The 72,089-nt window shown below is 39.3% G+C and overlaps 2 long non-coding RNA genes across 2 annotated transcripts; both read right to left on the minus strand.

The window, feature by feature from the left end:
- Window positions 1-18,243: 18,243 nt before the first annotated feature.
- On the minus strand, window positions 18,244-38,901 carry LOC116422023. The gene is made up of 3 exons (XR_004232624.1): window positions 38,787-38,901; window positions 20,317-20,515; window positions 18,244-18,630 (listed from the first exon to the last, which is right to left on the minus strand). It is a non-coding gene; the product is annotated as an uncharacterized LOC116422023 (long non-coding RNA).
- A 13,595-nt stretch (window positions 38,902-52,496) lies between these two features.
- LOC116422024 lies at window positions 52,497-57,089 on the minus strand. The gene is made up of 2 exons (XR_004232625.1): window positions 56,840-57,089; window positions 52,497-52,721 (listed from the first exon to the last, which is right to left on the minus strand). It is a non-coding gene; the product is annotated as an uncharacterized LOC116422024 (long non-coding RNA).
- Window positions 57,090-72,089: the final 15,000 nt, after the last annotated feature.

The raw sequence follows: 72,089 nt of genomic DNA on the forward strand, positions 1-72,089 counted from the left end.
AATACATATATAGATGGATGGACTTGGGGGATGGATGAATGGAGGGCCTAGTGCTTCTCTTGCTCTGTCCCAGGAAGGAAAGAGTCCTCCATCAATACTTAGATGGTGGAGAGGTGAGGGAAGAGACAACTATGTAGCTTCTACCTGTGCTAGAAGGAAGGCCAAATGATATAGAGGTGGCTAGAGAGCCCATGAGGTGATGAGATGTATGAGAAGAGACAGACCCACCCGCCTGTCATTCCATCTTTTCAGTTATCATTCATCCCCTTCATTCATCACTTTGGGCCATTTACCTTTACTCATCCTCAGCTTTAGAGGTCTGCTCTGTTCTGGGGAAGGGCTGAGATAAGTGAGGATAAAAAGAGAACAAAGAAATCGGTGAATCCCCAAATGTAGAGCTCCGGTTCTCCAGGAAGACACCCTTAGCTGCCTCCATTCATGGAGGGAAGAAAGAGCCCAGGGAGGAGCAGCACCATCAGATCTGTTACTAGTGCCTTCTCAGAGGGCAAACCCAGATTCTGTTAGGATCCAGAGGGTGTGGGAGCAGGTCACCCACAGTCCGCAGAGACCAGGTGGGAGGCTGCCTACCCGGTGGCTGCTCCCTTCCCTGTGCAAGAGCAAAAGAGAAGAGGAGCCCATCCCCCCATCCTTTCCTGTTTTCTCCTGTGCTTGGAAGGAAAAGCAATAAGACTGATGCTTCTGCCTTCCCCGGAGAACCTTGGGGCAGGAAAGGAGCAGGAGAGTCCCCAGGCTCTGGTTGCCTCCTCCTGAGATAAACCCATAACCAGAGCATGGGTGGAGCAGCAAGTTTCTGCTTCCACAGCCATACAACAGTCAGAGGATCAAATCCCCTGGGACAAAATGTGATCCCCTTTTTTGGTCTTTTGATTTTTGTTCTTGTCGCCCCAAGAGATTATTGTATTCTTCTGTTTTCGAGGGTCTCTCTCACGGGTGAGACTTTTCCCTCAAGGGCTCTGCTTCCCACTGGCAAGATATTTTTTATGGTGTGTTTCATTCCTTCCCCACCCTCCTGTAATCTTGGTGTCTTGGTCATTCTTTGTGTCTGATGCTTTCCTTGTCCCTGTTGCAGAATTGCTCTTCAGTTCTGCCCTGACCTCTTGATCTTCTCTCACTGCACTGCAGTTGGCATTTCCTTGTATTTATTCCTGTACTGGCCCTCAGTGTCTGGATTGGGACTTTAGATCAAGGCCAATGTGAGGATCAGCCCCTGCTTTATTCCCTGGCTTCCCCTCCTGGCCCCCTGGGATATTGATCTTAGCCCCTCTCTATCCCCATCTCTTTACACAATTTCCCATAGAAATTCATTCCATCCCTTGCACAGGAAAGCCCGTGCTTGTAGGCTTTGTAGGCTTCCCCAAATCCCTGCCATCTAACAGACGTGGAGGATGACTGAGCCGATCCCGTTTCCTACTAGGATTCTGAATCCTCTGCACGATGAGCTTTGGGAGCCATCTCTGGCTAGCCCCACCACAGGAGCAGGCCAGGACAACAGGGTCCTGCTTTTCCTGACTTATTCCTACTGTCAAGAGCCTGGCACATTTCAGAATCCACAAGATGCCAGGTGGAGTCTAGACCCTTCAGAGCATCCCACCTTAGAGCTGGGTCCCTGCCACACTCTTAACCAGAGGACATACAGGCTTCAGAACTTTTCCTGCAGCCCCCAGTTGTTTCTGCAGACTTGGGATGCATCCAGGAACTCACTACTGTTTCTCTTTGATCTTTGGTCTCTCCTGCCAAGTTCCTCTCTACATCATTTTAGAAATTAATTTGGGGGTGCTGGGTTCCTTTACCACCTTTCATGGAACACAAAGGTTCAAATTGGGTGAGATGTCTCAACTGCCTTTTCTATTAAGAAAATAGAACAGTTCTGGGGAGGCAGATTTCCTGTAGGTAATTCAATCAAAGAGTGGAAATGGGTTTTTTTTTGGTGTCAATTTGATGACTTTGGGATGGAAAGACCCACAAGATACAACAGAGGGTCTCACAGCTGTTTTTTGTCCAGTAAAAAGTTCAGAGATTTAGTTAGGAAAAGAATTCTCTTCATTTATTTATTTTTAATTTATCAGAAAAAAAAAACCAAGCATTTCTCTAACAGTAAAATAAAAAATCATTGCACATGAAACTACAAATCTATTATGGAAACCTTGTTATTCCTTTAAAATATGTAATAAAGTTATCATGTAAATTTCTTTTTTTAGGACAATAATTTAAAAAGAGTTCAGCAAAAAGACCTGAATTTAACGTAGACCCTCCAGACTTTTTGGGCAAGTGAACCCAGGAAGAAGGGAGCTTTCCTCATGTCCCATACCCCACAGAAGCCTGGCAGGGAAGACAGAAGAAGCTTCATGGTTTCTGATTAGAAAGCCTGAAGAGGATTGTCTGAAGTGGCTGGCTGAGGAGCCCCTCCCTCTCTGCTGGGCTCACAGAAGCTACTTCTGTTAGCAGGGACTGAGCTGCAGTGACCTGATATGAAGGGACCTTTTGACAAAGGAGGTCTAGAGCCCCTTAGCTCTTGTAAAGAGTCTTGTAAAGAACTGGTTTGCAGAGTAAAACAGAGGGGTTCAGAGGAACTTTATGTAGAAATATGGTCTGTGGGGAGGTGGGGGATGGCCAAGGGTAGGTACACAGACACATGAGACCACAAAGGGGAATTCTGTAGCCTCAGATGGGAAAATATCAGGTAAGGAGAAGCGAAGATGAAGTGTGGGTGGAGAAAAGGATTCTCTAGTTAAGGCATTGATTTTGTTTGTGACTGCTGGGTAATATAAGCTGGGGACCTGGCAGGGTTCAGAGAGCTAGCTGGGCCCCTGCTGGGATCTTAGTCTGGCCTCTCCTCCCACTGAGCTGCAGAGCTTTAAGGCCAATGAAATCTGTTGCTGCTCTTGAGCTGCTGATGACATCCTAATAGGAGAATGTTGCATTCGTTTCCATGGGAACAGAATCAGCAGGGTTGCTAAGAGGCATCTTTAGAAACTTCCATGGCAACAGAATCATCAGGGTTGCTAAGAAGCATCTCTGGAGACTTCCATAGCAACAGAATCATCAGGGTTGCTAAGAGGTATCTTTGGAGACTTCCATGGTAACAGAATCATCAGGGTTGCTAAGAGGCCTCTCTGGAGACTTCCATGGCAACAGAATCAGCGGGTTGCTAAGAAGCATCTCTGAAGGAGTTGGCTTCTCACTCTCGATTTTTGGTGGGGGTTTCAGGAGGTTTGGGGTTCAGTGCCCCCAAACTGGGGGGCCCCCAAACTGGAAAAGTGAATCATTGATGGCAATTTGGGTCCTGTTGAAAGTGGGAGAGTTTGTATCAGGCTAGCGTATGTGCTGCCTTTCCCACTGGCCATGGATTTCTCTGTCTGTCAGAACGGAGACCTCACCCTTTGGGAGTCCATTTCTCCTTGTGGGCTCAGCCCCAGAACTTAGGGTCTGGGGGTGGAAGAGATGTAGTGGCTGAAGGAGAAGATGTGCTGACTGCCCAGTATGGAAGGAGAGCATGTCCGGGGTCACTAATCTGTTTCTCTCCCCCCATCTCATTTCCCAAATGAGGGCACTGATGCCAGGAGGGAGATGCCATCCTCTCTAGGTGATAGGTTGTTGATGTGGGACGTTGTCACCTTCTGCAAAGGCAGAACTCAGCAGGAGGGACAGCTTCAAAAGGGAGCCCAGTCAGCCAGCCCCCTTGCCATCAAGCAGGTGGATTATTTCCCTGGGAGGCAGACCTGCAGGATTTTCTGTCTCTGCTTTGGCCACCCAGTTTCCTCAAATGGTCCTGGCTTGGTTTTAGGCAGGAAGGCATGGAGGAGTCCATTCTCTGACATTGTTAAAATGTTCTTTCTCTTCTTATTCTAAAGAAACAAAGCTGAGAATTCTATAAGAACATCAGCCTGGGGGCTATTAACTTGAAATGATAAGAACAAATTTGGTCAATTTGACATTAGTGGGTGCCTCCTTTCTTGACCCTGATAATGGTTTATTCTATACTATGATGAGGTGAGATGAACAAGGTGAAAAGATGAGCCTCAGGGAATCAGTATTTGCGACAATTTTTTTTAATGAGATTCTGATTCTCTCGCTTATCATGGCTACCTCACAAAACCACACTGCAGCCAATATGTCCCCTGTGGTGTAGAGCAGACAGAGACATTTTTGTAATCACTCGATATTATTTGTGTTCCTGCCTCTGGAAAATGGCAGGGCAGGATAACTTGGGAGAGACTGGTATATGTGTGTATCTATGCATACAATACACACACACACACATGTATGTCTATGTACACGTACACACACGCTTTATTTATTGCCCTTGAAAGAGGGAGTCTCGGAGAGGAATCGAGTGGGAAGGCAGCCATCATGCTGTTCACACCAGTTGCCTTCTTTTTCTGATTTTATAACTTCACATGGGGGAGCCATTGGTAAGATCAGACTGTTTCTATCTGTCTATATCTAGTTAAGTGGGAGGATATTAAGAACTGGAGGAGAAAAAGGAAAGGAGAAGACAAGAGAATAAAGGGGAAAGGGACACCTTCCTTGAGATTTCTTTTGTTTTTGTTATTTTTTTTATAGCAGTTCTTCCCCAGACAACCCAAAATTACAACCCAGAAACGTCCTTTCCAAACCCAGTTTATTGATTCATTTTGCACATAACCTGAAACATATGTCTGTAGCTGTCTGGGAAGGTTCATGTGAGCATATGCAAGAGGAAAATGGCTTTGCAAAAGCCTTTGAAAGAAGAATCTCTCCCATCATCATGTCTTCAAGTTTGTTGGAAAATATGTTTGGATTGCTCAATATACAATAGGTATACTCATTTTTAAGAACCTATTCATGGTCTTTCTAATCACCTACTCTAGTGTCTTATCATTCTATTCTATTCTGTGATTGGGAGGAGGAAAAGGAACATATTCTGAGCATATTCAGTGGAGCTTTCAAAGCCTCTAACTTGCTTCTTCTTCATTCTGCTTTTAAATCAAATCAAAAATGATATGGGAGATTTATTGGAGACTCTGTGACCTGGAAAGCTTTGCGACCCACCAAGCTGTCGCAATTGAACCTGGGTACTTCTTTAGGTATGTAATAGATTTTTCTCTGAATAATTATGTAGACACATTCTGTAATCTGCAGGAGAGGGCCAACACACATTCTCTCATTTTATTAGGGGAGCGAAGATCTCATTTTGGAGATTTTGATTCCCAACCTGCACAGTAGAGATGGAGAAGCAGTTGTTGGAGTTTTGATAAGGAAGGAGGAGAAGGCGTTGAATGGAAGGTGACTGAAGGATTTTAGAACTGTGAGCAAGTAGTCTTAAAATTTTTTTTAATAATAGCTTTTTAATTTCAAAATACATGCAAAGACAGTTTTCATCATTCACCCTTGCAAAACTTGGTGTTCCAAATTTTTCTCCCTTCCTTCTCCCCCATTACTCTCCTCTAGACAGCAAGTAATCCGATATTGGCTAAACATGTACAATTCTTCTAAAATATTTCCACATTTATTATACAGCACAAGAAAAATCAGATCAAAGAAAAAAATCAAGCAAATAACAACAAAAAAGTGAAAATACTATATTGTGATCCATATTCAGTCCCTGTAGTCTCTTTCTGGATGCAGATGGCTTTTTCCACCATAAGTCTATTGGAATTGGCCTGAATCATCTCATTGTTGAAAAGAGCCATCTCCATCACAGTTGATCATCACATAATCATCTCGTTGCTGTACATAATATTTTCCTGGTTCTGCTCATTTCACTCAGCATCACTTCATGTATGTCTCTCCAGGCTTCTCTGAAATCCTCCTGCTAATCATTTCTTATAGAACACTAATATTCCATAACATTCATAGACCATCACTTATTCAACCATTCTCCAACTGATGGGCAGCCACTCAGTTTTCAGTTCCTGAGTAAGTAGTCTTGTATTTGGCTGGAGGAGGGAGAAGTCTTGAGAAAAGGCATGAGAGGAAAGTGGAGAAAAAAGGAAGAGCAGTGTTAGAGAAATGAAAAAGAATTGGAAAAAAGAAGAAGGAAGAGAAAGGCTCAACAGGAAGGGCCTCAGAAGTAAAAGAGGAAGAGCAGAAAGAGGAAGAGTAGAGGAAAATAGAGAAGATAAAAGGTGTGAGTGGAAAATGAGAACAAAAGCCTGAAAGCATAAGTGAAGGAGGAAACAGGGAGATTAACAGGAGGAGGAGAAGAAAGGAATGGAGGACTGAAGAGGAGGCTAAGAAGAACAGGTAGGCAGATGTGAATAATTCTACTAGGGAAGAGAAGGGAAGAAATTAGTGAGAGAGAAGGAAAGGAGGTAAAAATAGACATCCATCAATGCCTTCCTGCTCTGGGAATTCAAGAAATTCTGCTAGCTGGAAAGAGAAAGGAGGGTCAAGGTAAAGTGGGGGAAATGTGCATCCTCTCAGGTTGAAGAAGCTTCTACCTTTGGACTCTTGTCCACAGACTGGTCAAGGACAAGGCCTCTTTTTTTGTAGTTTAATGGGAAGGATAAAGATTTCTTACAACTAAATGATTGGAACCCTTCAGTGTTAAGGGAAGATTTTATGAATATGGATTTTGTAGTCTTGAATTGTTCTGGGCATGAGAACTGAAAAAGGTGAATAGTCTTCTGTCATCAATTGTTGTCTCATTAAAACAGGGCTTGGGGCCCAGGTAATTTTGAATTCTACTGGACCAACTTTGATCATCTTTGATTATTCTAGTTTTTAGCTGCCTCCAAAATCCACAAAGGGTCATTCATTCTTTAAGTAAATCCTACTGTGACAATCACTGCATTTTGTGTTGAACCAACACATCAGTACTGAACTAGGACGATTGTGAACATAACCAAAAAGGAGCAACTTTTAACAAGGCTCCCTGGAGAGAATCAGATGAATTCTAAGTGCAACAAATGTTTTGAAAAGTATAATTCATCTTCCAGAGATAATAGACATCCATTTTGGGGGGAAAAGTGTGTTTTGCATATGTGTGTGCACACCTATATCAGCACATTATTTTTTGTTGTTCACTATTCAATGAGGGGAAAACAACTCTTTTTGTTTCTGGCCTCAAAGTTTCTACTTTTTCATCTTTACTAAAAACATAGACAAAGATTTTACAACATTGACTGAAGATAGACAGAGTTGTTCCGATATCCTTGACTTCAAGGTACTTTATCTGGACATCAAATTGAAACCATCCAGTTGTGCTTTTTCATAATTCTACTCATATTTTAATCTTCGTAGATTCCTGCATTTCCATTCCTTCCAGAGCAACATCCGTCCCTGTTGTTGCCCCATTTGTTTACTGAAAGTAAATTGGCAGAGTTCACCCCACTGTGGCCAGGCCAGTGATATTCTCTCTGTAGATTATAAATCTCCCGGGTCACCCATGAGAGGCTCCCAAGTAGAAGTGTACAGACCTGACTCTCTCTTAAGGGTTTTTTGAGCTTTTTCTCAAGTATTCAATGCTTCTTCCAAGAGTGGTTGGCAGAGTAGCTGCCATCTTCCAACAAAGATACATTAAAGAAGATGAGGTCATTTAAAAAAAAGCCCAAAAGAGGAGGAGAAAGAGTGGCGTGATGACAAAGAGGAAGATGCAAAGCACAAGGTATATCCTAAGAAGAACTGAAAAAAGGATGTGAGCATTCCGACTTGTGAGCTGGAAGGAAAAGGTTCCTGAAAGTAGGGAAAGCAAGGGACTTGGGAAATATTTAAACTTCAGCTAATGAGGTGAGAAAAGGGAGGTAGCAAGTCGGCAATGACAGTATCCACTTCAGGGGAATTGCTAGCCAGAGAACGAGAAGAATAGCTCTGGAAAGAATAGGAGAGCAGGGATGAAGTAGTTCAACCCAATGGGTTGATGAAATATGTGCTAGAAACTTTTTCAAATAGGGACTTGCTGTCTTTACTCAAGACTCAAGATCTGTGTCTTAGAAGGATCAAAGATGGTTAGAGAAAAGCCTCTCCATCTGGAATAAGGAAGATTTTCTTTAAATAAATGTTTGGGAAGCCTTTAATGAGAAAACTAAGGATGAAGGTCTGAAAACAGACCTTGTGGTCCTGAATTGCTCCAAGATACAAGGCGGTGAAAAAAAGGAAAATTGTTGCCATTGTCAATAATTATCATGTTATAGGTCTGGGGCCATGGGGAATCGAATATGATAACAAGATGTTTTGCCTGCCCAGTATGCCTGAATCAACCATAAAGGGCAAGGAGGATTCTGGCCAGCTTATAATGAGCTCTTTGGCTTCAAGTTCAAGCCTGTGATTTGGAGGGTTTATCCCAGCAGTTGCCAAAGTCCTCATATATAATGAGACTTTCTCAAACTCTCCTTTTAGAATACCATTATCATTCTTGTAAGCTCCTTTCTCTCTGCCCCCATTTTCCCTTTTTCATCTATCATTCAGGTGCTTTCTACCATTCTTTTCTCTTTCATCCCTCTCTAAAACAAAAAGGGCATCTTCTTTCCCCAGATCAACCCCTCTACCTGTACCAAAAATCCTACTCCACCTATTGCCCTCACTCTATCCCTTATCTGCAATATCTTTGACTTCTGGTTCTGTCCCTCCTGCCTACAAAGATGCCCACGTCTCCCTCATCCTCAGAAATCCTCACTTGATCCTTCCATGTCAGCTAAGAATCATTCTGTATCTCTTCTGTTCTCCATGGCTTTTGTACCTAAATTCTTAGAGAAGACCACCTGCCTCCCTTTTCTCTTCTCTCATCTCTTTTTAACCCTTTACAACCTGGCCCCATCACTCCTCTCAAAGTTCTCTTTCCAAAGTTACTAATGATCTTTTAATTGTCCAGTACAATGGTATATACCAATGGTATATACTGAGAATATTCTCAGTCCTCATTATTTTTTTTTTAATTTAATAGCCTTTTATTTACAGGATATATACATGGGTAACTTTACAGCATTAACAATCCAAACCTCTTGTTCCAATTTTTCACCTCTTACCCCCACCCTCCCTAAATGGCAGGATGACCAGTAGAGGTTAAATATACTAAAATATAACTTAGATACATAATAAGTATACATGACCAAAACATTATTTTGCTGTACAAAAAGAATCAGACTCTGAATTATTGTACAATTAGCTTGTGACGGAAATCAAAAATGCAGGTGTGCATAAATATAGGGATTGGGAATTCAATGTAATGGTTTTAGTCATCTCCCAGAGTTCTTTTTCTGGGTATAGCTAGTTCAGTTCATTACTGCTCCATTAGAAATGATTTGGTTGATCTTGTTGCTGAGGATGGCCTGATCCATCAGAACTGGTCATCATCTAGTATTGTTGTTGAAGTATATAATGATCTCCTGGTCCTGCTCATTTCACTCAGCATCAGTTCGTGTAAGTCTCTCCAGGCCTTTCTGAAATCATCCTGTTGGTCATTTCTTACAGAACAGTAATATTCCATAATTTTCATATACCACAATTTATTCAGCCATTCTCCAACTGATGGACATCCATTCAGTTTCAGTTTCTAGCCACTACAAAAGGGCTGCCACAAACATTCGTGCACATACAGGTCTCTTTCCCTTCTTTATAATCTCTTTGGGATATAATCCCAGTAGTAACACTGCTGGATCAAAGGGTATGCACAGTTTGATAACTTTTTGAGCATAGTTCCAAACTACTCTCCAAAATGGTTGGATTCGTTCACAACTCCACCAACAATGAATCAATGTCCCAGTTTTCCCACATCCCTCCAACAATCATCATTATTTTTTCCTGTCATCTTAGCCAATCTGACAGGTGTGTAGTAGGTATCTTAGAGTTGTCTTAATTTGCATTTCTCTGATTAATAATGACTTGGAGCATCTTTTCATATGACTAGAAATAGTTTCAATTTCTTCATCTGAGAATTGTCTGTTCATATCCTTTGACCATTTTCAATTGGAGAATGGCTTGATTTTTATAAATTAGAGTTAATTCTCTATATATTTTGGAAATGAGGCCTTTATCGGAACCTTTGACTGTAAAATATTTTTCCCAGTTTATTGCTTCCCTTCTAATCTTGTCTGCATTAGTTTTGTTTGTACAAAAACTTTTCAGTTTGGTATAATCAAAATTTTCTATTTTGTGATCAGTAATGATCTCTAGTTCTGCTTTGGTCATAAAGACCTTCCCCTTCCACAGGTCTGAGATGTAAACTATCCTATGTTCCTCTAATTTATTAATGATTTCATTCTTTATGCCTAGGTCATGAACCCATTTTGACCTTATCTTGGTTCGGCGTTAAGTATGGATCAATGCCTAGTTTCTGCCATATTAGTTTCCAATTTTCCCAGCAATTTTTATCAAACAGTAAGTTCTTATCCCAAAAGCTGGGATCTTTGGGTTTGTCAAAGACTAGGTTGCTATATTTGTTGACTGTTTTATCCCTTGAACCTACTCTATTCCAAGTCCTCATTATTGGTGACCCTTCTGCTGCCTTTGACACTGCTGATTGCCTTCTTCTTGATACTCTCTTCTTTGTGGGTTTTTGGGATTCCACTCTCTCCTGGTTCCTCTTCTACCTGTCTGACAATTTCTTCTTGTTTCTTTTTCTGGATCCTATTCCAGATAGTGCCCTCCAGGTGTCCCTTAGGGTGCTGTCCTGTCCTTTTCTTTCCTTCTATATTATTTCATTTCATAATCTCATCAGCTCTCATTGATTTAATTACCAGCTCTGTTGATAGTTCTGCAGCCTCCCATCTCCCATCTCCCAACTGCCTTTAAGCCAATTTGAATCATTTGTCTTACAGACATCTTTAAACTCAACATGTCCAAAATAGAACTTTTTATCTTTGTTTCTGAACACTCCCTTTTACTCCAGAAGACAATAGCATCCTCTCTCTCAACTTCACAATCTAGGAGTCTTCCTTATGAGGAGTCCTTCACTCTCATCCCCCACATCCAATCAATTGTCAGAGTCTGTTGATTTTACCTTTGCTATACTAGACTGAATCCCTTTTCCTCCTCCAACTTGGACTGCCTTGGACAAACCCCCATCACTTCTTATGGGCTATCATAAAAGCCTTTTTTTTGGGGGGGGGTCTTCTTGCCTCACGCTTCTCCCCACTGCAATCCATTCTCCATTCAGTCACCAGAGTGATTTTCTTAAAGATAAGTTCTGAGCAGATCATCTCTCTCTCAGTCAACTCCAGTCATTTCCCTGAGATCCTCTGGGCTTTTTCAGAAAAGAGAATATTTGCTGTGCTCCTACAGCTCTTCCCCATTGTGACCATTGAAACAATATGATGAGTCCAAGTTATGGGGTTTTTTTTGGCATGAAATTGGCAGGAGAGGCAGGATTCCTATTATTTCATATGATTATAAAAACTCTCTGAAGCTTCCTTTCCAATCCTCCCTCAGCAGCTATAATCATTGCAGGTGTCCCTTCTGTCCTTCGAGGGTCGATCGACATAGTTAACCCTAGCAGGTCCATCCCATTCTCTTTGGATACCCTACATCTCCCAAGTCATTTAGCAGTGTGCCCCAGCAGCCTTGTGGGAAGAAGGTTATGGAAAGCCAAGCTCTCTCTGAAAGGTTCTCCCTGCTTGTTCCATCCTTCTATGCTCTTTGCCAGGTAATAGAGCTGCCAGCTATCCATGAGAATACAAAGGGGAGAATCTGTGAATCTTTTAAAATCTTGGGGGAGTCACGCATCCTCTTATTTGGTCCTAAGCAGCATCTCTTTTGGCACAAAATGGACTTAAATTTTTTGTTGTTGTTGAAGTTTTCCGTTTTTTACATCACCACCGTATCCTCTATTTCTTTTTTCTCCCCACAGACAAGCCCATATGGCAAATTAAGTTTTTAGAGAAAAAAATGCAAAAGTTCAAAAACATGTCAGGTGTCATACCTTCCGACCTCCCACATCTTTTCGTATCTCTTCATTGGAGTACTATGTGATTTTTATAAATCTCTTGCATTTACTTTTGCCTTGTTTGGTGACCATTGTTCTTTTCATTCACACTCTTCTGGTCATATGTATGTATGTTTTCTTGCCTCTGCTTGCTTCCCTCTGTATCAGTCCATATAGATTTCTCCATGTTTTTCTATACTCCTCAAATGGATCCTTTCTTACTGCACAGTAGTGGTATTCCATTAAATCCATGTACCACAATTTGTTTAGTTACTGCCCACTTCCCTTTCCTCCCCTTCACCTTATTATATTTATTAGTTTTCTTAATTTCAATCTTTGGATCTCCTTTTAAACAGTTCCTTTCATTTACTATCTTCATTATTCATCTTCTCTTTCTGTTTACTCTAGATCCTTATTCTCTGATTCATGGACAAGTATACAATCAAAGTTTCAAAGCCTCCCTTCCAGACTCTGTTTTCTAGGCACTGTGCAGTGGGACTTATCCTGTGGGTTTCCCTTTGGTGTGTGCCTTTCTCTCAGAACAATGCCAATTATTACAAGTGTCTGAAAGGATACCACCTCATGGTAAAACACTTCTTTCCCTTCCACAATCTATCCCTCTTTTCTTGACCTTTTTTTCTGCATTTGTCTGGCTCCATGCTCTCCTACTCCAGTTGCCCCATGGGTTCCAACTCCTTTCTCTCAGTAGATTTTTTCATACACCCAAACCCATAGACCTTGCTCCATGTAAGGTCCTCATCTCCTTTCACCCATAGGAGCATTTGTCAGTGGACTTCCCTCCCGCCTCCCAAATAAGGCTTCCTTCCTCTTTTTTTCTCCGCTACTCATCCATTCTTCTCTTTCTGAGACCCCAGAAGTCACCTCCTCTCACTGCTGGCCCTTAATTTGATCCTGGTGTTCTTTTCTCTCCCCTTTTGCTTCCCTCCTCTCTTTCATATGCTTTAACATACTGTGACGTAGTCCCCCCAGACTTCTAGGCTGCGTGCTGCCAGGTTTCGTCCACAAGATCACTGGCTCATCTCTTTACAGATCCTGATTCCTCTTCCTGATTTCCACCAGAAGTTCTTAGAGATCTTTCTGCAGTCTGCAGCTGGTTGCATTTATTCACCATCCCTTCATTTCTGTTGGTTGAGGTGTTTGAGTTGCAAATCATTTCTTTAGTTTTAGCTTTCTTCCTAAAAATGTTTCAAATTTATTTCTGAACATTCATCTTTATGGTTAAGCTCAGATTTGCAGCATAGGTCACTCAGGGATGTATTCTGAGTCCCGGTGCTCTTCATAACACATTATTCCATTTCCCCCTCCTTTTGATCCTGGGTGTAGATTAGTCTAGTATGATTGGAATGTTCTTTTCTCTGCATGTGATGATCTTTTTCTTTATGGCTTGCCCAACTTGCTTCTGAATTGAATCATTAAAATTTAACCATTATGCATCTTAGAGTTTGCAGGCTACAGATTTGTTTTGTTGTTGCTGCTGCTGCTTTTTGCTTGTTTTCTTTCTTTCTTTTTTTAAAGAGATGGTCTGTGAATTCTTTACATTGAAATTTCATTTTCTATGTTAAGAAGTTCTGGGCAGTTCTCTATTATTTCCTTCATTATAGTGTTAAGGAGTTTTTTTTTTTTTTTTTTAATCCTGTCATTTTTTTTTTTTTTTTCTGGGAGACCTATAATGCTTAGAGTGTCTCTACCACCTTGCCTTTGAGATCTCCATGTTTTGGTTGTAGAGTGAGCATATTTCATTTAATGTTTTATTTTATGCTTCTCTTTTTCTAGACTGGGCTTCACTTCTTTACTGCTCTCTCCTTTGCTTCTTTGGTAAAGCTTGCCAGAGCAGGTTCAAGTTTTTCTATTCTACTTACTATTTTTGCTGTTTAGTACACGAATGCTGTTCTCATAGTTCTCATTTCTCTTTTGAACTTCTCAGAAACAGTGTTGTGGCTCCATGTTCTCCCCTACTTCCACAGGGTCTCATCAAGTGTTTCATCATTTCCTTTTATGTTGCAATTTCCTTTATTTTTCATTTATTCATAATTGCCTGAATTCATTTACCAGATCTGGAGGCAATATTTCCTTCTGTTGTAACTATTTTTTCCTTTTGATTTATATTAAAGGTATTTGAGATTTCTTTGGTACTTTGTCTTTTCTCCTCCACTTTATTTTCCTTATCTCTCACTTCTGACTTCCACCTCTCTGACAGTAATTTCCTTGGGTATATGAATGTCAAAGCGTCTGAGACCTGTCCCACTGCTCCTTTTCTTTATTCTCTAGCTGGGCACTGGCTGTTTCGGAGCCTGCTGGCACTGGCTGGCAAGGGCTTTGCGGCATTGGTGGTTGCGGTGCCCAGCAGCCTGGACAGCTGTGTCCAATCTGGCCGTAACGGCCTGAGAAAAATTCTACATCCCTATAACCCTGAAAAGGGGGAGAGGGAACTAGGCTTAAAAATGTGAGCCTGTAAGTGTGTCCTTGGGTGTGCTAGGGTGGCTTCCCTGGTGGTAACATGGGAGGTGAGGGACGGGTGCTGAGTGAGTCAGGGTCAGTATCAGTTCCCATTTCTTTTTTTAAACCTTGTTTTGCCTTCTTTTATGCTTTTAGACCATAGAAACAGTCAAAATTGCTGTACCTTTGGTGCATAATTTGTTTTAGGGAGGCTCAAGAGGTGGTGGGGATCAGGAAAAATGTCTGGCTTGGGCTTTTCTTACAAATGATACAATTTTTATAAAATTACTTAGCAGAGGGCACTATATATAACAGGTGTTAGAGAAATTCAAATCCTCTTTTCCATTCCCTTCTCTGTTTAGTGCTAAACACTGCATCTGCAGAGCAGAGTCCATACATCCTCCCCCCATTCCCTGAGCTGGCTGCAGAGCCAGGGAAAGAACCTGTCAACATGCTGGCGCATAGCATTTGCCTCCCAGCAGATAGATTTTCTAAAAAACTACTTATTGACCCTTCATCTGCATTACCTCCCTTAGCAACCACCACTGTTCATTTGAGGCTGAATTATTCTGCTCTGACCTCCGGGTGAACAAGCTAAATACTTGGCCAAAGAATGAGGGCAAGGCAAATACCTGGGGTGTCTTAACTGCATCCAAAAGACTCTTAAATTTGCCTTTTCATGATTCCCACTGAAAAAATTATTAAGGTTTCCATTAGAGCAAAAAACATATTGTTGCCTTGTTAGATTTCAATGTGCTAAGAAGCTGGGGTCTGATTTTCAAGCCTTTTCTCAATATGGTGATTTTCTGGAGAATAAATCCAAACGAAGCCTTTTGACTGGAAAGGGGATGGCCTGGCAGGCAGGAGTTCTGGGCCCAAAGAAGCATTTTAATGTTCATCGATTGCTTGATTTCCATTCCTTGTTCCATAACCATCACCACAGTTGTCCCTTTTTTGAGGGTGAATCCACAGGAGCAGGATTTCATTGTGACCTGGTTAGTTCAGTTCGATCTTTGCATTGTAAGTCTCACAAGCTGTCATTGATCTTCCTTCGGCCTCTGTATCCTCATGCAGAAAATGAGGTTTTCAGCCTGTTTTCTCTTAAATCCCTTCTATCTCTAAATCTCCCATTCTCCCACCTGCTTTTTCTATTCTAAGGCATTTTGTAGATATTGATGGTAAACTCTCAACTAGCTTATTTTCAGGAATTGCTAAAATGAGAATCATAATAACATAAATTTCCCCAGAATGTCCTATCTTAACTTCAGCGCTGGTGCTCTATCCACTGTGCCACCCAGCTGCCCCCAGCTTAAACTCTCTAATCAGACCTTGACCTTCTACTCTGAGACTGTCTAGTTAGTATTTTTAAACAACCTCTGGGGAATTTCCCAAACTAAAACAGAGTTTTGTTAAACTCTGATGTAAACTAAGTTTTCCTAGACTATCTTTTTTTTTTAAATTATTTTTAAATTTGTTTTTTTAAAGCTTTTTATTTGCAAAGCATATGCATGGATAATTTGACAATAATTAGCCTTGTGTTTCAAATTTTCCCCTCCTTCTCCCCAGCCCCTCCCCTAGATAGCAAACAATCCAATATATGTTATACATGCTAAAATATATGTTAAATCCAATATGTATAAACACATTTATACATTTCTCTTGTTACACAAGAAGAATCAGATCAAAAAGGGAAAGAAAATAAATAAGAAACGAAATGCCAGAGAACAAAGAGTGAGAGTGAGATGCTCCGTTGTGATCCACACTCAGTCCTCACAGTGCTCTCTCTCTGGGTGCAGATAGCTCTTTTCATCACAAGATCATTGGAACTGGCATCAGGCTAGACTATCTTTAAGACAGTCTCAGTATCTCAAAACAGAACCATTATCTTCCCAGCTTCTTGCTGGTTCCTCTCCTTTCCCTCTTTGAGCCATTTAAGTCACCCCCTTCCCAAAGTATGTCACAAAATTACCTTTTGATTTTGCCCATGGCTTTTCCTCATGAATAAAGGTGCCCTTTGGCAAAGAGAATGTGGGTAATTTTGCCTTGTATTTAGAATCAGGAATTGCTCTTTTGACCTTTCATCACCAACTCATAAGAACAACATTTATTGACCTTTGGGATGGATTATTTTTTAAACCATCCCTCTCACTTTACACTAATGAGGAGACGAATATCTAGAGATGTGCAGGGATTTGTCCAAGCTGGTAAATCCAGAACTCAGAGACCACAAAGATTCTGATTATTTCAAGACCTCTTTTTCTGTGAAGACTAAAGCTTAACTTTTGAGTTCTTGATTCTCAACCTTGAATTTTAAAAGTTATCCTCTTAGGTACTTTTCTAGGTCCCTCTCTCCCCCAAGTCGTTGAAGTTTTATGAAGGAATCAGAAAAAGCCAGCATGCTAGACAATAAATAAAAGACCTAAGTTCTCTTGAAAGCACAGATACCCATAATCATTCGTTACTTAGAGTTTATTCTGGTCCTTAAGTGGTATTCTACTGCGTGAGCATTGTTGTTTGTCCTTCACCCCGGAAGAGGACCATAATGTTAGGGAGTTGATGCCGGGACATGCAAGTGAATTGGATTTCAGTGAGGGGGAGGCTGTGCAGTCACTTGCCTCAGTTTTCCCTCTGGAGCCACCTGGGTCTAGTGGCAAGATATGGATCAAGGGGCCTGGAGGTGGCTCTGGATGCTGTGGGAGACCTGGCCCTTTTTAAGCTCAGGTCTTCAGCAGGTCTCAACCCATTCAGTGATTAGGTAGCAAAAGGGCAAAGAATCTCCTCTCTCACTTAGCCCCCCAAAAACATAGATAAACGAATAAACAATGAATGAATCTGGGAGGGGAAGGAAGCCTCTCGGGGTTTCTCACCAAAGCAGAAAGGATTGCTACTTGAGACCCAAGCAATGACCAATGGGGCTTTGTCTAAGACCTCTTGGTGACCAATGGTCTTTAAAAGACCATTAAGAGAGAAATAGGTTTCTCTCTAGTCAGTAAACCCCAAGGCATTTTGGGAGGGTTTAGAGGTGCAAAAGAGGAAAAAAATGTTGTTTGTCCTTTCTTCTCCAAGCGGATATCACATCAGGGAGGGGATGCCATAGCATGCAAGTATGAGATGGTAAGTGGTGGATAGAGTTCCAGGCAAGGAGTCAGGAAGACCTGAGCTCAAATCTAATCCCAGACACTTATTAGTGGTATGGTCCTGGGCAAGTCACTTAATCCTGTTTGCCTCAGTTTCCTCATCTGTTAAATGAGCTGGAGAAGGAAATATTATAACTTCCTTCCCCCCCAATGAGATCACAGAGTTAGATGGATCAACAACAATCTAAAAGAAAATACCTAGGAAATTCTGATGAAAAATAACAAAGAACAACCACCGAGGGCCCATATAGTCTTTTGCAGAGGTAAAAGGACAATTTCCTCTGGGAGGATCAGTTGTCCATCTCTCTTCCTTTTTACTGCTTTGACTATTGCAATGAGCATGGACATGAAGTGAGAGAAACACAAAGACTTGTATGTTATGTGCTTCCCATGTTCCCAAGAATGTCCCTTTTGTTCATTCCACCTGTTTTTATATTCATTTAATTGTTCACCAGGCAAGTGATAAATTCCATTCCTTAACAGTTTTGAACTCTCAGTGAAATGCACCCTGCCATGGTTTTTATTAATCATCTGATCACTCAGATCAGTCCTTTAACTTTTCTGGGTCTCATAAACCACATAAGGCAGTTGGTCTGGAGGATGCTTAAGGTTCCTTCCTGCTCCAAAGTCTGTCATCTACGAAACTTATCTTTTCAGATACGCGGATTGACCAAACATTTTCCTGCATCTCTTCCTTTCATAGAGTATATGTTTCAATATCAATATATATAGACACGCATAGACATATTTAAGTATACATGCATATATATGTATACAAAAGGGGAGAGAGATTGCACGCAGAGATTGTGTACGTATATCAGAAAGATTGGTCAGTCTTCTCTTAGCTTCTCTTGTAGCTAAGCAGTGGGGAACAATGGGCACAAACATAAAGGATTTTGAGAATTTTAGCATGGATTACCTCAGTATATCTACCAATGAGATACTGTAGAGAATAACCACAATGAATGAAAAGATCTAGGAGAATTTCACAAGTGACAAAATCCAAGAAAGACCCGATGCAGAGTCAGTGATCCATCTGGGAGCTCAGATGGCGGAGAGCTTAGGTTATCTTGATCTCCAGAAATGTCCATGAAGGTCCAAAGAAAGATGACTCTTAATACTTTTAGCTGTTCTGGCTTCCAAGGTATCTCTATGCATGGGGACAGCTAGAAAAAACTGAAAAAGAGCAGACATTTCATAAAAAAGGATGTTGAAATTTTCCTGATTGGTTTTCAACCTCCATTTTTATAGGCAGGCAGGAGCCCATCAGTAGCTTTCTTTGTGTCAATTGGGAAGTTTTCCACCTGCTAGGCAATAGAATGGGGTGTTAGACAAGAGAATGTTTGACTAGGGGTGAGGAAACACACTGCTAAAGAAAAATTAGATCTGAAAAACCAGAGGATCTGTGCATGTGTCTTTGTGTCTTTTCCAGACTAATGGGTCAACTTTACATGGTAGATAATCTTATTTAGTGTGCCTTGTACTATTTATTGTAAATATTGCTTGGGATATCTATATTATGAACTCTTTTCGACTTAATTTCAAAACTGTTCCAAAATACCCAATGGCTATTTTAAAATTACAGATGTAATAGTTGGGGAGTCTGTCTGGACACATGAGATATGTTGGGCAAATGAAAATTATTCTTAAAGAGAGGAGGGCTGACTTTCTCATGACAACTGGAATTCTTTTTCATGAATTCTTGATGATCAAAATGAGTTTTTACTAAATAAGATTATAAAATATTTACATTTCTATCCATGACAAATCTGGAGCACTGTGCCTTCTTTAAAATGTTTTGCTTTTCCATTCGAGTGAGTTCGGAGACTTCTTGTTTAAATCCTTAATCAAAAGGCACAATGATGCAAAGCCTCTATAGCTGGAATTTCCTTTCTTTTCAAACAAGCAAAGGGGAGTAATTATAAAATTGCCTTTTATAATTGCTTACTTGACATGAGAGGAGCTCCTGGTGAACTTTGTAAAGTGGGCCAAGAAGATAAGGGTTCAAGTCCCATTTCAGATCCTTGGGGCACATATGACCTCAGGCAAATCCTTCCCCTCACAATGCTCTAGGATTCTAGGTTCAAAAGCTGAAAGATGCTGAGAGAAAATTGGCTCAACTGCATTGGTAAAGAAAGTTCCCTCATCTGGGAGTTCTCTCAATCAATGAAATCTCAGGGATAATGTCTCTGTATTCTTTTTCTTGATCATATACACATACATTTATTCACGCAAGCGGTCATTGGATCACTTTCATTGTCATTAACTAGATATTTATTTTATCATAATTCTAATGTTGAGGGTTTTTACAAATAAAATATTCAAAATTACTCCCATGGAGAGTTAAAATATTGAATTAAAATGATCCACCAAGTTGGAACACTCTCCTTGAAAGGGAATATTCCCCCCATAAGAATATCGATTGGCCACCTCCCTCTGTGACTCATTAGAGTCCTTTTCAAAATAAGCATAAGCATCATAGCCACCCGAAGCAGATTCTCTTGTCCCCCCACTAGAACCAAGTGTACAAATATTCCCAGCCTTCCCTTGCACCTGCCACTTGCCACCTAAGGGTCTAGATCAGCTATCATTCTATTCCATAGACTTTGGCAGCCTAGCCTGGGAGGAGGCCATTAGGAATAGCACTGTTCCCAGGAAGCTCTTTGATCCAGTGCCTTGATCATCAGGGAAAGGGAAGGAATAGAAAGCAGAGGCATAAGAAGGGAAGGAAATAGAAAGGAAAAGGAAGGGTCTTGATTCATCCTTGCATCCTCTTGAAACAAGAGCAAAATATAGACGCCAGACAAGATTTTGTTAATTGATCTGAATTCTGTGAAGAAATACGTTTTGACTTATGAATACCTGATTTCCTAAAGAAGTTGTAGAGTCCAACTCTTCATCCCCCATTCTTACTCCTCACCGGGAATTTGACACTTGGCTGTTCAAAATGTGTAACTTGATTCTTTGCATTGTTTTCAAGGCTTTGGGACTTCACTTAAGTTTCTGTGCTTGCAGGTCAAAATGACCACTTAAGGGATCTTTCATTTTTCATTCCTACCACCTGTTGGACAAGGAGGTGAAGGTATTGTTATCACTGATATTCCTGAAGGATATGCAACACAAATCTGGAAAGTAAGCTTGGGGCTAACCTTATGGGTGTATTTTTTAATTAATTAGTTTTGTAGGAAAAACTTGAGAATATTTGAAATTGGATGAGCCTTTTAATGCCATTATGCAAAAAACATCGAGGTCATGAAAATGTTCCTTTGTGAGGGACTTCCCACATTTTCCCAATGTGGGGATTGAAGTTGTCCAACCTTCAAAAAACAAACTGAGGCAGAGCTCTGAGCCAAAGGCACTTTATGAAAGGGTCAGTAATTCCTTCTAATGAAGTAGACCTCGGATCTTCCTTATGATCTGAGATGCTCCTACTAGGACTTTGTATTTATAGACTTTGACATCCACATTTGCAAAAGAGGCATGGCAAAATACAGAATATTATTGGGTGATAGACCTTGCTCTTGAGAGCCAAAAAAAAAATGACATATCAGCAGGGGGTCATAGGTTGGGTGAAGCATGAGATATCTCCACTGACTAAGTGGCCATAAGACGGATGGACTTTTTCCTTAAGTTAGGCTGGAAGAAGTGATTAAAGCTATAGAACATGTGGAGAGGGGGATTTTCCATATCATACTATCACTCATACTGGTTTGGCCATGGAATTTAAATGAAACAGGATGGAGATTATCAGGGGCAGCATTCTTGTGATTGTGCAAGTGAGCTCCGTAACTGGTAAATAAGTAATGGGCATTACATTAAAGTTTGAAGCTTACCATAGAGCCCTTCTGGTAGAATTTATATTCCTATGTGACTTACACAAAATACAGATTAATGCATTGCTTATTTATTATTATTATTAGGTGATTGCTTATTTATTACTAGATAATTATGTTAAACTAATTGCTAACAATCATTAGCCCCTGTGAAATCATAACGAACTGACATTGATTAAAGTCTGAGTAGAAGTCCTCACTAAATCATGTTCTTTCACCAAGTCAGCTCTCGTAATATTTTCTCAACACAACAAACACTGAATTGAACAAACTCTACAGTCAAGATCGTCTACATGTTTCCCAGTCCTTCCATTTCTAGAGAGTCTGCTACCCTGGGCACCCTCTACTGCTCAAGAGTCAGTCATTTGGAAGGCTTTTTCCTCTGAAGGGGCACATCTATGCATACATACATTCATACACGATTGTTTGCCAGTCCTTTGAGTTGAGAAGATAACCTAGCCCTTTCCCTTTGGGAGCTGAAACTAAAAAGATAATTGAGATTTTTTTTTTTTTTTTTTTTTTTGGCTGAGGCAATTGGAGTCAAATGACTTGCCCAGGGTCACACAGCTGGGAAGTGTTAAGTGTCTGAGGCTAGATTTGAACTCAGGTCCTCCTGACTTCAGGGCTGGTGCTCTATTCACTGTGCAACTTAGCTACCCTGATGATTGAGGTTTGATTAAAGCTAGAAACTAGTACCTGTTTTAAGACTAGGTTTCTTAAAAAAAAAAAAAAATACTGCAAGTACCTCTGACAAAGGCCTGATTTTTCAAATATATTAAGGAGCCAAATTTGTAAGAATACAAATCATTCCCCAATTGACAAATGGTCAAAGGATATGCATGAGCAGTTTTCAAACAAAGAAACCAAAAGTCTTACACATTATTTATAGCAGCAATTTGTGGTGGCTAAGAATTGGAATCAAAGTTGGGGGATGGCAACGAATTGTGACATGATTTAATGGAATATTATTGTGCTGTAAAAAGTGACAAGCAGGTGTATTTTGGAAAAAATCCCAAATAACTTAGATGAACTAACTGATAAAGATAGAAGTGAGCAGAACTGGGAGAATACTGCTCGTAATAACAGCAATGTTGTATGATGAAGAAGAACCAGATGACTGAGCCATTCTCAGCAATGCAATGATCCAAGACAATCTCAAAGGACTTATATTAAAAAATAGTATCCATCTCCAGAGAAAGAACTGGTGTTGTCTGACTATATATACACACACATATATGCATTTATCTATATCTATGTATGTATGTATGCATGTATGTATCTATATCTTAATTCTTTCTCTGGATGGATACAGATAGCATTCCTTCCTTCAGAGGATTTTTGGACTTAATTTAGGTATTTATAACAGCCAAAATGAGCTGTTCACTCAAGGTTGTTCTTAAAACAGTATTGATGTTACTTTCTATAATGTTCTCTTGATTCTGCTCATTTTGCTCTCCATTATTTTGTGCAAATCTTTCCATGTTTTTCTAAAATCATCAAGCTCATCATTTCTTATATCAGAGTAGTATTTCATCATGAACATATGCCACAACTTTAATTGATTGACATCTCCTCAATTTCTAATTCTTTGTCACCACTAAGAAAGATGCTAGACATTTTTGAACACATAGGTTTTTTTTTCCTTCTGTTTCCTCTAATCATCTTGGAAAACAGATCTAATGGTGATAGTATTGGAATAAAGGGTATAGACAGCTTAATAACATTTTGGGCATAATTCCAAATCATTCTATAAAATAGTTTGGTCAGCTCACAGATCCACCAACAATGAATCAGTGTCCCAATTTTCCCCCATCCCCTTCATTATTTGTTGCTTTCCTTTCAACTATTTTAGCCAATCTCATAACTGTAAAATATTTCAAGTTTGTTTTAATTTGTATTTCTCTAATTATTAATGATTTAGAACATTTTTCATATGCCTATAAATTATTTTGATTCCTTCATCAAAAAACTGCCTCTTCATAGCTTTTCAGCATTCCTTAATTGGGGAACAATCCATCTTTTTAAAGATTTGACATAGTTCTTAATATATTTGAGGCATGATATATTTATCTGAGAAACTGTCTGTAAAAGTCCCCCTCTCTCTCACACACTTTTCTACTTTCCTTCTGATCTTGGCTACATTGGTTTTATTCATCTAAAACCATTTAAATTTAATGTTACAAAATTATTCATTTTATACATTATACTGTTCTCTGTATCTTGTTTGTTCATAAATTATTCACTTATTCACAAGTCTAATAGGCAATATGTTCCATATTCTTCAATTTTTTTGCAATATCTTTCATGTCTAGGTCATGTACCCATTTTGACTTGGGTAAATGGTGTAAGACATTGGTCTATGTTTAATTTCTTTCAGACTGCTTTTCCATTTCCCCCACAACTTTTACTAAATAATGAATTCTTGACCTGAAAGGTTACATCTTTACACATATCAAACACTAGATTACTATATTCATTTGCTGCTGTAAATTGTATGTCTATTCTGTCCCACTGAAGTACTTTTCTATTTCTTTGCATGTACCAGGCAGTTTTGATAATCATTGCCTTATAATATGTTTTAAGATCTAGTCTTGCTAAAATTCCTTCCTTTACATTAAAAAAAAATAGTTCCAAATGAATTTTGTTTATTTTTTCTAATTTAGTAATATTTATACCCATATCTATCTTTCTATACCTATATCTATATATTAGTAATTAAGCTGGAATGGCATTGTATATATAGATCAACTTAGGTGAAATTATTGTTTGTATTAAAATGGCTCTACCTACCCATTAAGAATGAATGTTTATCCATTTATTTAAATCTGACTTTATCTATACAAAATTTAAAAAAATAATTTTGTTCACATAGTTCCTGGGTTTGTTTTGGCAGTTATACTTCACAGGTATTTTATATTGTCTAGCGTTGTTTTATTTTATTTTTTTGCTGAGGCAATTGGGGTTAAATGACTTGTCCAGGATCACCAGCTAGGAGGTGTTAAGTGTTTGAGGTCAAATTTGAACTCAGATCCTCCTGACTTCAGGGCTGGTGCTCTATTCCAGTGCACCATCTAGCTGCCCCTACAGTTATTTTAAATAGGGTATCTCTAGTTATCTCTCCCAGTAAATTCTTGTTGGTGATTTATACAGGAATGTTGATCATTATGTAAGATCTCCAATATAACATTAAATAATATTAGTGACAGTGGACATCCTTGTTTCATATCTAATCTCACTGAGAAGTCTTCTAGCTTATTCCTATTACAAAAATGGTGTTAGGTAAATATTTCTTAACAATTTAAGGGAAAAAAATCCATTTGTATCTAATCTTTTAAGTGTTTTTAATAGAAATTAGTGTTGTACTTTATCAAATGCTTTTTCTGCATCTATTGAAATAATCATATGATTTTTGTTACTTTTATTATTGTTATAGTTGGATATGTTAATGGTTTTCTTTATGCTAAATCATCCCTGCGTTCGTGGTATGAATCATTTGGTCATGGTGTGCAATCTTTGTAATATATTGTAATCTTTAAGTAGTATTTTATTTAGAATTTTTGCATCTATATTCATTAATTAAATTGGTTTATAATTTTCTTTCTCTGTTTTTACTTTTACTTGTTTACATCAATGTTACATTTGTTTCATAAAAGAAGTTTGGTAGAACTCCTTCTTTGCCAATTATTCAAAATAATTTATTTAATGTTGGACTAAATTGTTCTTTTAAAAATTTTTAATTTTCTCCAGTTATATGTAGAACAATTTTAAAATATTTGTTTTTAGAATTTTGAGTTCCAGATTCTCCCCCTTCCTTCTCATCTCCCTTCTTTGAGAAGGTCCGTGTGAACTTCTGCAAAGCATTTCCATAAAAGTCATGTTGCAAAAGAAAATGTAGATCTCTTCCCTTTCCCCTCCAAAAAACCCTCAGGAAAAAAAAGAAAATTAAAAAAAATGTACGCTTCAGTCTATATTCTGACACAATCAATTTTTTCCTCTGGGTATAGCACTTTCCATCATATGTCCTTCCGAATCGTCTTCAATTATTGTATTCCTGAGAACAGCAAAATTATTCACAGCTGATCATCCCACAAGTTTGCTATCACTTTATACACAGTACATTTCACTTTGCTTGAGCTCATGGAGAACTTTCCAGGTTTTTCTGATCGCATTCTGCTCATCATTTCTTGTAGAATAATAATATCCTTCATAATCCCATACTATAGTTTATTCAGCCATTCCCCAATTGATGGGTATCCTCTCAATTTCCCATTCTCTGCCCTGAGAAAAGAGCTGTTATACATATAGATTCTTTCCCTTAAAAAAACAAAATTCTTTTGGGATTCATGCCTAGTAGGGGTATTGTTAGGTCAAAGGATATGTATGATTTTATAACCCTTTGGGCATAGATTACATCTTTTGATCATTTATCAGTTGGGGAATGGCTTTTTTAATATATAAATTTGATTCAATTCCCTATATATTTGATAAATGAGGCCTTCATCAGATGAACTTGCTTCAAAATTCTTTTCATATTTACTATTGCTAATTGTATTTTTCCACTGTTTATTCTATTCTCTCTTTCCTTTCATCCTGTCCCTCCTCAAAAGCGTTTTGCTTCCGACCAGCTCTTCCCCCAGTTTGCTCTATGTTCTAATACCCTCACTCCTTTCTTATATCCCCTTCCTCTCCTACTTTCTTGCAGGGTAAGATAGATCTCTATATCTACATTTATTGTGTATGTTATTCCTTCTTTGAGTCAATTCTGATGAGAGTAAAATTCACTCACTTTCCCTCCCTTCCCCCTATTTCCTTCCATTGTAAAAGTTTTTTCTTGTCTTTTTTATGCTAAATGATTGTCAACATTCCACCTCTCCATTTCACTTCTTCCCATTACATTCTTCTCTCATTCTTTGATTTGATTTGATTTTTTAGATATTATCGCTTTATTTTTGACTCACACCTGTGCCCTCTGTCTATATATATTTTCAACTGCCATAATAATAATAAAGCTTTTATGAATTAAAAGTACCATTTTCCCACGTAGATATGTAAACAGAAAGGCCCTTATGATATTCCTTTCTTGATTACTTCTTTATGCTTCTCCTGAGTCCTGTATTTGAAAATCAAGTTTTCTATTCAGCTCTGCTCTTTTTATCACAAATGCTTGAAAATCCTCTATTTATTTATTATCCACTTTCTCCTGAAGGATTAAACCCAGTTTTGCTGGATGGGTGATTCTCGGTTGTATCCAAGCTCCATTGCTCTCTGGAATATCATATTCCAGACCCTCTGCTCCTTTAATGTTGTTAAGGACCAGGTCTGGGTGAAGGGGCAGGTCAGTTCTTTGAGAGTGTCCACAGCTGTGAATCATAACATCTGAAGGAGTTGCAAAGCAGCTGACACAGGTGTTTCGGACTGGGAATGAGATAAACTGGAGGCAGAGGGAAGAGGAGAGAGGTCAGAGAACAGCAACGGCCTCTCAGTCTCCTTGTATCATCATCAATCATCATCATCATCATCATCATCATCAATCATCATCATCATCATCATCATCATCAATCATCCTCCTCCTCCTCCTCTCACATGAAGAGATCCATTCTACAGGTCTGAGTTAGATCTCCATCAGCTACTGACAGGTGACTCCCATATCATAATAGATGTAGAAGCTGAAAAATCTTGTGTTATCCGGACTATAGCTCCATATTGATAGATTTTTTTTTCTGGATGTTTTCAAAAGTTTCTCCTTGACTTGGGAATTTGGTATTTGGTATTTGGTATAGTGTTTCTGGGAATTTTCATCTTGGAATCTCTTTCAGCTGGTGATTGGTGAATTCTTTCATTTCTATCTTACCTTCTGGTTCTAGAATATCAGGACAGTTTTTTCTTGATAATTTCTTGAGAGATGATATCCAGATTCCTTTTTCTGATAGAGTTGGGTAAGCAAACCAATACTCTTAAGATGATCTCTCCTAGATCTGTTTTCCAGGTCAGTTGTTTTTCAACAAGCTATTTCACATTTTTTTCTACCTTTTAATTATTTTGGATTTTTAAATTTTCTCATTATTGATTTCTTATATAGTCATTAGCTTCTATTTGCTCAATTCTAATTTTTAAGGAATTATTTTCCTCAGCGACCTTTTGTAATTCCTTTCCCATTTGGCTATTTTTTTTTTTTTTTAGGGAATTCTCATTAGCTTTTGTATTTCCCTTTGCATCACTCTCTTCCCAATTTTTCCTCTCTCACTTGATTTTAAAAATTGTTTTTGAGCTCTTTCTGAGATCAATTCTTATTTTTCTTGGAGGCCGTGGGTGTAGGAGCTTTGACAGTTTTGACTTTGTTATCTTCTGAGTGTGTATTTTAATCTTCCTCATCACCATATTAGCTTTCTACGGTCAGAATTTGTTTCTGTTGTTTACTCATCTCCCTAGTCAGTTACTTGGCTTTTAGCCCTTTGTTAAAATAGGGCTCTGTTTCCAGGGTGAAGGGTAAAGAGCCCTAAACTTCAGGGGTTTTGTGTAGCTGTTTTCAGAGATCCTTCTAGGGAATACTGTGAGCCAGCATTGCTCCTCTACCTTCTTCCCAGAATCCTTGTCCAAAAGCAAACTTTTTAAACTGAAAGATTTAATGTGAAGGTTTTTCCCACCAGAGAATTTCTTTTCTTATTGTAAGCTGGATTGATTTTGTTCATATAAAAGTTTGTTAATGTAATGTAGCTAAAAATTTTTTTTTTCATTTGTTAACTTCTCCCTCTTGCTATTGACCTGGCCCTCCTACTATTAATTTTCTCCCAACCCTATCTTTGAGGATTTTGTAAAAGTTTATTATGTTAAGGTATCTTTGGTGCCATTCTAATCCTAGTTATTGCCTAAATGATTTCTGTTTTTTTCCTTCAGTTATTTTTTTTTTTTTTTTAAACAATGGGGATTTCCCTTCTCCATGCATTTCAGTTCCTATGGATTCTAGGTTTACTTGCTTCTAAGATACTGGTTATTCTAATTAGTTCATTGACTTGCCTCCAGGGGGCTGGCCCTTATTTTAAAACTACTATCAAATGATTTTAATGATATAGTTTGCTTTATGATATGGTCTGAAATGCAGTAATGTTGGATTTCTTTAACTCCTTTTATTTTTGGTCTTTTCCCCTGATTTTTTGAACTTTTATTCCTTATCCATCTTATCTTTGGTCTTTTCTCAGTCTCCATAGCTATTTGTTGCTGTACCATTTTTTATAGAATCTATATGTGGGAAAGGAATTCTATTCTTTGTTTTCCCACTTTTATGATTTTGTTCTCCTAAATGCTCCTCTTCTCATTCTTTTATATTGAGTCACAGTCTATCTTCCTCTCAGTCAACCTGGGTGTCCTCTGGCATTCTGCCTCATATAATTTTCTCTCTGCATTGTTTCTGGAGGACTCTTATCAGCTTTATTTTCTTGAATGATTAGTTCTCTAAAAGATTCTACCTCAATATATGTTTGGGAGTCAATCTCCTGAGTTCCATATCCAATCAGTCTTGTATTCATTAAGAATTTCAGACTCGGCATGTCCAAGTTGGAAAACATTGTCTTCTCAAACCTCATATTCATTCCCAACTTTTCATTCTCCCTTACATCCTATATCTTATCACTCAGCATATCTTATCTCTTCTACCTCTGACATCTTTACTACCTACTCCTTTCTTTCTAATCATGTGAACACTACTACTTACTTTTTCTTAAAATTTCTATAATAATTTATTTTTTTCAGTTCTACATAAAGATAGTTTTCAAAAACCATTTTTGTAAAATTTTGAGTTCCAATTTTTTTCTTTCCCTCTCATATCTCTCTTCCCCAAGATAGCAAGCAATCTAATATAGATTATTCATAGAAAATCATTTAAAACATATATCCATATTAGTCACATTGGGAAAGGAAAATCAGAACAAAAGGGGAAAAAAAACAGCAGGAAAGAAAGAGCAAAAATATATATATATATATTATGCTTCAATGTGCATTCAGTCTTCATAGTTCTCTCTCTGGATGTAGATGGCATTTTCCATCCCAAGATTATTGGAATTTTTTTTTGGATCATGGTATTGCTGAGAATAACTAAGTCTATCATAATAGATCATCATGTAATCTTGCTGGTTATTATGTACAAGGTTCTCCTGGTTCTGCTCACTTCACTCGGCATCAGTTCATGTAAGTCTTTCTAGGCTTTTCTGCAATCAGTCATCATTTCTTAGAGAACAATAATATTCCATTATATTCATATACCATAATTTATTCGGCTATTTCTCAATCAATGTGCATCCACTCAATTTCTAATTCCTTGCCACTACAAAAAGAAGTGCTCCAACCTTTTTTTGCACGTTACCCTTCCCTCCCCCCCTCCTTTTATGAACTTTTTGGGATACAGACCCAGGAGAGACATTGTTGGATCAAAGGGTGTGTACAATTTTATAGCCCTTTGGGCACAGTTCCAGATTTCTCTGCAGAATGGCTAGATCAATTCACACTTAGTTGGGGTCTTTATTGCTTTTGCCTAGACTATTAAGAAACAATCTAAAATGTTCTGCCTCCCTTCCAAAGAAAGATAATGTTTTGATATTAGAAATAATATTTTAAATAATATAAAAATGGAAAAATAGAAAAAATATTATTATAAAAAGGGGAAGAAGAAAAAGAGAACTAAAACCAGTCCAGTACAATGGAAAGGTCTGAATATATTCAGTGCTCCATTACCTTTCTCACTCCCCATGAAACTCCTCCCCATATGTCAATTATGCTTGTTCTTGCAATTTTGCAAAAAAAAAAAAAAAAAAGGCTCTGAGTTACAGAGATTAGAAAATAGATTTAAACATGTCACTAGAATTTCCCTTATAAATATGGGCAATTATGCTATTGATGTCTGTGCAATATTTTTTTACAGTGTTTATTCTCTACAAGGTCTGTAGCCTGAATGAGATTAAGCTGATGCTTTTTTTTTCTTGCTTTGACTAAAGCCCTGAATTCTCTGGAAGCTGGACTAGTGTGCATGTTGTCTTAACTCAGATTCTGCCTTGGGAATGGTATTGAAGGATAGAATTGTTTCTGTCAAAAATCTTTTCTGCCTGATAGGAGAATCATTAATCATCAACACAGAAGTAGAGCGTAGTCTCAGTTTAATGATTTAGAAAACAAAACAAAACAGTTGATTTTTAATTTCCTTTGGAGCTATAATTGATCTTTCTATCATTTCTAAAGGAAGAAAAAGTTCTTTAAATCCCTACAAGGGAAATAAGCAGTTGTCAAAATTCAAATTTATAAGTGCTCTAAATAGAGAGGTACACCTATATATTACTGGTGGGGTGGCAGAATCGCTTTAGAGAGAAATGTGGCGCTATCCTGGTCAAGTTACCAAATTTTCCATTTACCAGCCTATGTCTTCAACATCCCTTTATTGAGAAATATGCCAAATGGATGGTATGTAAAAGGGGGGGAAATGACATTTTCAATTGTATTTAAAGTAGTAGCATTTTGTATATTATATATTTAATTTATATTTAATATAATATCAAAATAGTATAAAACAGTAAAATAATTTTTAAAAGTTTATATTAAAAATAGTATGAAAGAGTAAAACATAATTTAAAAAAGTATATATTTTAAAAAAACACCAAAATATTAAAAGTACTTAATGAGGGAGACTCTGAACAAATTCTAAATAATCAGCATAAAGGCATAATATACAAATCAAAATCAGTATAAGCAATAGAGAGAAATATCAAAACATCTCCCTGAATTAATGCAAGCAGAGGAAATCGCACACACACACACATACACACACACACACATACACACACACACACACACACACATACATACACACTCAATATGGGTGTAGAAATATATTTTACCCTGCAGGAAAGTAGAAGGGGAAAGGGATACAAGAAAAGGGAGGGTGAAAACCATACCAAGAAAACACATATCCTTGAACGTAAAGGGGGATGGGATGATCATATCAAATAGGGGCAGCAAGGGGATGTCGAGTTCAAATCTGATCTCAGATACTGGCTCAGGTGACTGGACACTTTTCCGTTTCCTCATCATAGCAATGGCATCTATCTTGCAGGCTTGTAAGGACCAGATTTGAACCTGAGCTCCTGTACCATCCAGCTGCCCTAATTTTGCTATCATTATGTGGGAGATAGATGGCTCCCAATGATTTCAAACCGTTGCATCTCACTTGGAGACAAATGATTTCCCTCAGTTAGCTCCACTGCCCTGCTTATTGGGCTATTTCCTTAGCTGGTGAAAAGCAAACTGACAACCTAGAACTGACAAACTTGGAGGAAGAAACCATCCCTAGGAGTGACCTGTCCCAACATCCTGGCGCCATAAACACGGATGCTGTCCACCAGATGGAATCCACCTCTGAGCCATGGGGACTGGAGCCAGTTGGCAGGCTAGAAATAGGAGCGCTTAATTGTAAATGTGGGACATGGGCCCTCGGGTGGGGAGGGGGGGAGCCAGCTTTAGTGGAGGCAAACTCACTGCTCATAACTCTGGCTTTGCAGGGAGCCATAGCCTGACAAGGAAGGGGGACCGTCCGGGAGAAATCTGATTTACACAGTACCTCTTGACCAGAGCACAGGGATGTGTCTGAACTTGTCTGCCACGGGTCGAGCTCCGTGTGGGTCAAAGCAACACAATTAATGTGCGATTCTGCCAGAGCATGAGAGCATCCAGAGGGTGAGAGCAAAGGCCCGTTGTTATGCTGGGGTCCAGCTTGCTTGCCGGGCCTTCGCTAAAACAATGTGTCTCCTAACATCTTCACAGCACTCAGAGCAAACCGACATATCAGAGGTCACATGGCTTGTTTATGGAGTGAGCTAACTTAATTTTTAGCCCTAAAAGAAAGAGAAATAATGAGAACATTTAGGATCGATTCTTTGGTGATTGTCCTCCCTTCTTGAGAAGTAACAAAACGACATCATGGCGTTGAAGTCGAGGTGCAATGTGTTCAGCTGGGGCTGATCAGACCAGTATGAGCTCAGAAGGTTCTGCCTCAGTTGGGCACAAATAAGCCATACGAATGTTGGGAGGGGATATGGCTCCACACTGTACATCTCACACTTCTTTTTGAGCTACTGCATCTCTGCTCTGCTCAAAGAGCCTAGGACCTTCTTTGATAGGAGCACACCGTGCTGGGGGGCCTATGCTTGAAACGGATCCAAAGTTCTTCAGGGAGACCTTGAGAGTGTCCTTGTATTACTTCTTCTGACTTCCATGTGGGCTCCTGTCCATAAAATAGTCTTGGGCAAACATACATTTGGCATTCAAGCAGCATGGCCAATCCATGGAAGTGTAGTAGAGTTTGAGTGCTTGGAAGCCCAGCTCAAGAACTTTATCTTGCCAGGGGGTCTTCAGATTCTTTCCAAAACAGTTCAAATGGAAGTGGTTTGGTTTCCTGTCCAGGTTTCCCAGGCACATAACAATGAGGTAGATCTTCAGTTGAGAGTAAACCATAATTTTGGGAAGGTAGAAAGAAGGTCAAGTTCACAATCATTTCTAATACTCTGTTAAATGTGTCCATGAAGAATGGGTTAAAATTATTTAACATTGTCCATCTAGATGGTTTGTAATTTCTGAATTTCAAAGCTTGATTGTAAACAAATTTCTCCTCTTCCTTCTCCTTTTTCTCTTTCATATTTCTTGCTTTCTTATGGACTCCATGACTTCTATTTAGTCCATTCTAATTTTGATTTTGTTTCTTGGGGGATACTTTTTACTTGTTTCCTGGTTGGTAATTATCTTTGTAATTCTTTCTTCTATTTTTCATTTCCCTCTTGGTTTTTTTTTTTTCCTTTCCAGCTCTCATTTAATTCTTAAAATGATTTTAGTTCATTATAAAATCTTTTGTTCAACCTTTTCCAGAAATGGTGATTTTTCTGTTTGTGTCTTGAGCAATCATATTATCACCATAATAGAACTATATGATGGAATTTTTTATATTTGTGCAGTCTTTCAACATACTTGCTAATTTTTTTTGGTGGGGGGGGTCATGCTGTGTGCACTTGTAGGAAAAATTCTGGGCTGCTTTTGACCTCAGGTATTTTTGCTGCTTTTGTGGAAATACAGTTTTGAGATTGTCTGGAACCTCAGGGACAACTCAAGTGAAAAAGCTGCAAACATTTAGGGATCCCTAAGTAGTCTTATACAAAGCATAGCATAAACTCTATCCTCCTGCTCTGAGTTTTATAAGTTGTTACTTGAGTTTAGATGTCTGCAACACCCCCGTTGGCTTTCCCCAGTTTGGAGTTCCAGTACAGAATTCATCATGGGAGCAACATGTGCACTGATGGTGTTGTAGTGCCTTCCTGCGAGGGGCGATTGTCATGAGCCTGTTGCTCACTCCTTTTGGAGACATACAAGCTTATTTAGGAGATTATTTTTGATTGCAAAACTCATGGAAGCTTCATGGTGCTCCCCATCCCTGCTGCTACTCCACAAAAATGTGTTTCCAGCTTGAACTTTGAGAAACTGGCCTTTATTTACCAGCCTTGTTCCACTCGGTCTGTGATTTAGATGTCCTCCTCTCCTAGCAAGAGCTTTTCATCTTCCAGGTCTGCTGGGTTTCATGTATTTGCTCACGTTCCACATAAAAATGGTACAGAGTGAGAGAAATTGTCTTTGTAGAAACTTTTGTCCATTTGTGTGTGTCTGTGTGTCTGTGTGTCTGTGTTTTGATTGCCCAGGATGACCTCTGCCCACTGCAGTGAGCAGGCCAGGGGTGAGTGAAGCTGACAATTTTCAGGGAAGCTTTTCCAGTCCCTTCCCCATGTCAGGAAGTGGACACTGGTCCTTAAGAAGGCTTCCTAGGTGCCCAAGGGCTGCTGAATCCCACTCCTCCTTCCAGGGAGAAGACAGCCCTGGGCCACGTGTATAGGACTGTGACTGCAGCCACCAGTGCACCTGCTTCTGCTGATTATCACCTGCCTGTGGTCCCTAGCCTTGGAGGTGGGTAAAAAGGAAAATGGTGACTTCTGATTCATGCATAAATGGAGCTGTGTCCTTGGAGTCTGACTTCATCTAACCCTAAAAATGCACTTGAGGCCCCTCCCTCTTCCAGAGGCAAAGTAGTCCAGGTCAGGATGACTGGCGGCAGCCCAGGATGCGATAGACCAGCCAAGGTATAACTGAGTGCTAAGCGCTCCAGTACCTGCTCCAGCCCCTCCAGAGACTGGCTCGATAGTACTTACAAGTCAGAGTTTGAAGGAACTGATCGACCCGGCTTGCTGGAAAGGCAGCATTCTGGCTGAGAGGTGGAGTCGTTAAAGGCCCAGAGGTGGAAAACACAGGTCATGAACAGCGAATTAGGAACTTAGCCCAAAATAATTAGACGTAATGAAGTAAGGGGAGGAAAAGTGAGCATCATCAGAACTGAAACTTTCAAAGTTTTGGGTGTAAGGGATGATGAGATTTGAGGTGTAGATGTTAACAAAAAAGAAGTTCGGAAAGGCTCTGGACCTGGCAAGATGACTGACTTTGTGGACCTGAGGATTTCAGAATACTCCTGTGGGCTCTTGGTGATCACAGCTTCCCTTTTCTACACATTCACATGTTTCTTGATATCTTTTGGAATCAGCATGATTTGAATTTCTAGAAGCTCCTTCAAAAAAAATCAAGTTCTCTTTGGGTAAATGTGCTCATAGGCAGATATTCTAGCAATTTCGGGGGAATTCTTCAAGACAGTGGTTCTGCCATTACATCAGCCCAGTCTCTGTACCTTCAGAGATCCTACATCATCTTCCGTTCACATCAAGGAAATGCACCCCTGTTGCCTATTCAAGATTCAGGGACTTCCATTGTATGATTCCAAAGCCCTAAGTCTGGACTAATCTGGTTGTAGACACTTAGTACCCACAGGTGACTTGACCCCAATTTGCTTCCATTTCCTCACTAGTAAAATGGAGATGACGATAGCACCGTCTCTGTGGGGTTATCCTGAAGACCAAGCCTAGCATAGCACCTGGCACAGAGCAGGTAGTAAAGCGTTCCCTTCCCTTTCTTTTCTTCCTTCAGTCCACATGATGTGCACCTTGCCTCAGCTGTTTTTTCCCAAATGCCTCCCGAATGCACCTATGCACTTCTCCAGGCATACAATCCTGCACTTCCTCCAAGGGCAGATTTTAGATGGGGAGGAAAAATGAGCAGAATGTACAATAAATGAACTTGACAGAGTTTTTGCTTTAAGAAGAATGACAATAATGAGAAGAATAAGAACAAAAAGAGGAGGAGGAGGAAGAACGAGAGGAAGAAAAGAAGGATCAACAAGAAGAGGAAGAGAAGGAAAAAGAGAAGGAGGAAGAACCAGAGAAAAAGGAGGAGGAAGAAGAGGAAGAGAAGGAATAGGAACAAGAAGGGGAGAAGAAACAACTAGATGAGGAAAAGGAGGAACAAGAGGAAAGATGCAGAAAGTAAGATAAAGGCTGGTGAATCTTACTGTCATATGCCCCAGCAGTTGTGCTCTGAGCAATCATGGATTCAGTGGACATGGGAAGCTACTAATACCTATATTTGCAGTCTTCTAAAGCAGCTGAAATGTCTAAAAGATAGCAAAGACACTAGGACTGGCAACAGAGTCAATTTAGAATTGATAATTAGGCGTCTGTATCTAGCATTGGGGGAAATTTACACTCATTAACAATTTTAATGACCAGCTGCGGAAGAGAAGATGGCAAATGTCTGCTGAAAATTGATCACAGGCAGAACCTGGAGAACGTTGTACACAGTGACAGCAACAATGGGCGATGATCAATTATGAGAGACTTAGCTCTTCTCAGCAAGGGAGTGATCCAATCCAATCCCAAAGGACTCCCGATGGGAAATGCTACCTGCATCCAGAGAAAGAACCTGGAGGCTGAAACATCCTCGTTTCACTTTGGGGGGGGGGGTGTTCTTTTTTCATGCTTTTCTTTTTGTTTCCTTCCTTCTTTCACAATATGCCTAATGTGGAAATATGTTTAACATGTATACATGCATATACATGTATAACCTATATCACATTACTTGCCTTCTTGGGAGGGGGCAGAGGAGGAAAGAAAGGAGAAAAAATTGAAACTGAAAATCATATAAATATGAATGTTGCAAACTATCCTTACATGTAATTGGAAAAAAATGAGAGAGAAACAGAGAGAGAGAAATGGGGGGAGGGGGGAGACAAAGACAGAGACAAAAGAGAAAGACAGAGAGAGACAAGAGAAGGGGGGGGGGGAGAGACAAAGAGAAACAGAGACAGAGACAAAGGGAGGAGAGAGAGACAGAGAGAGAGAGGGGAGAGACAGAGACAAAGTGGGGGAGAGAGGGGGGAAAAGAGGGAGGGAGGGAGAAGGAAAGAGGGAGACAGAGAGAAATTGATTATAGAGGACAAGTTCTGGGAAGGATCTTTGGAGGTCACCTTGTTCAACCCAGTTATCATTTTGGAAAGCAAGAAAATGAGCCCCAGAAGGGTTCCACCCCTTTCCAGCTATCTCCGGGGAAGATTTCGGGGTTCCTGCCGCTTTGTACACCCTCTGGATCCTACACCACCCAGACTGTGCCAACATGTCGCTCAGCCTCCCAATGCAATCAGGGGCTGCTCTTGTCCTTTACTCCAAGATGTCTGCAATTCTGTGTTTTTCTCACTGAAGGATTCTTCCTCCTAGTGGCAATAAATGAGGTGCACTGCCCGTTTGTGGGACAGCAGTGACATCTGCAGGGAGCACTGCGTAAGATTTCTTTCTTTCTTTCTTTTTCTTTTCTTTTCTTTTCTTTTTTTTTTTTTTTTTTTTTTTCTGCTACATACTGGGAATGAAATGAGCACTAAATAAAATGGTTTCCCTCAGTTTGGCTCGACCTATTTATCTAGTCACTGTCTTGCTTTTTCTTTGTCCTAGAGTCCTCTTGATTTCCAGTGCTTCTCAGGTGCTCCTATTGTTCTTAGGTGGGTTCTGGGGCATTAGAAAGAGTTCTGGACATAGGTTTCAATCCTGGTTCTCCCATTTTGGTCAGTTTGCCTATTGAAAACCTGAAGGAGTAACAAGAAAGACATCCATGTTCTGAAATGGCAAGTCCTAACGTAAGGGCAAGGGCAAATAGGTAGGCCCCTGTAGTTGTGTGCAGGAGCATGCGATTATGCATTTTTAGCAAGCATTTTTAGAAATGGTCTGAGATATTTTAAAGTGCCATCCACAATTTGGGATCAAATCTTCTGTTTATGTCTAAAAATAAAACTTCTCATTCACAAACATATACATGCACACTTTTAATGTATAAGCTTTTCTACTTTGTTGGACACCCAGGATTTACTCTTTAATTCAGTAACATGGGTATTTTGTTTCTTTCCCTTTCTTCACAAGATCTGAAGAAGCAATAAAGTCAAAAACATCACTGAAACCTAAACTTGACCTCCTTAGTCCTATCTAATGGGTAATAGTCGATTGTGCAGAGATGCCCCAAGGAGGTATACAATCACAACCCAGAAATCTGAGCTGAAGAGAGAAAATAATTATTTTAATACTCTGTTGTAGTAAATAGCATAATTGATATAAAAAGTTATTGAAGGAAATGAATTGTTCAATTTTTTTTTCTTGGAAATATTCTTACCTTTATCTTTTTCTTCAATTAAAAAAAAATTTTTATTTAAAGTTTTGAGTTCCAAATGCTATTCCCCTTCCCTCCCTTTTCTCCTTTTTCCGAGATAGTGAGCAATAAGATAGAGTTATATCTGTGTAATCATGTAAAACAAAGGATACGATTTTTTTTTTTAATTCCTCACTTTCTTCACTTCATGTAAAAGAGTGACCTTCATTGTAATAGAGAAATCTCGGTCAAAGCCAGCCTTTTAGATTCACATACTCTTAGAAAGGTTTTGTATTAATTCTTTACCTTAGAGGAGTGATTATTTCCCAATTGTGGCTATTTCTTCCCTTTCTTCTTTCCATCTACCTATTTTTATTTTGTTTTGTTTTTAGTAAGAAAAGAAAACTTTAGAGATGGAACTGGTCTATATTGGAGCCAAATAATAAAATGATTTATCAAATATCATCATATCTTCACCACATAAAACCATCTGAGAACAGAGTATTTCCTGAAAGGATTAAAGATGTGGGAGCACATGCTTCCTCTCATGTATGAGTAGCTCTTCTCTTCTCCTGTGATACTATGGAAGTCAACTTGCTTATTCCTACTTTCCTAGCACTTCCTTTTCCTTATTAATTGATTACATAGATTCTGAGAAAGAGAAGAAGCCTTTAGAGGCTGCTACTCTTACCTCCCATGGAATATAAAACCAAACCAACCAAACCATTGTTCCCAACATCTTTTAGAAAGATCCAACTACTACCAAAAAATAGCTGCTGATAGGAAGGAAGCCAGTGCCTTGGAATATCGCCCATTCTGTCATTGGATGGAATTAACTTTTAGAGGTTTCTGTTTCATTGGAAACATTAACCCATTGATCCTTTTCCCATCCTCTAGCGCTAAACAGAAACTTACCTTAGTCTTCCCCCCCATGACATTTTCCTAATGGTTACAAGTAACTCTGGTCTTGATTTGGGTCTTCAGAATTTCAGCTTAACTGTAATCATCTTTCTCCTGGCCAGCCTCAACTAAATCAATTGTTATTCCAACATTTTGAGATGTCTTGGACTCAGTATTCTGTCATAATATGTGCTTGTGATCTCTTTGTTTTAGGGCATCAACAACTCTGAAGAGTATTCATTCTATCCCTTCATTGATGAAGGGAACAAACTGGTGAGTTACAGTTTAAAATTTATTTTAGTCTTTTTATTGTTACAAGACATTTCAATAGATAGAACTCAATGTTCCAACTCAAAGTGAAAACAACATAGGTCTCAGACAATCTACTATGAGTAAATATATGCTTATATAAATATATGCTTCTTTAAAGAGCAAAAACGTTCTTGATAGGATGCTACAGTACTGTGAACCAAAGAAAATAAAATTTTGTAAGTCTCAGCCCAGCCCTTCTTGGATTTCAAAGCACATGGTCACATTGTTCTTTCAAGGAATAAATGGTAGAAAACTTCTTTTTAACCCTGGGTTTGGTTTTACATTGATCTGTTATTTGGATATCCAGTCTGCTCTTTTCCAAGGGGGTAAGATGTAATTTAAAGTGGGACTGGAGGAATTAGTCTTCATATGTGTGTGTGAGTATGTGCACATGTGTATGTGTGTGCACATGTGTGTGAGTTTTTCAAAGTTTGAAACACATGGAAATGTTGACTTATTGACTTTCATTTCCAAAGGCTGAATTGAGAGTAAACCATAATTTTGAGAAGGTAGAAAGAAGGTCAAGTTCACAATCATTTCTAATACTCTGTTAAATGTGTCCATGAAGAATGGGTTAAAATTATTTAACATTGTCCATCTAGATGGTTTGTAATTTCTGAATTTCAAAGCTTGATTGTAAACAAATTTCTCCTCTTCCTTCTCCTTTTTCTCTTTCATATTTCTTGCTTTCTTATGGACTCCATGGCTTCTATTTAGTCCATTCTAATTTTGATTTTGTTTCTTGGGGGATACTTTTTACTTGTTTCCTGGTTGGTAATTATCTTTGTAATTCTTTCTTCTATTTTTCATTTCCCTCTTGGTTTTTTTTTTTTTTTTTTCCTTTCCAGCTCTCATTTAATTCTTAAAATGATTTTAGTTCATTATAAAATCTTTTTTTCAGCCTTTTTCCAGAAATGGTGATTTTTCTGTGTTTGTGTCTTGAGCAATCATATCTCCATAATAGAACTATATGATGGAATTTTTTATGTTTGTGCAGTCTTTCAACGTACTTGCTAATTTTAGATAGTTTTTTTTTTGGGGGGGGGGTCATGCTGTGTGCACTTGTAGAAAAAATTCTGGGCTGCTTTTGTCCTCGGGTATTTTTGCTGCAGGGACAGCTCAAGTTAAAGAGCTGCAAACATTTAGGGATCCCTAAGTAGTCTTATACAAAGCATGGCATAAACTCTATCCTCCTGCTCTGAGTTTTACAAGTCCTTACTTGAGTTTAGTTGTCTGCAACACCCCTGTTGGCTTTCCCCAGTTTGGAGTTCCAGTAGACATCTGTGGGCTTAGACCTTTCCAGGCCAGCTGGGAACTCTACAGGCTCCTCTTTTGTTCTGGTTATTCCACCAGGAATTTCCGTCTGGTTTGGAGGTTGGAGCTGAGACCTCGTTGTGCTTCCGATCTTAGGGTCATTCCCCTCCCAATATCACTTGTTTCTGAAATAACTGCTCATTATGCAGCCAAGAGCTTTCCACACCGTTCCCTCTTTCACCAGTCCTGGATCTGTGACCCGAGCTGGAGAGGGAAGGTCACCGCTGCCAGCTGGCACCTTTGTACCCAATCTGAAGAGCAGGAAGCGCTGCCCCAGCAACTCACCGCAGCGGGCTTGGGACTTGTGGCTGTCCTCGTCCCCTTCCAGCTTCCCTGAGTTCCAGGGTCCTGTGAGGCTCCCAGTGTCCTGTAGCGTCCCCTTTGGGCACAACTAGGACTGTTTTCCCCTTGGATTTCCTGGCCCACTCACTGTGTTTTCTAGATGCTAGTTAGGAATTCATAGAGGGAATTCTGTTCAGGCTCTTACATCCTCTTGGTTTTGTCCTGGCAATTCTCCTCCTAAGGGAAGACTGTTAGAACTCCATTTTGGGGGACCAGACTTTTAACTTGGATAAAAGGAAGGTAACTTTCTTTGGGAAGTATCATTGTTAACATAAGATGTGAAGAATAGCAAACTCTCTGAACTCTTTGACAAATGTTCTTCTCTTACATTTCACTATGGAGCCCATCTTACCCAGGAAGCTCTCGCTTCCTGTTCCACAGTCTACAGCTTTGCGGGTTAGGCTAGTCCTGAGCCTGTAGAGAGCACACCTGGGAATAAAGGGGCCTCCCCTCCCCCCAATGCAGGTGATAATTGCCCTCTTGATTTGTATTATGTGGCTCAGGCTAAGTCCTATAAACCTGATTGGACTGGTCCATGTTTTGTGTTCTTCAATGCTTCTTTATTTGGAAGAGAAGAGGGCAGATATTTCCATGACATCAATTACTGTGGGTGAGTTCTAAAGGACCTTTGGAGTTCATCTGGCTCAGTTATGTTTTTATTTAGTGGGTGAAAAAAGGGGGTCTTAGAAAGATAACATAGCTCACCATATTGGGGGAGATTTCGAGTCCCCTTACTCTTCCTACTATGTTCTTGATCCTATTCCATGTACACCCCAAATATGTCAATTAGGTTCCCAACTGAATGAGGTGCTGCTCTTATTCTAAAAATGTGGGTGATTTTTACAGTTTTATTCAATAAATTATTCTTATTCCAAGATGCAGAAAATGAGAGAAATAAATGCATCTCAGAAGGGATCAGCTCTGGTGAGAATTGCCAGGAAGTCTCAAGAGTCTTTAGGTAAGACCTCTGTTTTGCACATTGGTAATAAAATTGGAATTGAATAAAACATTTTAACATGGCTTAGCTTTAGCCACCTTCTTGCTTTCATTTCTCTTAATCTCAGATTCCCTTTAGTCATCAAGTGACTTTTTGGTGCTCCAAGTATCCCCAGATGGTCCCTGCATTATTAGAAAGAGCTGCTGGATATGCAACCAGAAGGCTCCAGTTCAAATCCTTTTTCTCCCAGTTTTTCTTCTTTGCTCCCCTACCCCTAGCCTCAGTTTCCTTATCTAAAAATTGAGGGAGTAGGACTAGAATGATACCTACATTCTTCAAGTATGATGCAAATAGTTTGGAGACAGGTCTTAGGTAAAGGTAAGTAGTAGGTAAGAGTGAATGGTTGAATAATCATCCATTTTAAGATGAGTTTATAAAAAGTGATTTGTAGTGTATGTGAGGTCAGTATCTCATTCATTAATATATACACATGTGAAATTTATTAGGTTTCCAATCTTATTGAAAATATAGGACTTATGATAGGTGGAATTCTTTGGTTCCAATTTCTGACGTGTATCTGTGGCTGTGTAAGAAAAGGTAACCTTTGTCTTGACTTTGCATTTCAGATGCTTTGGCAAAGGGCTGAAGAAGCAGAAAGAAAAATAATGTGTAGTAGAGGTAAATTTTTACCGTGGTATATTTATGTTGACTTAAGAATATCTGTTTTCCCATTCATATCACAGGGTGATGGATCCATTTGTCCAAAAACAATTTGGTCAAACTTGACTCCTATAGTTACCCTTTTTAAATTAAAAAAATAGTTTTTTCCACAACTTTTTGGACTGTGCAACTTTCTTACTATTTTTGAATGTTCTAAAATTAACGAGGACATCTAATTATTAAACTCTATCCCTTGAAAAACAGTATATAGAGAGGATACTGAGAAGATGACAGAGATCAGAAAATTCCAAGTTCTCCAAATTTCCTCCACAAATGAAATTTAAAAAGCACCTCAGGGTGAATATAGTACAGCAAAAATAAACAAAAGTAGAAGTAGAATAGTGGTCCTCCTGGGACAACCCTAGAACATCCAAAGAAAGACCACCAGAAAGAGGTTAAGCTTAAGGGAATTGTAAACACCTCCACTGAAACAATAAACAACAAGCCCTGGGGTCAACTTGGTTGGGCAATAACCTCAGACTCAGTCACAGTCATTCTCATCACACAATGTGTGGTGTGTGTGTGTGTGTGTGTGTGTGAGAGAGAGAGAGAGACAGACAGACAGATACAGACAGACAGAGACAGACGAGACAGAGAGACAGACGAGACAGAGAGACAGAGAGACACAGTGACACAATGACACAGAGACAGAGAAAGAGACACACACAAAGGCAGAGACAGAGAAAGAGACACACACAAAGGCAGAGACAGAGATATCTAATAGGGACAGATTGAAGGAACCTCTGCTGCCAAGGGATGCTGCCAAAACATGGTCCCATTTGAGAAGGAACTAGCACGTGACTGGACAAGATCGGGTGGATAGATAGTAGGGGGGTGAGTGGATGAGAAAGGAATGTAGAGTTTGGGCCCAGGACAAAACTAAAAAAAAAAAAAATAAAAAAATAATAATAATGGTAAAAAAGGACCTGAAGGCAGAGACACTATCCTTCTCACTCTAAGATCAGAGATGATTATAACAACAAGATGCTTTAAAAAAGAAAAAAAAGAGCAAAGGAGAAAGAACCCAACCAAAAGAAAAGTTACCATAGGAATAGAGAAAAACAGGAGAGGATACTGTAGGAAAAAAAAAAAGAAAAGCCTCTCCTACCCCAAAGCATAATGTCAAATGTTCACCTGCCCAAAAAGTGTTCTTAGAAAAACTCACAAAAGACTTCAAAAATCAAATGAAAAAAGATTGAGGGAAAAAAAATAAAAAAGAACAGTCCAAGAAAAACAAGATTATGAAAATAAAATCAATCAACTAGAAAAGGAGACCCATAATCTTAAGAAAGAAAACAATACTTGCAATTGTACAAGGTCTTGAAAAGTAGAATTGTGCAAAGGAAGGTTAACAATATTATAAGAAACCAAGAAATAATAAAACAAAATAAAAAGATGAACAAAAAGAAAAGAATGTGAAATATCTTACAAGAAAAAAATTGATCTGGAGAACAGATCATGAAGAGGAAATAAAAGAATAATCAGACTACCTGAAAACTATAATTTTAAAAAATCTTGATACAATAATAAAAGAAATAATTTTTTAAAAAATTGCTTGAAATTTTAGAACAAGTAGGAGAAAGTAGAAATAGAAAAAAAATCCACCAACTTACAGGAATATCAAAGTCAAATTCCAAAATCCCTACGTTAAGAAGAAAATATTATGAGCAACAAGAAAAAAACCAATTCAAATATGGTGGAGCCACAATGAGTATCTCCCAAGACACCAAATGACCACAGGTCTTAGAACACTACATAATGAAGATTAAAAATTTGAATTCATATGATCAAGTAGGATTTATACCAGGAATGCAGGGCTGGTTCAATATTAGGAAAACTATCAATATAATTGGCCATGTTAATAACCAAATTAACAAAAACCATATGATCATCTCAACAGATGCAGAAAAAGCATTTGATAAAATCCAACATCCATTCCTATTAAAAACACTTGAGAGTATAGGAATAAATGGACTTTTCCTTAAAATAATCAGCAGCATCTATTTAAAACCATCAGTAAGCATCATATGTAATGGAGACAAACTGCAACCATTCCCAATAAGATCTGGAGTGAAACAAGGTTGCCCACTATCACCGTTACTATTTAATATTGTATTAGAAACGCTAGCTATAGCAATAAGAGCTGAGAAAGAGATTAAAGGAATAAGAATAGGCAATGAGGAAGCCAAATTATCACTCTTTGCCGATGACATGATGGTATACTTAGAGAACCCCAGAGATTCTGCTAAAAAGTTATTAGAAATAATCCACAACTTTAGCAAAGTTGCTGGTTATAAAATAAACCCACATAAGTCATCAGCATTCTTATATATCACTAACAAAATCCAACAGTCAGAGTTACAAAGAGAAATTCCATTTAAAGTAACTACTGATAATATAAAATATTTAGGAATCTATCTGCCAAGGGAAAATCAGAAACTTTATGAGCAAAATTACAGACCACTTTTCACACAAATTAAGTCTGATCTAACCAATTGGAAAAATATTAAATGCTCTTGGATAGGGCGAGCAAATATAATAAAGATGACAATATTACCTAAACTAATCTATTTATTTAGCGCTATACCAATCAGACTCCCAAAAAACTATTTTAATGACCTAGAAAAAATAACAACAAAGTTCATATGGAAAAACAAAAGGTCAAGAATTTCAAGGGAATTAATGAAAAAAAAATCAAATGATGGTGGCTTAGCTGTACCAGATCTAAAATTATATTATAGAGCAGCAGTTACCAAAACTATTTGGTATTGGCTAAGGAATAGATTAGTTGATCAGTGGAATAGATTAGGTTCAAGGGATAAAACAGTCAACAAATATAGCAACCTAGTCTTTGACAAACCCAAAGATCCCAGCTTTTGGGATAAGAACTTACTGTTTGATAAAAATTGCTGGGAAAATTGGAAACTAATATGGCAGAAACTAGGCATTGATCCATACTTAACGCCGTACACCAAGATAAGGTCAAAATGGGTTCATGACCTAGGCATAAAGAATGAAATTATTAATAAATTAGAGGAACATAGGATAGTTTACCTCTCAGACCTGTGGAAGGGGAAGGTCTTTATGACCAAAGCAGAACTAGAGATCATTACTGATCACAAAATAGAAAATTTCGATTATACCAAACTGAAAAGTTTTTGTACAAACAAAACTAATGCAGACAAGATTAGAAGGGAAGCAATAAACTGGGAAAATATTTTTACAGTCAAAGGTTCTGATAAAGGCCTCATTTCCAAAATATATAGAGAATTAACTCTAATTTATAAAAAATCAAGCCATTCTCCAATTGAAAAATGGTCAAAGGATATGAACAGACAATTCTCAGATGAAGAAATTGAAACTATTTCTAGTCATATGAAAAGATGCTCCAAGTCATTATTAATCAGAGAAATGCAAATTAAGACAACTCTAAGATACCACTACACACCTGTCAGATTGGCTAAGATGACAGGAAAAAATAATGATGATTGTTGGAGGGGATGTGGGAAAACTGGGACATTGATTCATTGTTGGTGGAGTTGTGAACGAATCCAACCATTTTGGAGAGTAGTTTGGAACTATGCTCAAAAAGTTATCAAACTGTGCATACCCTTTGATCCAGCAGTGTTACTACTGGGATTATATCCCAAAGAGATTATAAAGAAGGGAAAGGGACCTGTATGTGCACGAATGTTTGTGGCAGCCCTTTTTGTAGTGGCTAGAAACTGGAAACTGAATGGATGTCCATCAGTTGGAGAATGGCTGAATAAATTGTGGTATATGAAAATTATGGAATATTACTGTTCTGTAAGAAATGACCAACAGGATGATTTCAGAAAGGCCTGGAGAGACTTACACGAACTGATGCTGAGTGAAATGAGCAGGACCAGGAGATCATTATATACTTCAACAACAATACTAGATGATGACCAGTCCTGATGGATCAGGCCATCCTCAGCAACGAGATCAACCAAATCATTTCTAATGGAGCAGTAATGAACTGAACTAGCTATACCCAGAAAAAGAACTCTGGGAGATGACTAAAAACCATTACATTGAATTCCCAGTCCCTATATTTATGCACACCTGCATCTTTGATTTCCTTCACAAGCTAATTGTACAATAATTCAGAGTCTGATTCTTTTTGTACAGCAAAATAACGTTTTGGTCATGTATACTTATTGTGTATCTAAGTTATATTTTAATATATTTAACATCTACTGGTCATCCTGCCATTTAGGGGAGGGGGTGGGGTAAGAGGTGAAAAATTGGAACAAGAGGTTTGGCAATTGTTAATGCTGTAAAGTTACCCATGTATATATCCTGTAAATTAAAGGCTATTAAATAAAAAAAAAAAATAAAAATAAAAATTTGAATTCAACAATATGTAAATTTCTGGAAATATAAAAGTGAGACACACAAACATAAAATAAAGGTCAGTAATATAATTTATTACATTAAAAAAAGTAGGAGTAGTAATTAAAGTTAAAGTTAAAATAGGTTTAATCAAAAGAGGAAAAAAAAGAACCTGAGTATACCTGCGCAAAAGAGATACAGGATCTATATGAATATAAATTCTATATCTATATCTATATGAATATGAATGAAATATCTATATGAAAATAAATTTTATACAAATAAAGTTACAACTACCTAATTGAAGTAATATTTATTGTTCATGGATAGGTAAAGTCTACATAATTTTTAAATGACAATTTTACTTAACTATGTGATGCCATTCCAATTAAATTATTTTTAAAACTATCTTACGAAGAAAAAAATTATAATGAAGTTCATTTGGAAGAACAAAAGGACAAGAACTTCTAAGAAACTTGGGGAAAAGATGTAAAGGAACAGATCTAGTTATCAGTCCTCAGACCAAGATGAGAGCATCGCTGAAGTATAAAACTGATAATTTTGATAATTTTAAATTAAAATTGTTTTGTACAAATAAAACCTATGCAACCAAGAATGGAAGGAATGCAGAAAATTGGGGGGAAGCGTTCATAGACAATCTCTCAGAAAGACTGTAATTGGGTTGGAAGATTGCTGCAGTATCGGAATGAAGAGATGATTGATTTAGAAAAACTTGGAGAGACTTGCACTTATGAAGAAAGATGTCATCCACCTTCAGGGAAGCAGAAGACAAACAGAAATAAGTATAACACAGTCTTACAGGTTAGAAATTAGAAGCAAAGAACCTGAAGTCTTGTATTTTCCATAAGACTGGAAATCTAATAAGTGACATGTGTGTATATGAATGAATGAGATATTGACCTCACTTAAAGAAAGCACTTAAATTTTTTTTTTTTAATAAACACATCCTAACAGGAATGATTATTCAACCACATAGGCAATCACAGGAGTCCATGTACTTGCCTTCCTAAGAACTTCTTGCAGCATACTTGAAGAATGTAGATATCATTCTAGTCCTACTCCCTCATTTTTAAGATAGGGAAATTGAGGCCTTTTGGCAAAGAGAAAAAATTAGGAGAAAAAGGATTTGAACTGGAGCACATCCAGCAGCTCTTTGTAATAATGCAGGGACCATCTGGGGATACTTGGAGCGCCAGAAAGTCACTTGACTTGACTAAAAGAAAGGTGGCTAAAGAGTTAAAGCTAAGTCATGTTAAAATGTTTTATTCAATTCCAATTTTGTTACCAGTGTGCAAAATAGAGGTCTTACCTAAAAGCTCTTGTGAGCTTCCTGGCAAATCTCACCATGGCTGATCCTTTATTTCTCCCACATTATGCATCTTGGAATAAGAATAATTTATTGAATAAAGCTATCAAAATCACTCACATTTTTGAGCTCCAGATTTAAATAGAGTTCTAACCTGAAATTCAGCAGATCTGAATAAAGAAGTCTTTGGACTTTGTCTAAGGCATATTAACTTCTCCATCCTAACATTGCTTAGCATGAGGGATAAAGTCAGGCACATGCTATGTCTTTCCCCTCCACTTTCCATTTGACCAGCAATTATAGATAATTCTGTCTTGCTTTTTAGCAAACAGTAAATTGCAGAAAGAGTTTCTTTTAAAAAGAATAGTGCAGTTTGGTCCCTAATCAGTGATTCTCTTAACCATTTTCTCCATTGCTTTAAGACATGAGATTTTCTTCATATATTGTAGACATGAATAAGTCTATATTTTACACACGGACTTCCAACAAATTGCCATTCCACATAACCTTTTTCAGTACTAATTGCTAGATATGTTCCTATGGAACATTTTCCCCATATAAGGGCTGTGTTCACCAAAATGGGATGTGAATGTTCCCATGTTCGTGTTGGGAAAATTTAGAAAATACATACACCTTATCGGTTACTAGAAAGTAACTCATTTTCTTTCCAAAGCATCAAGGATCAAGAACATCACTATGAGCAAGAAGATGTATTTTCAAAGAAATTGGCCTGTAGGAGGCTTCAAGAAGGAGGATGCAGTTGAGACTGAAGGTCTGAAAAAAGACAAAGGAGTGACCACATTCCTAGACACATTCCTAGAGGAGTTTCTCTTCTCGTTTTTCCTCACCTCTAGCCATTGGAAAGGTCACCTGATTCCCTGCAGATCATCTAGGAGGGATCTCGGGATTTCAGCCTATCCTCTGTCATTGGGGTTGCTTCTGGGCCCTGGAGAAAAGGCTAGACATGGGGAGAGAAGGGAAGAAACGAGAGGACAGAAGGATTAGGGCTAGGAAATTAGTTAATTGGAATGGGAGAACTGAAGCAAGCAGGCTAGGACAATAACCCAGATGTGAGGTGAGAAGGGAAGAAGGTATCAGGTAGAACCCTGAAGGAGACCTAAGGTTGGAGAGAAAGATCTGGAGGGAGATGCAGCAAAGGAGACAGAGGAGGAGTAGTCAGAGAGGTGGTAGGAGATAGGAAATAGAGAAGACGGTATTAAGCAGCAGATCAACAAAAAGCTTGCAGAGGTCAGAGAATGACAAAGATGCTGGCTCTTTTCGGAAAGGAATAAGCTTATTAACCATAGCATTAACCCTTTGGATCTTGTAGCTGGCTCCAAGAACTGGTGAAATCTGGGGGCAGAGGTGAAGTTGGAGACAAAATTTAGGGCTGGTCTCAGAAGTGGGGGCAGAAGCTATTAGTGCCTTCTCCTCCAAAATAAATTCCTTTATAATTCATATATTTTAGATGTTCCTTATAATAAAACATAAACTTATTTCTTCCTTACTTCCTTCCCTCCCTTTCTCCCTCCCTCCTTCCCTTCCTTCCTTCCTTCTTTCCTTCCTTTCCCTCCCTTCCTTCCTCCCTCTCTTCCACCCCCTTTCTCTCCTTCCTTTTTTCATCTTTCTTTCTTAAGCTTTTTGTTTTCAAAATATATTCAAAGATAGTTTTCAACTTTCACTCTTACAAAACCTTGTGTTCCAAATTTTTTCCCTCTCTTCCCCCACTTCCTCCCCTAGACAGCAAATAATCCAATGTATGTTGAACGTGTGACATTCCTCTATACATATTTCCACACTGACCACGCTGAGCCTCTTTCTTTCTTTTTGTATATTCAGGGTTCAATATAATAATATCTGGCCCACAGACAGCGCTGAATAAAAGCTTGCTGACTGAGTGACTTGTTGCCATATTTCCAGGATGTGTCTCCTCAGCAGGTGGACATGAATTGTATGAAAGGAGATCCAAAAGTCTAGGGATTTCCTAGTGGTTATGCTGGCAATGGAATGTATTTGAAAGAACACTGATTCTGGAGTCAGAAGATCAGGCTTTGAACCCCAGCTCTGACTCTTGCTTGAGCTTCCATGTCCTTGTCGATATGAGTCATCCCCTCTGGGACTATTTCCCACCCCTCCCAACTACATTGGTGGGCTATTATGGCTCACTGTCACTTTGTCAGGATTCTAGGGATAATCCCGAGAAACTAGATTTCTTTTTAAATTAAAAAAAATCCCTAAATTTTATTTCCAGTTCCAGATTCTCTTGCTCCCTCTTCCACTTCCCTATTGATTGAGAAGACAAGAAAGGGAAAAAAAAACAAAAACAAAAACATGAGAAATATAGTTTCAAAACAAATTTCCACATTAGCCAGTTTTGTTTGTTTGTTTGTTTAGAGGAAAGAAAGAGATAAAATCGGTTTCCATCTTTCCTCTGGGTCCAGACCATTAGAAGGCATGACTCCTACTGACAAGGACATCTCACACCAGATAGTAAGAGACTCTGCAAATGGATGCAGGACCTACATATAAAATGTCACACCAGGAATATGGAGGATTAAGGAGGGAAAGGACTTTGGTACCTATGGAAAAAGAAGACTTCATGGATAAATGAGAAGAGTCGTGGAAGATAAAATGAACAGTTTTGATTACTTGTTTGGAAAGTTTTTGCATAAACAAAATCAATGTACTTAAAATGAGAATAGAAATAGCTAAGGGGGAAAATGTTTTCAATATATTTCTCTGATAAAGGTCTTATTTCCAAGATCTAGTGTAATGCTGTAGAAACTGAGCAATACAGAGATTAGAGAACAATTTAATAGTTTATTAAATAGAGAGATTTACTGGGACCAAATAGATCCATGGTTGGTCCCAGGGCTGAATGAGACTATTGTCTCAAAGATTCCAGCCCTGAGTATCAGGACAGAAAGATTTTTATAGGATAACAAGAACAATGACATAATGGGGAGGTACCTGGATGGGGATAACTCTATTGGGAAGAGGCACCTAGGATGACCCAATAGAGGGAGGTACTGGAGAGGTTACTGATATTCTAATGACATCTAAAATGGATGGACCTTTATCCTGTCAAACATTAAGAAGGACCGATTAGAGTCTAAAGATATAAAGCCTTTATCTCATCAACCATTTAAGAGGGAATGATTATAGCCTGGGGTTTTGGGGCAGAGGAACTGAGGTAGACCTTTATTTCATCAAACATTAAGAAGGAAAGGTTATAACCTGAGGCAAAGTAACTAAATAGGACAATTAGGGAAACTAGGTCAGGACATCAAAAGGGAACTGTGGCACAACACTAGAAGTATCTGATTTAAAAATATAAGAACAAGTGCCATTCCTCAATGAAAAATGGTCAAATAGTAGAAATAGACAGTTTTCAAAAGAAGAAATCCGATAAGTAAATGGGGGGAGGTTTTACTTTGCATCAAATTGGCAAAGATGACAAAGTGAGAATATGAGTTTTGTGTTAATGCATTCTTGGAGATTAGGGCTGGATAAGTAGATAAGAGGATCATTAGTCTCCAGGTGGTAATTAAATCCACAGAAGCTGATGAGATCTACATGTAAATACATGGACAGCTTTGAAAATAAGCAGGTTATATGCAATAGAGATTGACAGTTCTATTTTGCACATAGAAATGGTAATTTTAAAATGTGTGTTCAGTGAATAATTTTTTTAAGGCAGCAAAGCACATTTAGGGAGGACACATTGCTGAAGGCATTACTGCTAATTCCTCTCCATTGTCAGAAGTTCTCATGAAGGCCCCTTGGGTTAGGGCTCCAAGGGTCAGGGTCTTGGTGAAGACCATAGTTATATACTTATCTCTGTCATGGACTTGCATGAGCTTTACGTTTCTGGGATTGGGAGTTGTGAACTCCTTCAACCCTAATGGAAACTCCTAGATAAAGGTAGATGAGGGGTTTCTGTTTTCATTTTTCTGATAAGTTTGATGTCCACAGGGTTGAATGACTCATCCAGGTCCATCTAGCATCCGAGCTCAGATTGTCCTTCAGAACTCTTATTAAGGATGTAGGAGTTATCACAGACTCCAATCAATCTAATCTTATTAGAAAAAGGATTTCTCTTTAAAACAAGGTATCTCAGCCTGTGAACTTGATTTTTTTAACATATATTAATAATTCCATTTCAATATAATTCATTTCCTTTGGGATCCTCTTTATTTCACGCACTTAAAAGCATAATTCTGAGAAGGTGTCCATAGGTTTGGCCAGAATGTCATCAAAGGCTTCTGTGATGCAAGAAAAGGTAGAACCTCTGTTTTAGAGTGAGTCCTCCAGTATCTGCCTGAAGCTCTTCAGGGAGAGGGAAGTTCCCTGGAAAGCACTCCTGCTGTTACCCTCTACCGGACATTTTTCTGTCTTCATTGCAATCAATTTCCTCCTTGAATGAGTTGATAAGGTATCAGATTTTCAATTTGTAGTCTAGCAGATGAGTTTGTATTCGAGGCACTTTTCTCATTGCATTTCAGTGCATGTATTCCAAATTGCTAATAGTAGATATAATCTGGGACTTCGGGATCCAGGCTTTTGCCTTCAATTCTTCTGAAAGCCAGGTCTCTCAAGGTTACCGTGAGTGGGGTCTGGAGGAAGAGGGAGTTAGGAGGACCTAGAGAGAGAAAAGCAAACAGTAGTCAGCAAGACAAAAAGGAACAGACAGAGCTGTTGTAGTCACCCAGAAGAATCGAGGCTCAGATTTCTTGGACACAAATCATCAAATTCACTGGGATCCAGACAAAGCAGTCCCTGCAAAAATATTTGTATTCTTTTTCCCTCCCTGAAGCAATTGGGGTTAAGTGACTTGCCCAGGATCACACTGGCTAGGAAGTGTTAATTTTAACTCAGATCCTCCTGACTTCAGGGCTGGTGCTCTATCCACTGAGCCACCTAGCTGCCCCAAATCTTTGTATTCTTAATCCCAGTTCCTGTCCCTGTTGGAAAATTTCACTCTAAATCAGTGGTGTCAGCCTGGAATTGAAATTTATCCACAGATTGACTTAGAAAATCCCAAACCAACATTACCCTGTGATATTAGCTTCTCATTCTCTTGGGAAAACATTTACCAGTTACACCTTCACCTACTGGGCATCTCTGCTCTAAGTGAGCAACAGAAGGCTTCTCCATCAGGAAGGAATTTAGGTCCCCAGCTATAAATTGGATTCAGATTTTAGATGAATCTGGTTTTTAAATCTCCGAAGAACTTTCTCAACATATTGCAGAAGATGGAAGCTTTTGGGGATAAACATAAATCACAATATTTGTGATTCCCACTTTATCCTCAGCTGACAGTTTATTCGGACCCTCCCCTCAAGGAATGGCTTTGGACATTTTGTCCCAGACACAATCCTTGTAAGCTGGAGGTTGCAAAAAGTCAAGGAAAGATCTATATGACAGATACGTGGGAGCCCTGAATCTGCCTTCTTGCCTCAGCCTTGAGAACAGGTTCTGATTCACAAAACAGACATTAAAAGAAAAAGGAGTTAATAAAGGGCTACAGTTGATGGATAGGTGTCAGGCACCTGGTGGGAAGACTCCTGGAGGAGGTTGGGGCCTCGAAGCTGCCCATGATTCCTTCTTTGCCTTTTGGAGTTGGAGCTCGTATTTTCAGGGCTTTTTGCAGGGCCAAGTCTCTCAATTTTCTCATTGCCTTGTTCTTATAGAGCAGTAATTCTGCAAACATTCTGACTTCCAAACTATAGAGTATTTTTTCCCCATTTATAGCATTCAAATCTTTTGAAGGCACAACAGATTTAGTTCTACATTCTTGTAGGGAAAAACCCGCAAACTTTTCCATATCCTATATTTTCGTATTTGAAGTATCATCCTGGATCCTCAGGACACAAGTATAATGAAATACTTCCACAAGAAGAAAGTTAACTCAATGGAAAACATCCACATTATTGCACCAGAAAAATGAAGGGGAGGAAAGGGGGCTAATTAGATTGCTTAACAAAATTATCTCTGTTTAGAAAAATAGTAAAAGATGATGATTTAACATAAAAATCCTTAATATAATTCTAGTTTTAAAAAACAAAAGAAAACAAACAAAAACTCCAAATCTTTCCTCATCTTCACAGAACACAACACAGAAATCAATGCTTATCTATAATCTAAAAGGGCATAGGGGACACACATTTTCTATAATTCCTGTCTCTATGATAATTATGTCAATAAATATTGTTAGCCTTCATAAATAGTGAGATCAAAATTTCAACACTTTTTCTTATCTGATAAAATAATTAATGGTAAATTTATTGAGATGTATGTGTGTATACCTTTATGTATGTAGTTACTTTTTATTTGTTTTAGTCATGTTCAACTCTTTGTGATGTAATTTGGAGTTTCTGGCCAAAGATACTGGAGTGATTTGCCATTTCCTTTTTCAGTTCATTTTACAAAGAGAAGCAGATTTAGTGACTTGCTCAGGGTTATACAGCTAGTAAGTGTATGAGCTTGGATTTTAACTCAGCAATACATAAGCATTCCTGACTCAAGGTTTGGTATATATCCATTGTGGCACCTAATTGACACATAATAATGTACCAGATACACACTACAATGATACATATACACATGCACACATACACATATTTATGTATGCAGAGATAATACACATGTATGTTATTATATGTATACTGTATATATAGACATAATGTATATATTACATGTATAATATGTAGTATATTATTGAACATCACACATTGTTTAGACCTCGTTTTACCTAGTTAAGTTTTTTCAAGTATTTTCTATCACTGATTCAGGTTTTAATATAGACTACATGTCTTCTTTCTTTTATTAAATCTATTTTTTGAACAATATCTCAGAAGAAAAGAGAAGCACTCTCTGAATTCTTCTATTTTCTACTCTTTTCATTCAAAGTGCCAAGTTTAGAAGAAGAAGAAATTAATTTTCACTCTAGGGAAGCATAAAATCATAGAAATTTTGTGGACTTGGGATACCTTCAATTTAGGAAACAAAGCAAAGAAAAAACTTTTCATTCTTTCTAAAATTGCAGTTAAATTAGTTGTTATTTCCAAAACTATAGCAACACACCAAAAAAATATATATATATATGTTTTTAAAAAGCTTATATAGGTTGATCAGTACCAGATAAAATAGATTTATAGAGTGCTCAGGAGCAATGGCACTTCTGTGTGAGGCTGCTCATCCACTTTTGGTGTCCAGCTATTCCCCACGTCTCATCTGAAGCTCCGAGAAACTGTAGCACAGCAGTCCCGTCCCAGCAAGACTGTCTTGGCTAATGAGCTAAATCAGACCGAGGGTAACCCACAGGCTGCGCGTCCATCAGTGAGTTAGGGGATACCTAGCTCGACCACGTGAAGGCTTGTCCCAGCAGAACGGGCAGATGAGAACAATTTGTTCCAGCAGCCAGCTGATGCTGGGGCACTTAGAGCTTGGTCAAGCATCAACGATCCCAAGATTATCCACTGAACCCCAGGCCATTGCCAGTCACCCTGGCTGTTGTCTTGCCACTGAACTTAGATGATGCTGGAAGAAAGAGTAAGGCTGACAACTGTAGAATTCCACCTCACTTAAAGCCAATTTGTGAACAAGTCAAGATATCCTCATGATGTCATTGGTCCTTTTGAAAACAAAGGACCAGGGGCAGCTGGTTGGCACTTTCTAGCTGTGTGACCGGAAGCAAGCCACTTAACCCCAATTGCCTCATCAAAAAAAGAAAGAAAACAAAGTATCGCCAACAACAGATGAGACTTTTTGAAAACAGGTACATATAAAGACAACCCTGTGCCAGCTAGAAAGGCTCACATCCTCAAATTCAGAAAATAAAAGAAATAATCACTCATCTTTACAAACTCACCTATCCAAAAAAGAAAGCCAGATATAAATAGAGGTTTGCTCTCCCTTCTCCCTTCCTCTCCCTTGCCCGTAATGGACTCCTCTTCCTGGATGAGGCTTCCTTAAACATACTCCCTCATTCATAGACACAAAGAACACCCATAAATAATTTGTGGTCACATTGCTGGGGAGGTGGAGTCCTCCCCGACAAAAACATTCAGCTAGAACTGGAAGGAATATCAAAGAAAATAAGGAAGAAAGGGATAGGCAAACAACCTCTAGTTTCCTTGAGATGCCCAAAGCAGCAGAAAATCTCTGTCCCACAGAAATAGACACAAGTTCTCTGGGGACTGATCCAAATGGACCGACGCACTTGCCACAAGGAATCACATGGGAGGGCCAAGTGATCCTTTAAAACGAATTCTTCCTGAAATGGATTCAATCATGTTAATCATGATGTGTGACAAATAATCCTGATTAATGCCAGAATTTCCGCATTAAAATGACCCTACAGATTTAAAAACGTAGTACTCTTTCCCATCCTGCCTGTCTAAGGATGAAATCCAGCCCAGTATATGGGAAAGGTGGGAGGACAGCCCTTCTGGCTCAAGAGTATGAGATGGAGAGAGTGTCATGGAAGCCACAAACTGAGCCTGGACAGACATTGGGATATTGGATATTGAAGACTAGAAGGGCCCTGAGGCTCTGAAGGGTGAAACTCCGATTAAACGCTGAACAACAATGAATTTGGGGAACTTTGACTTTCTATTGGCACACAAAAACAGGATGAAGTGACTTGTCTAGGGTCACAGAGCTACAAAGCGTCTGAGGCCACGTTTGAACTCGGGTCTTCCTGACTTAGGTTTGGTGTTCTATCCACTGTGACGGCACCTCGCTTCCCCATGTCACCTGAATGATCCACAGAATCCTGTCCTAGTTCTTCTTCTTCCTAAAAACTTGGTGGGAAGCTATTTCTGAGATGTCCCAGTATCGCTCGGCGTAGCCAGGCATGGTGTAGGCAGGAACTGGGCCACCTTCCTCCTCATCATGAGCCCAGTGGCCCAGGAGCCCTCCTGCTGTACCAGTTCTAGACCCTTCCTGGGCCGGTATGGCTGATCTCTCAGGATTGCCAAACAATGGGTGCAAAGGGCTATGCCAAGGTCCGCCAACTGCTTGTGGTCCAGCTTGATTGAAGAATAAGGAATCCCGGGTGAGCTGGGATCTATCCGAACTTTCGGGGTTTTTTCTCTCTACACACTCATAAAATAGATTTAAAACAAATGGTCTAGATTTAAGGATGATGAAATTTAAGAGCATGCTCTACATCAGTGGGCTCTGTTTTCAAAGCTCCTATGCACCCGGCAGGCGTCTTAAGAGTGATGTAAAGGAAGCAGAACAAGACGATCTGGCTTCAATTCTATTCACCCGCTAGTTCCATAAACTGCTTTGATGGTACAATCACCACCAATCCTTGGGTCCTCTCGAACCGAGACCCACAAGTCTCACTAGTAACAGCCGCTTCTGGTCCCGGCCGTCCTCCCGCTTCCATGCCCGACTAGTGAAGCAAGGAGCGGCTGGTGGCTTGTTAGAGGGCGATTTCTCCCAAGCTGAGGGAAGAACAACAGTCATGGCGTCATGCGCTAGAGAGGACTCGAAGAGACTATGGGATGTGGGGATTAGAAAATCCTCAGCGCCCTCGGAGAAGGCAACTCTCAGGAGCAGGGCGGCGCGCAGAATTCAGTGAAGAAGAAGAGATGTTTAATGCAAACTTGTCCCACCAAGATTATTTGGCAGGAGAGGAGAGGAGCAGCTTGCTGGGCTCGGCGCAAGGATAAAAAGGCTCCCTCCCCATCCTGTAACAACAGGAGAGTATCGTGGCCCCAGTAAAACTCAAAGGGACAGAGAGGGCCAAGTTCGGGAACCCTTGTGTGAACTAACTGAGTGAAATAAGCAGTCCCCGGAGGACGATTTATAGATTGATGATTTATAGATGTATATGTACGATTTATAGAACACACTGATTACAACTCTGTCCGTGTAGCTTTGAAAGCCTTAGAAGGGCGAACAGCCTCGCAGCTACGGACAGTTCCAAGGACCCGGCATGGAGCTGGCTAACTGCCCCCGGACCTCAGCCGGTGAGGGCGGAGGGACTGATTCCTTTGCCAGGCGGAGCTTTGGTTACAAGCTTCTTTAAAACAAAACTGTGTGCGCGAGATAGAGGGGACGGTGCACCAAGCGGTGTGAAAAGGAGGCAGGAACGAACACACTGGATTTATTGTCTTCTTTTAAAACCAAACTCTGGCTAAACTAGGTCTGTGATTTGGAAGTTGTTTATTATGCTATTTACAGGCGGGATCTCGGCGCTAAATGACCCACTCGCATCTCTCCCAAGGTAGGAAGCCCGGCTGGCCAGTAACACGCCAGGGAGGTCACCAGGGGGAGCCAGAGACCGCCCTGCTCTGTCCTGGGGAGCCCTGGCTGACCAGTAACACGCCAGTGTGGTCGCCAGGGGAGCCAGAGAGCGCCCTTCTCTGTCCTGGGGAGCCCGGCTGACCAGTAACACGCCAGTGTGGTCGCCAGGGGAGCCAGAGAGCACCCTTCTCTGTCCGGGGAGCCAGAGACCGCCCTTCTCTGTCCTGGGGAGCCTGGCTGGCCAGTAACACGCCAGGGAGGTCGCCAGGGGGAGCCAGAGACCGCCCTTCTCTGTCCTGGGGAGCCCGGCTGGCCAGTAACACGCCAGGGAGGTCGCCAGGGGGAGCCAGAGAGCGCCCTTCTCTGTCCTGGGGAGCCAGAGAGCGCCCTTCTCTGTCCTGGGGAGCCAGAGAGCGCCCTTCTCTGTCCGGGGAGCCCGGCTGGCCAGTAACACGCCAGGGAGGTCGCCAGGGGAGCCGGAGACCGCCCTGCTCTGTCCCGGGGAGCCTGGCTGACCAGTAACACGCCAGTGTGGTCGCCAGGGGAGCCAGAGAGCGCCCTTCTCTGTCCTGGGGAGCCCGGCTGACCAGTAACACGCCAGTGTGGTCGCCAGGGGAGCCAGAGAGCACCCTTCTCTGTCCCGGGGAGCCAGAGACCGCCCTTCTCTGTCCTGGGGAGCCTCGGCTGGCCAGTAACACGCCAGGGAGGTCGCCAGGGGAGCCAGAGACCGCCCTTCTCTGTCCTGGGGAGCCCGGCTGGCCAGTAACACGCCAGGGAGGTCGCCAGGGGAGCCAGAGAGCGCCCTTCTCTGTCCTGGGGAGCCAGAGAGCGCCCTTCTCTGTCCCGGGGAGCCAGAGAGCGCCCTTCTCTGTCCGGGGAGCCCGGCTGGCCAGTAACACGCCAGGGAGGTCGCCAGGGGAGCCGGAGACCGCCCTTTCGCCCCCGGCCCCTCATCCATCTGCCTGGCGCAGCCTTTGAGCGGCTTTCTTGGTCCAGGAGCATCGGCCCGGGCGAGGCTCCCCAGGTCCTCCCTGACGTCTCGGGGCGGAGCGATCAGAGCAGTAATAACGGGGCGGGAGCCAGGACAAGAAGGTGCCGGGCTGGCCCTTGATGCTTTGGGCTCCTGGCGACGCGCCGGGGAAGCTGCCGCCTGAGGGAACGGGCCAGAGGAGGAGGGACGCGCCCGGGCCGCTGCGGCCGGGAAGGAGCCGCACTCGGGACCCGCCGGCGTCCTGCGGGCTCTGGAGCCCTCTAGCGGCCCCAGCGTTCCTGGCCCGAAGCGAACCTCGCTCTTTATCCCAGGGTCAGGTCCTGGGACACGGTCCGAACTTGGGTCAGTCCCAAGTCCTGAGTGTTAGTATCGGCCGGGCGGCTGCTCGCACACCAGCAGTAAGAGGGGGACAAGGATCATTCAAACACTGGCTCGCTTGGGCTTCTCCCTAAGTCCGTGTCAGCCCCATTTTGAGGGGCCTGGAGCTGTGACTTCCCGCGTGTGGGAACTTTGCTCTGCGCGCGCTGGCGCTTCTGCGAGATCTGAGAGTCTCTTGGAGCCGAAGGGAAGAGAGGTGTCCAAAGCCCCTCCCCGCAGGCAGCAGCTAGTGCTGACCCGAGCGGATTAAAATGTGCTTAGGAAGTAAGTGCTTAACGAGATACATAAAGCAGGCGATACAACGTAGAGAACCGGGGCTTCTGGCGTCCTCGTGAACATCCCTTCCCCACTGGCCCAGAGAAGTCCGTTAAGATAAGGGCCCTGTGGGACACCTGCGCCCTTGAGCGCTCCGACAGTGAAGAGGCGACCCTGTTCGGGTCACGCAGCCCAGGTTCTCCTGGAGCCGCTTGTCTCACATTCCCATGCAAGGACGAGAATTAGCAAAAGCTGCCGCTGTCCCGGAGCTGTCCCAGGAAGACACCGCCTGAGCCTGCCCACTGCGAGTCTCGTGCTTTTACCGGATGGTGGAAGCAATCCCTGGCCCGCCCTGGCTTCTGATAATCACCGAGAAACGGACTTGCAGGAAGAGACTTTCCTTTCTCAGTCTCCCAACTGACACCAAGGAGAACTTATAAGCATCGTGAGGCACTGCCATGAGATCCTACGTATTCTGGACAAGCAAGTGACGATCGGGAAACCACTAGAGAAATCAGTGCCAATTCAAGAGGCAACATGGGCTAAGAAGGCCACTGTGTGTTCTCCATTAATGTAATTGCCTTCTGAACCAGGCTAGGACCTGAAGAAATGTCCATTTCAACGGCATAAAAGAGAAATGACCGCCGTTGTTAGTTCTTGTCAGTGGCTGGGAGAAATGAGGTCATAGCTAAGAGAGAGAGGGCCAGCAGCAAAATTAAGGTGGGAACTCCCATACTTTCTATGTCTAATTCAACCAGCATTTCTTGAGAGACCTACTTTGTACTTTTCCAGGGTTCTGTGTGGAAATCAACCTCGTGTCTCACTTTCCCTCTAATCTAAGCAGATTGTCCCGTTTTCCCCAACATACTCTAAAGAATGCTTCTGGAAGTGCCAAACTAACCCCCAATGTAGATCTAGATAACAAGCCCATTCAAAACCAGTGACCTAAAAACTATATTCTTTTGTATTCTGTCTTCCTGAACCCGTCTAGAATACAAAGAACAGATAAATGAAGATGTTATGACATTTCTTGAGTTTCCATTTGCCATTTTGAGCTCTCTTGCCCAGTTCAAATACCATTCTCCTAGGTAGGTATAAGAGAAGCAAAGTAAGAACCGAGAAACTGCGTGTATTTTCTTTCTGTATTCATATACTTACATATCATGAGCAGCACTTTAAGCAGCCTCATCAGCTTTCTGATCCTTCTCTTTTACAAATATTACCTCAGAGAAAGAAAACTTTCTGGTTATCTTTGACTTTCTCTTGCCAGCTCCATCTCCTGAAAGCCAAGAGGTACAAGGACTAAAAAAGTTCAGGAACTTCTGATTTAATCCAACCGCCTCACTAGACAGTGGAAGAAATGGATGAGTCTCACCCAATACACAAGCAGAAAAAAAATAGAATTCAAATACTAGCTCTTTAATTCAAAAGCTAGGTTGTCCTATTGTACCCCACTGCTACTATTCAAGTATTTTCTTTTACTGCCAAAGATGGCAAATTATCGAGTAGTGACCAGAATTTATTAACATCCCAAGCTATTTATCCCAGTGGCAACTTGCTGACCAGTACTATAGATGGAATTTTCATGGTATCAAAAGTTAAGTAAAAGTTTCTGATGTCTCTTCTCAATCTAAGATCCTTTGAATTTCAAAACCCAAACTCTTTCTGGTCTAAGTATTATCAGAATAATTCAGTTTTTCCATTAGCTTTTTAAAAATTTTTAATAGCTTTTTATTTACAAGTTATATGCATGGATAATTTTACAGCATTGACAATTGCCAAGCTTTTGTTCCAATTTTTCCCTCCTTTTCCCCACCCCTCCCTAGATGGCAGGATGATCAATACATGTTAAATATATTAAAGTATAAATTAAATACAAAATAAGTCTACATGTCCAAACCGTTATTTTGCTGTACAAAAGAATCGGACTCTGGGATATTGTACAATTAACCTGTGAAGGAAATCAAAAATGCAGGCGGACAAAAATAGAGGATTGGGAATTCAATGTAATAGTTCTTGGTCATCTCCCAGAGTTCTTTCGCTGGGTGTAGCTGGTTCAGTTCATTAGCGCTCCGTTAGAGCTGGTTTGGTTCATCTCATTGCTGAAGATGGCCAGGTCTATCAGAAATTTAAAATTGAAAATTTCAGCAAGGTCCATGCTTACAAAAAGTATTTTTTCAAGTAACCCAAATTAGTACTTAAAAGCTTCGAACCCATCTCTTTGGCCCTTAATATTTCATATGTATTACCTTGAATTTTACTCAGATGATAGAAAATATGTTTCATCTTTATATCGTACTTGTGCTCAAGTCCCATTTGTAGATGAAAAATTATTAAGTGATCTGTCCAACACCCCAAGCAGCATCTCACTGACAGTTATGGCAATGGACACGGTCTTTAAAATTCTACATCTGACTCTAATCTGTAAGGATATATAAGTAGCACTAAGATGAAAAAATCATTTTCCTTTTTACAGGTAAAGAGTATTTTCATTTTACTATTTTGATCCTACGTAGCCAGCAAAATATTTATACCTTTTTCCTAACATGAAGTTTTCACTACATAAAGAGCTATAGTAAAATTCTGGATACAAATCATTCCATTTAAACAGTATAAATGGCATCACTCTGACAGTGTGCCCCAAAGTCTCAATTCTGAAGGCCATGCAAGAAAAATTGAAAGATAACCAATACTTTGGTGACCTTGTTAATCCTCCAATTCAACAGTATGACTATCACCCTAATCATCCAGCTTATGAAACTAGCACAAAGGATTTACTTTTTGAACTCTCATTATCCACACTGAAATGCTGGCATGTTTATCACCATGCCTACTGGGAAAAGCAAAATGGCACAGCATGATGATGGAGGGATGCAGAAAGTATAGTATTTGGTGATCCCCATTCTGGAATAGAAATAAAGTAGATTTTAAAAGCTATTATAATAGAGCAACTTGTTTTCTTTTCCTAGTTAGAATATTGCTTCAACTAAACTACTTCTTCCATGACAGAATGAAGACAGAAAACTTGATACTCTGTTGGTACTTTAAATTTTGTTGAAATCTTAAAGTATGTCCAAATGATCAGTGAGTTGGTTGGGAAATTTATGGGCAGTGAGGTACACCACTTTCAAACAACCTTGTACTTTGTGCTAAAATGCTATCTTGGTAGCAACCTGTTCTATATGGAGTAAAGAATTTCTTGCCTTAGTAGCATGACAAATTTTACTGTGGTTTTTCCCACCAGACACAAAGGATATGCCTTTTAGTAGCTAGAAACAACCAGATCTTCACTTTCATACCAAGACCAAACGAGGTGGATCTCTAAGACTTCTGAGAACATTTTGGTCTTAATCCTAAATACCTCTGACTCCATATCATTTAAGTGTCCAGGTTTGATCATGAAAGAGTAAGAAATATATGTGTGTGATCTTAAAGATACACAAATCTAACAAGATCTCTGCCATGAGGAAAGGGTATAGGAATCAGAGCTTGTTCCAATTCTGACCAATGAATTATTGTCGATTTTTTTCTGCTCATTCTTTCTAATGCTAAAATCAGATTGTTTCTTTAGATTCAAATTCATCATAAAGCAGATCAAACCATGTTCAACTCTTCACTGACATCTAAATATCTTCAATCATAATAATGTGTAGATTATTCTTTAAAAAGGAAGAAAACTACATTCTGAACTAGTCTGAAATAAGTCACAATCAAAAGGAAACAGTTTTCAGATGTGACATCCTATGACAACAAATTAACCAGTTAATGCTGGCTTAAATCTATCTTCACTGGAGTCATCACTAATTCCATGTGAGAAAATCTTGGGATGAATAAAACCAATTTTCAGTCTAATTTTGAATTAGAGTGGAAGGGAAACTGCCCTCACCATATAGACTTGAATGACATTATAGCACTGGTTTCCTCTTGAATGTGGGGCCAAAAATTGATCTTAGATCAAGGTGCAGATAGTATTCAGGTCTTCACTGACTGTGATTACCATCAGTCTGCTCAACATTTTCCTTCTGTCTAGGAGGTCTCCTCTAGGTTTAATTTCACCTACCAATTATTAAGGCAAAAGGGAACTAGAAACTCACTAACTTTTGAACTTGAAAATGAGCTATTTGCCAATATTTTTTCTCTTTGGGATGTTCCACTCTGCCCTCAAAGTCAGATGCTGTAGCAATTGGAGTGATGAGATGCAAATGATGAGGTTAGTGGTAGTTGTGATGAGGTGCGAGAATTGGAGTGGAAATCCCTCTGGTTAGAAGCAAATTCAAAAACCGAAAACTGTGTGGCAAATAAGGATTTAGTGGCACTGAGAAGCCAGCTTAGTAGGAAGACAGATTTCTTAGTGAGCAAAAGGTCCTGTTAGGAAGATAGCAAAGGTTAACAATGAGAAGAGAATATCTTCATAAGTGGGCAACGTCTGTTAAAACATCTGCCAAGGTGGGTTACGTTGAGAAGAGGATATCTTAACAAAGGGCAAGGTCCTATTTAGGACATCTGCAAAGATATCAGGGCATATAGCCCTAGATATATTGGGGCTTGCTTTGATCTTTGGCCCAGAATTCTGGGGCCAACTCCTGACAGACTGATTTTCAATTCAATTTAAAATTGAATGAGATTACTTAACTGGGAGTTTGAGCCACTGAGAGTCATTTGTGGCAATTCAATGGAGCGTGATTGACCAAGATCTTCAATTGAATGAAACCAATTAACTGGGAGTTTGAAGGCCAAAGATCTCAGTTTATGTCATTAGCACCAAGTAGTCTGAGGGCTGATATCTGCATTCTTAAGTTGGGTTGGTAACAATGGACAGGATCAGAACCCATCATCAGGTTCCAAATATTAACTGAAAGAGAGATAATACAATCAGAAAGAAACAATACCAGCAATAAAATTAAGAGCATTAAATTATTCAAATGATCAAGGGTTGTTTTTTGTTTGTTTTGTTTTTTTGGTAGTAACAAAGAAACTGAAATATAAAGTAGATCCTCATTGACAGGAAAATAGCTAAACAAGTTGTATATCAATTAATCAACAAACATTTATTAAAATCTGCTATGTGTCAGATACTGTGTTAAGTGCATGAATGAAATGGAATCTTTTGGTATGATAAGAAAATATAAATATAAACAATTCATATTACCCACACTGTGGGTGCTTCAGAAGCATGAGAAGATCCATGTGAACTTATACAAAATAAAGTAAGTAGAACCAAGAAAACAATCATCATGACTACAATGCTAATAGAAACAACATAAATAACAAAATAAAAATGAATATTGTGTAATTATAATAATAAAGTATAGATGACAAAATATGTCTCCCCTCTTTTGTCTGAAAAGGTGAGAGGAGTAAAGATGTGTTCTATTAGACTTAACTAATTTGTTGATTAGTTTTGCTGAAGTGTTCCCTTTCTCTTTTCTTTACTATAAGGAATGACTCTCTGGATAGAAGGGGATGTATTCGAAACATCTGAGTTAGGCAAAATCTGCATTTGGGATAGAGATTATGACAAGAGAGTTAGTTCTTTTTTCATCATTGACATTGGTTTTCTTTTATATTTCTCACTACCTATACCTATACCTATAATTATGTCTAAAGGTCTAAAATGTGCAAGTTAGAAAAGGAATTTATTTCTATCTCAGAAATGGAAAAAGATCACAATAAAATGAACTTTCTGAAATCATAAACATGCTGAGGGTATCCTCTACTACTGTAGACATTTTCAAGTATTAACCGTGGCTGATATCAAAGTGTTTATTAATTAGAATAAAAATATTTTGCCTGGCTCAAAAATACTAAACCTGAAATCCTGAATCATACCGGTGGTTGAAAAATAAGACCAATATCATGTATAAACAGGCTTGCATGTCATACATTTTAAGGAAATGAAAACATCCATGGATGGGTTTTAGAACCTTTGATAGCATGGCTCTACATGTAGCAACAATCCCTAATCTATTTTCAGATACTTCAGATATATTTTTATCATTTGGAGTTTTAATATAGAGGTTTACTAGGAGCATTACTTAGAGAGAGAATCACACAACCTCTTGAGACTTCTCTTTCTTCCCTTGTATAATGAGGATTTAACTAAAGGACTTCTAAGAACTCTCCCAGCACAAATGCTTTGATAATCATGACAAATGACTCCATTCATTCATTATTTTCCTTAAAGACTGGTCTAAAGAGGAAGCAGAAAAAAGTAAGCAGAGTTCACCACAGCAAGGAAGGAGGAAGCAGGCAGAAGAGTTGAAACTATATTGTGGCTATCCCAATACCACTAGATGAAGATGGAGAAAAGAGAACACAAGAGGGCCAAAGAAGGAAGGTGCCTGCTAGCAGTAGCATTCTGCTAAAAAGTATGGCTAATTTTTTTTCTAAATTTCTATAACTGAATAAGAAGAATATTAATTGCTCCCTTAGTATATTCTTAACTCACCACCTAAGAAGAGGTGCTTTCCAATAACTATTATTGAAAGCTCCTGCAGAAACAATACTTAAAAGGAGTTATTGTTGAATTTCACCTCAATGAATTGTAGTTTTCCATCAAGGCCCCAATACTTTTTAAGTACATGCCTCTTCTCAGTCAACACTTGGCTCTATGAGGACACAGATCTTAAGGTAGAAAGATCTGCATGTGTGCTAAAAAGTTACAAAATGAAAGATCAAACGAGAGCTTCATCATTCCTCCCTCCATCGAAGTTAACAGGTTCATTTCTAGTGAAAACTTTACACTGGAAGAGAATGCACTTGAAAACAATACAGCAAAATTAGCCCTAAATGCTTCCAACTGCTGAAAGAAAAATAGAACATTTTAGAGAAAGTATTTTACATTTTCTCAGCTAAAGTTTAATGGGGATCAATTCCCTTTCATAATCTCACTAGAATTAATATTATTGATGTTTGTATATATATTCCCAAATGGGAATAAGCATTTTGACTTTCAAAAACCAAATAGATTTCATTTTTTAAATGGTTCTGCCAAAGATTCACTGGTAGGGAAAACTTGGAGAAAAACAAGACCTCTTAACATCATCATCCAAGTTCAAGAAATGTGATAGGTTCAAAGTAATTGAAATTATAACAACATTTCTCTAAGATAAGAACTATATCTCTTTTCATAGTAGCACTAATAAAGGTTACTAAGTATTAGGCAAATAGAGCTAATAAGCTGCAATGTTGGTTTTTACCCACTGAAATGTTTACTGCATAGAACATAGGTATGCCCCAGAATCAATCCCTCCACTAAGGGACAACTCCTTTGTGTTAGAATCCTAGTGTTAACTCAATGGAATTGATACAATGCTTATTGGTTCACACATTAGAGCAAATCCTTACAAGGTGTGAAGTCACTAGTATTGGTAAAAACAATGCTTGAGTTTACACCTTTGAGAATTCACACATTGGCTCACACATTGATGTTCACAAGTACAGGAGATACACAAAACTTTGTAACTTTGTGAATTCACACCTCTCATAATCCCACTCTCAGAGGAGGAGTCAACCTTTGGGTTCACACCTTAAAGAGATGATATATAAGAAGCTCTTAGAGCTTCAGTCAATCAGTGGAGGAGATTGAGTTGGAGTTGAGCTAGAGGCAAAAGCTGGAAGAGCCAAAAGACAAGCTGCAAGACTTCTTGGAACCAAGGAGGGAGAGAGGCCTCTAAGAAAGCTAACCGGGCCCAAGGAAAGAGACAAGACTTGGAAGGAGAAAATAAACATTTGGATTTTATCAGCTGGCTGCATTTTGAGGTGATTATTAATTTGAACCAAAACTAAGGCTGCCTCCAGAAAATCTCCCCAAGAAACCTGCTCCCAGAGAATCATTATATTATAAAAAAGAAGAGAACACCACACCTTTGGATGACTATCAGGGGAATTTTAAGCCTAAATCTCAAAGGACTTTTTCTAGTTGTTATTTCTGACTGTTCTGAATTTGTGTTCATTTCCCTTGTGGAACCCTGAATAATAACCCATAGCTACACTCCTCCCTTGCCATTAGGACAGAAAAATTGAGTTTAATGTATTGGACTACCTGACATCAAGGGGAGGAGGTGGGGGGAAGGAAGGAAAAATTTGGAAGAGAAAGTATTGCAAGGGTAAATGTTGAAAAATTACCCATGCATATGTTTTGTAAATAAAAGGCTTTAATAAAAAAAAAAATTGAGTTTAAAGAAAAGCTCAGGAAAAACTTGAAGCTCTGATCGCCTTTATATATCACTGAGTCATAACCTCCAGATGTTTTATCTGGATCCTTGCTAGGATAATTCCCCCTTCTTTTGAGTATTGTCCTTTGCCTTGCTATCTCCTGTCCTCAGTCTTCTTATGTTGATCCCTATCTTGTCAGGATTAAGTTATGATCCTTTCCTGGTATCATGGCTTGTCCATCCTCCCAGTGACCTTCTCCCCCTTATCTGCCTTTGTTTCCTTATAAGTTTGTATACTCAGGTTATGTGTTCTGTTTGTAAACCCTAATTAGCTAAAACCCTATATAAGTCCCCTGCCTCAGTTTATCTGCACCGAATATCTTGGATAAGAGTTCCATCTGGTCAGCTTAAACTCCACATTAAAGATTAAAAACCAATCTATTTGCCTCAGTTTCTCTGGTTTCACACCTTATTATTAGATTAGAAGCTCTTTGAAAACAAGGACGATCCTACTTGATCATTGTATTACCATTGCTTCAGATGCACAAAAGATTCATTTATTCCAAAAACATTGTATTTATTGAAATAATTTTGTATTATAACCTTTACTTTTATGTCACCTTGGTACACTGTCCTCACTGTGATCCTCTTCTCACCTCTTCCGAGAGAGTCACTGCCTGAAACAAGAAAAAAAGGAAGAAAACCACAGCTCAATAAGGCTAATTAATGGGCATATTGACAAAAGTGATATTCGGTGTACTCTAGTTCTGTGAGGCAGAGGGAAGAGGCAGTCTGCTTCTTCCACTAGACAGCAGTCCTTTATCATATAATAAACAGTCAACATCCATATAGCACATTTAGGGTTTGTAAACACTTTATAATATCCCACTTGATTCTAATACATGTTATGTTTACTTCTTTTTTTCTATTATTTTATCTCTCCCATGGGTTTCCCCTTTACTCTGATTCCGCAGGTGTAGACTTGGCAGAGTTCTTTGACAGCTTGTCTAGTCTGACCTCATTTTAAGAATGAAGAAACTGAAATGAAAGAAAGATTAAGTGACTTGCTCAAGCACACTTGGTTAGGTCATATAGAGTAGAGCCAGGATTGGAATCCAGGTCCAAATCCACTGTCCTTTCAGTGCTCCAACTGATTCCCTCCTATGAAGTAATGCCCAAATCTCAACAACCCTTTGCTTAAGGATCTGATCTCAGATATTATGATCCTCCAATACAAACACTCACAGTGATCACAAAAAGCAGAACTTTCTAAGGCATGTGCTCCAAAAGCAAAGGATTCAGGAACTCTGTTTCATCATCATCATCTTCACAATCATTGCCACAATCACCAAAACTATCACCACATCATCACTGACATTCAGATATTGCTTTAAAAGCCACTTGGAATTACACAAATACACTGCCTAAAATATCTATATCCTTTTTTCTTTTCTTTATTTTGAACACAACATTTCTTTATGAATCATATTGGAAGAGAAAAATCAGAGTAAAGGGGAAACCCATGGGAGAGATAAAATAACAGAAAAAAAGAAGTAAACATAACATACATTGATTTACATTCAATCTCCACAGTTCTTTTTTGGATGCAAATGGCATTTTCTGTCCAAAGTCTGGTTGGGATTGCTTTGGATTCCTGAACCACTGAGAAGAACTGAATGTTTCTGAATTGATCATTGCACATTCCTGTTGTTATTGTGCACACTGTATTCCTGATTCTGCTTGTTTTGCTCAACATCGGTTCGTGTAAATCTTTTCCAGACCTTTCTAAAATCAGTTGTTCATCATGTTTTATAAAACAATGATATTCCATTACCTTCATATACCACTACTTGTTCATCATTCCCCAACTGATGGGTATCTACTCATTTTCCCGTTCTATCACAAAAAGAGCTGCTGCAAACATTTTTGCATATGTGAGTCCTTAAAATATCCATATTCTTTGATGTAGAGATTCCAATACTGTTCTTATCCCTGTTGATTCCCCATTGAAGTCCCCAACCGCATACAATAAAATATTGATACCAGCACTTTTTGTGATAGCAAAGAATTGGAAGCAAAGAGATGTCCCTCAATTGAGGAATGGTTAAATGCTTCTAATACATGACTGTAATGGAATATTAACTGTGGAAATGATAAATGAGATGAACAGGAAAACATGGAAGGATCTGTATGGACTGATGCAGAGTAAAGTCAGCACAAAGATTTGTAATAATTAAAAGTCAGGAGTAAATGTTACAATGAGGTCTCAGGCCAATTTCAATAGACTTGTGATGGAGAGAGCACCTGTATCCAGAGAGAAGACTATGGTTACTGAATATGGATCACAACATGGTGTTTTCACCTTTTTTTTTTTTTTTTTTTTGGTTGTTGTTGTTTGCTTGCTTGCTTTTCTCTCTAATTTCTCCCCTTTTTGATATGATTTTTCTTGTGCAGCATGATAAATGTAGAAACTTGTTTAGAATTGCACATGTTTAGCCTATATTGGATTACTTGCTGTCTAAGGGAAGAGATGTGGAAAGGGAGGGAGAAAAATATGAAGCACAAGTTTTTGCAAGGATGAATGCTGAAAACTATCTTTACATGTATTTTGAAAAATAAAAAAAATTATTATAAAAAAAGAGTAAATGTTGCAAAATTATAAAGAACAAGCATGGCTCAACAGAAAAGACCTGGGAGAATTCTCCCTTTCACAGCCCATTCCTTCACAGAGATGGAAGATCCCTAGGTGTTTGCAAATATTTTCAAAAGTGCTGTTCTATTGTGCTTATTTTTTCCTCCTCTTCTTCCTCTTTCTCCTTCTTTTGGTCTTTGAAATGTGGAGATTAAAATTATCCCACCTACAATAAGAGAGACTGAAGCAAAGGTCTGATCAATGGCACTTTATTAAAGGGTCCATTGTCCCCTCGAATAAAGTGGACCTCAGATCTTCCTCACAATCTGAGATGCTTCCTCCTCCCAGGGCCCTAATTATATAGGCTAGATGTCCAGTCATTCCAGAACAGCTATGCCAAATAAAGAATAATTTCATTGAACAAGCAAAATAATATGTCAGCAGAGTCACAAGTTGGGTAAATAAGGAATAACTCCACATAAGATGGACAGGATTCTCTTTAATTTGGGTAGGAAGAAATGGTAAAAAGCACTTAACATATGTATTATTTTATCCTGTGAGTTGTAGAGGGCTGAAACTGCACTGAGGTCAGGACAGCCGTGAGCACTTGAGGCTAACTACTGATTGGACAATACTTTATGGGCATATGCTTGGGAAATGCTCCTTCCCCCTATCCTGTGCTGGCTCAATGACTGGTGTATACAGAGGATTGTAGGAGGGACTAGGGGATGGAATAAGATGAGCAAGGGTCACTTTAGCAGTGGACAAGGAAGAAGGAGGTTGTGGAGATTCTCTTCCACCCCCTTCACTTCTACTCATAAAGACCAAGAATAAAGGCTAAGGACTTTTGCTTATCCTGACTCCAGCTGATTCTGGGGTATCTGGGTTGCTAGCGTGGTCGTCACAGTGAGTTGAATAACTATAAGAATAAAAGTAATTAATTTCCTTCCTATTCTTCATTTTGTATCTCCAGTACCCAAAACTATCTTGTACAAATGCTTATTGGACTCCTTAAGTATTAGTCCCCCCATTTTACTGAAAAAGAAAAATGAGAACTATGGGGACTGAATGTGGATCATAACATAGTACTTTCACCTTTGTGGTTGTTTGCATTTTTCTTTTTCATTTTTTCTCTTTTGATCCAATTTTTCTTGTGAATGTGGAAATAAGTTTTGAAGAATTGCACATGTTTAACCTATATTGGATTACTTATTTTCTAGGGGAGGGAGAGAGGGAGAGGAAGGGAGAAAAATGTGGAATACAAGGTTTTGCAAAGATGAATGTTGAAAACTATTTTTGCATGTATTTTGAAAAAAAAGCTGTCATCATTTTAAA

Source organism: Sarcophilus harrisii, chromosome 2 (genome assembly GCF_902635505.1).
Source record: "Sarcophilus harrisii chromosome 2, mSarHar1.11, whole genome shotgun sequence".
NCBI classification, from domain to species: Eukaryota; Metazoa; Chordata; class Mammalia; order Dasyuromorphia; family Dasyuridae; genus Sarcophilus; species Sarcophilus harrisii.